This window comes from Phacochoerus africanus, chromosome 1 (assembly GCF_016906955.1).
Source record: "Phacochoerus africanus isolate WHEZ1 chromosome 1, ROS_Pafr_v1, whole genome shotgun sequence".
Taxonomy (NCBI): Eukaryota; Metazoa; Chordata; class Mammalia; order Artiodactyla; family Suidae; genus Phacochoerus; species Phacochoerus africanus.
Window position 1 is genome coordinate 3,019,720 of NC_062544.1, and position 72,089 is coordinate 3,091,808.

A 72,089-nucleotide genomic window follows, 5' to 3' on the forward strand; every position below is an offset into this window, starting at 1 on the left:
AAGGCTACAATTGGTGGGATACATTTCTAAGAGAAAGACATTTGCATGTTCTTAAACTATCTCCTCCAATATATTATTAATTACAGTGGCTTTAACAAATGACACTTCGCCTTCCAGTAGGAAGTTTGACCCTTCTCTTCTTGGGTGCAGGCTGAACTTAGTGACTGGCTTCCATAAGCTAGGGTTATGAACAGGGAAACACAGTGAGTTTTAAGTGGAAAAATCTGGAAGGCCCTAATCTAACCAAGTGATCAAGGTTAGTATTTTGCAAGGAGAAGGGCACATCACCTCTGACGTTCTTCCCCCAAATCGATGTAGCACGTTGATCATGAGACAACCTCTGTGTATTTATTTGCTAGGGTTGCAGTAATAAAGAGCATAGAGTGAAAGACTGTAACCATAGGCATTTATTTTCCCACACTTCTGGAGGCTGGACATCTAAGATCAAAGCGTGTATTGCAGACCTGGTTTCTCCTGAGGCCCCAGCCCTCAGCGTGTGGATTTCACCCCCACCCCTGCTGGTAGTACTAATACATCTCCTAGAAGGAGCAGGACTCTTATTACACCTGCTGCTGCTATAGTACTAGCACTAGGACCACTAAGGTGCTTGCTCATGTGTCAAGTGGATCTGGGCATCCTCGGTGTTCATCCTGTGCAGTCACACAAGGCTCTGCACTCAGAAGGGTCCCACTCTTGATTTAATGTTTTGCTTTTGCCATCTTGAAATTCTTAATTTCTTTAAACACATAATCCCATGTTTTTATTTTGCAAAGGACTCCGACTATTATGCATTTACTCTTGTTGTCAGGGAATGTTCTACACATTTCCTGTTGATTACACTTCTCATCCTCAAAATCCTGTCTTGCCTACACTCGCTATGGCTGACCTCGTTTTACAGGTCAAGACATTAAAGCACAATTTTTAAGCTGCTTGCCTTAAATCACACATCCGGCAGGTGCTATAGCTGGGATGCACACTCAGGCACGCACCAAGTCTCGAGCCCACTCTGTATATGCATATGCATACGTGGTTGCGTTTAAAGAAAGTAATTCATAAAGTGTAGGGGTGGGCAGACAGGAGATGAACCAGATGTGTTTGGTTTGGGAGTGGAAAACCATGGACGAGCCATACTTCAAAGGCATCTCTGTTACCTTGTCCTTGATCCACTGTTGATTCCTTCTTGGAGTTTCTGTCCCTCTTCCTACATTACCCATCTGGTCTTGCATGTTGTATACTTTTTCCGTTAACCTGTCTCCCTAATATGTTGATCATAGTTTTTTAAAATTTCAAAATTTGTGCTTTGTATCTGATTCTGATATGTGCTTTGGCTCTTAAGACTGTTTTGTTTTTCCTTCCTTTTCATATGCTTTGTAAATTTCATTGAAAGTCAGACATGATGAGCCTAGGCAGACGAGTTTTAGTGTGAGGTTTTTTGTTAGTCTGGCCAGGAGCTGGGCTGCATTCAGAGTCCCTCATTTCCAGTGGTGACATTGTTCTGTTTTGTTTTGTTACCCTGCTGTCTTTGGTTTTCCCTAAGAACTTCCTCTTAAATAAAGTCTGTACCTTACAGTCCTTTCAGGTGTAATTCACTCTTATTATGCCAGAATTCTGTTGGCATGATACGGTATAGAGGCCGGAATATGCTTTAGAATCGGATGACTAAATCTACCTTTCAGTGGGCCAACTGTCCTGTGCTGTGGCCTTCTTTAGCCTTTTCCTTTCCCTGGAGGTGACTCTGAAAGGCTCTCAAGGATCGAAGGTGAGCAATTACCTGTTGACTCTATGAGACAAGACTCTGGGAAATTGTTCTGCTGATGAGTGAGCCCTGGTTATGCACAACACTTGGGACATATCTTAAAATTGTTATTTCCTTCTTCTGCCGAAAAAAAAAAAAGTGAGGAATTTTCTCTGCTCTTCACCAGGAGAACCTGTTCACATTCCTGGAGGGAAAACCCACTGTAAAGTGAGGACTGTCCTAAGACTGTGTCCCCAAGAGTTGTTGACTCTCCAGCCTCCAGCCCTTCACCAAGGTGACCCCTGAAGGGTTCCTTCCCACGTATAGCTCCAGGGGCTTCTTCTCTAGCTGAACTGACCTTGGCTGTGATTCTCTCTGATCATCGGCGGTAGCAATGTGCCTGTAGCCACAAATATTTGATTTATCGAAGAAAAGTCATCCATTTTAAGTTCATTTGACCTTTTCTTATAAGGACTAAAGAAATGATTTTCAAGGTCTTTACATGTTGGAGCCAAAATCAAGGTAGGCATGTTTTCAGGTTAATCTATGTGGACCTCGAAAGGCATTGTGGGGTGTCTAGGGGGCATTTGGGAATGCTCGCCTTCACCCAGGAGAGCGTGAGCTGGTTCAGGCGTGTCTGGCTGCTTCGGACAAAGGACTGTCTCCTTGATTATTCCTCTGGGAATGCTGAATCCATGCCCAGGGCTTCATGGATGTGAGGTCCTGAAAACAGGATCCCTATGTTCTCGGGAGAAGGAGGGTCTGTGCTCAGGGATGAGAGGGCTTGGATGTCGACCTAGAAGTCACTACAATCAAGAGAAAGCTTGGGAAGGGAGCATGTAGTCCAGAGGGTCAGGCACTGTGGAAATCGAGTGATTCAGGCTCAGGAAACTATCCTTGGATTTCAACGCACTTTTAAAATCCAAGAAGTGCTTTTATTTTACCAAAAGACCCTACATGATAAATATTTGAGCACCACTTGAGGAATAACAACAAAGCTGCAGGAACGTGATGGTTAAGCCTAATTCAACGTGATCACAACTGTTTTTACAACACAAATCTGGCAAGGCAGTGAATTCCCCTGCGGCGCTGCCCATCGGAGACAGACGGAGATGCCCAGCCTACGGCACTCTCTCAGGGGTGCTTATAAACATGGTGACAGAAAGCACGTGCAGGCGCACAGACAAAGGGACAGGAAGTCCGGGAAGTGGACTGAAATGAAGGTTGCACGGGAATAAGAATGGGGGTCAATATGTCTTCCAAGAAGACACGCAAAGACAAAGCAGCGAAAGAGAATGTAAATGAGGCGTTTTCCTCAAAGTCTCAGTCGCTAAAGATGGACGTCCCCTCTCTGCACGACCGACCGACGGGCTCCAGCTCACAACTGTTCTTGAAGTTTGCATTTTAAGGAAAATAAAGAACCTGCACTTTGAGCCCCTATGAGAGCTCCTTCCTCCCATGAGATCTTCGTGTGTGTGTTAACTAAGAGAGTTCAAGCTATCGTTAAACCAAAGCAACCATAGAAATAAGTTCCCACCCACTGAACAAGAAAGTCATCTGAATGCCTCTAAAAGGCATGAGATGTTGACATGCCCGGCATGAATTCAACATGGATGTAGAAGTCTCTCTGCTTGAAAATACATCTGGTGATAGTTCTACCAATTGCAAAATTATAGAAGTATTGACGAGAACACCTGGCATGCATGTTCAAAAGTACAGACACGTACTAATGTTAATCTTATCCATTTCTTTTTGCATTTTGATAAATCTTTAAACCGATGAACGGAGCTAGAACATTTGCTTAAATCCAGAGAGCCTTGTCAACCACCAGTTTATGACCAAATAATAGTTTATAGTTGTCTACGGTGTTTAAATAATGCCAAGAAGACCTCTTGGTGCTATAGGAGAGATGATGACCAGGCCTGGTCATTTGATGACATCTGTGAGTCCGTGTGAAATGACTTTGTGTTTTCTGCTTACCCCGAAGTCCGAATTCACAGCTTCCATGAGACAGACTAAGCCTTCCTCAGTTTCTGTTACAGAGTTTCAAAAGATGAGCAATGGCAAAATTTTATATCTCCTATTACAACCAATGAGACTGAGATGGCACTAAGAGTTTTACGTTCCTTTCCCCCCCCCCCCAGCTCCAGTCTGCTTGTTGTCACAAGAAACAGTGGCTTGTTCAGAAACGTTTTATTCAAAGGTACTGTTTGTGTGACCTACGGGGCAGAGTTCAGACTTTCGGAAACTATTTGAAGAGACAGCTTCTATATATTCACTCAGCAACTGGGGAGTGTATTTTCCTCTGAGACCTGAACATGAAAAAAGCCTGTAGAGTGCCTTATTCCAAATGGAAAGGAGAGGGCTGGATAATTTAGTTCCAGATAAAATGAAATTTAGACAAATCGTGACAACGATTTGTCTGCCTCTGGTTGTTTATTTTATTATATGTGGGTTTAAAATTCTGTTCTATTTTCTCTTTTCCCGGAGAACAGAAGCTGTCTCGAATCAGGCTCCGCGTAAATTATGTGGTTCCCTCTTCAAGCCACCTGGCGGAAGGATGCTTGCCTGGATCACAGAGGATGACATTGGGGGAGCAAAGTGTTACCTAAGCAACTGGGCTTTACAAGATGGAGGAGCTAGTGCCAAGATAGCTAGCCTGGGGACATGGCGAGGGAGTTATTAAAATCAGCTCAAGGGCAGGCAGGAGGATTCTGAAGAGGGTACATTGTCCACAAGGAGAACTGAAGGCAGGGGGGTTTCTACTGTGCCTGGTGGCGGCAATTACTGAATGGCAGCCTAGAGCGAGCCAGGGGCATCCATCAAAGCCACAGCCACTCACTTCCTGGAACAAGTTGTAATGTCTGTTTATCATAGAGTTTAATTCCCCAATGAAGGGAACAAAGGCGAGTATCAAAATCGAGCAAATTTTTTTGACACTGGGAAGTGAAGCAAGGGACTAACCTCTTCTCAATCCCATCTTTGTTAAAATAAACTCTCGCCTTACAGCTCATTCCGGATGTCAGTCAAGCCCTATGTGTTAGTGCCAAACTGCGTCCGTGACTAAAGCCACAAAAGAACCAGACTAGGTCGTACAGAGAAGTGATTCCAGGTGACTTCCCCATTAGACTAGGAACCACGCTACAGTTTGAGCCACACGCACCAGAGGCGTTTGGGAAAGGAATCAACCCCGGGGCTTGGTGGTGTTTTGTTATGTTTTGTTGGCTGTTTTTTTGTTGTTGTTTGTTTGTTTGTTTTTAATTAGCAGTCACTGTGATAGCCTCATGCGTAAGTGAGTGAATACTGGGGTCTTCTCTAAAAGCCAAGAGCTATTTGAAAAGGTGTGCAGCATATTCTTTTATTTTTCCTAGGTCAAACCACACCCATGCTCTTCCTAGAATCAAGTTTTCCAAACTTGGAAAATTTACAGCGAGCCATTTTCCTTTAAAAGTATCCCAGCTCGGAGTTCCCGTCGTGGCGCAGTGGTTAACGAATCCGACTAGGAACCATGAGGTTGCGGGTTCGGTCCCTGCCCTTGCTCAGTGGGTTAACGATCCGGCGTTGCCGTGAGCTGTGGTGTAGGTTGCAGACGAGGCTCGGATCCCGCGTTGCTGTGGCTCTGGCGTAGGCTGGTGGCTACAGCTCCGATTCGACCCCTAGCCTGGGAACCTCCATATGCCGCGGGAGCGGCCCTAGAAATAGCAACAACAACAACAACAAAAAAGACAAAAGACAAAAATAAATAAATAAATAAAAGTATCCCAGCTGTTCTAACAGGGATTCCTGTGGTGGGGGAGGCGGGGGGAGGCAGCCTCATCACCAGTTCAGTTTGGACACACAGACAAAAGGCATGAGAGGTGCTTCCCCGCTCTCAACATCTCTATTCTGCGTCCAGTGCAACCCCAGCTAAGACCATATATTTATTCACGGAAAGCGCGAGCGGAGCGTGGTGCCGTCACCTAGAGGTAGGACATTTGGAAAGAAAAGGATGATCCTGGAGCCGGGGTGAAGCTGTGCCATTTCAGACCCATCACCCTGAGTTTCCCTTTAACACATCCATCCGCTTGCGGGAAGCCGGCAGGACGGCGCTAGAAGGAAAGCAGCTCCCCGCGTTTGTCATCCTAAGACGAGGCCCGCTCTGCACTTGCTCCAGATGCTACCATCTATGTGGTTCACTTCCCTCCGTGGCCGGGGAATAAAGCCGAATACAGACCCTAACAGAGTCCCCAACACAATAGTGAAAAACTGTGAAAATCCCAGAGGCCCTTTGGTATCTGTGGTCTCAGAAATATCGACACCTCTACAGATACGCCCGGTTCTTGTTACTTTTCCACCAGGAAAGGACGTGCCTTTACAGTAACGCACTCTCTCCCAGAGCTGGCATGTCTCACCTCTTTGGTCCCTCAGCCATCTCCTCGAGCGCCCCTGTCCACCCGCAAAGTGAGCCATGAGCTTGCGTGACCTTGAAGTTGTCGTGCTGGCGTGATTGTTCTGCACGTTCCCCAAGAAGTGGCATTTAACGGCACACACACAGGGTGGGGGTGGCAGAGACCCACAACATGGCAGTAATTCACGACCAGCATTACCCCGAAGGCAACCAAGAGGGCTGGCTGTCTCTAGGCCACGTGTCATCAACCTCTGGGATCCACAAACCACAGCTGGGGGGACCAGCATTTACCACACGGGGACCAGAGATGCCGGGAAGAGCCCAGGACCAGGCCCCTTCCCTAGAAACGCTGTCCTGGGCAGAGAGCTCACCTGCATCACCGGTTAGCCCATTGTCTAAGGCCTTGAATGTTCAAATATCCTAAACCAGGTGTGACTGGTTGTAGCGTTGTGTTTAGCAGATTCTAAGACCCTAGGGCATGAGCAGAACTGTGGTCCACACATGGTTGTAGGTTTTCAGTCTTCATGTTTTTATATGAATTACGTCAACAAACAAAGAGTAAGGTCACAAATACTGAGTGCCATTTTGCCTCTCGTCTCCAACACTTGTGTGGCAGGCGTTTGCAACATAGAGTTGAACATGAACTCCGTCTCTGCGGCTCAGGTCCAGGGGCAGGCCTTTGCTCTGCAGGAAAGGGTGGGCAGAGGGACCCCACATGCATCCCTCTTCCCTCCCAACCTTCCTGGCCCCTGTGTTTTCCCGCCCCTACAAGACATGAGACATGGCCAGAGTCAATTTGGTGAAGAGATAATCCTGCACCCTTGCCGAAGGACAGGGCCTGCTGTGAGCACTGCCACCCCACCACCCTCTCTTCTCTGCGCCGAGGCTGCCTGCAAAGGGTTCTTTCCGTCTGTACAGCTGCTGGCTGGTGGCCACGTCCAGCCAAGACAGAGACCAGAGTCCTGGTGGATGAGTTGCGGCAACTGGCACACAGCCTTTGAATTAGGACAGCATCATCCGCTCGAGCCAGCCCGCCAGCCAGCCCTCCAGACCACGTCAGGATGCGTCCTCTCTCTAAACCTCCCCCGTGACCCCTCTGAATAATGAGGTGACTCTGCGTGTCTATCTTATTTGCCTATTTCCGTCCTCTTTCCACTCGGGTGTTCCAGAAAGTTTAAATACCTTGGAAATAAAATAAATATGCCTGTGAAATGCCAACTGTTGACTAGACAAGTCCTGAGTACTGAGGCACAGGGCGATGCAGGAGGAGCAGCAAGCATTTGGCAGCCCCAGGTCTGTTGTTTGGACAGAAATGGGTGATCACACGCGCCCATCCTTACCGCACTCGGTGCTATCCCCCCGAAGCTCTGAGGCTCTTGAGCCCACGGGAATCCTGAGTCCTGCCCTGGGAATCTATCTCAAGAAGGGATGCACCCAAGTGGAAAGGGTGGCCTCGGAGGGGTGGGGACCGTTATAACAGGGCGGACGATGCTGAGCTCAGAAGAAAGGGAAGTCCAAACAGGAGGTGAGAGAAACGCCACAAACGCGCTAAGTCGCAAACCCAAGAGGGCTCACGACCTGCTGGACCAACGCTCTCTGATCAAGGTGAGTACAAAGGGAGCGAACAGCATCAATTTCCCTCTGAGCCTAACACATTGTTTGAGGCCAAGGGACTAAGATTAATGAGAGACGCGTTGAAAAAGAATGTATATGTATTATATATGTATGCATAACTGAATCACTTTGCTGTGCAGTGAAATTAGCACAACACTGTAAACCAAATATGCTTCCATAAAATTGAAAAAAGCACTCAAGGAGAGATAGGTTAACGAGAGAAAAAGGTTCTGGGTGGCACGAATGGGAACTTTCAGGGTAAATGGGGAAAAGCCAAGTTACATGATTCTGTGGCATTACCTGGGGAAGAGTCGGCAGTGGGCATCCATCCTGACTCAGCAGCCAGGTCCCCTTGGGGAACAGAGGCAGTTCCCAGATGGGGGCACGCCTTATGGGAAACACACAGCCACACAGGTGCACACGTGCACACGTGCACAGCACACACGTGCTCTCGCACCCACCCGACTCCCAGAGGTGCTTCCCGAACTCTGAGCGGCTCACCCAGGCTCCGACCCTGGCATCTGTCGCCGCAACCTCAACAAAGGAGACACACAGCAAGGCCCAGGAACCGGAAGGCACACCCAAGGTCATTTGTCACAGAGACGGCGCGGCCGTGGCGTGAACTCTGGAGCATTATTGGAGGGGACTTCATTCTGGGTACCACAGCCTCAATGTCTCCCAGGACACAGAGGGCTGCATACAGACTCCAGAGCAGCATCCAGCATCTTCCTCATCTCCCGCCTCCTGCGGGACCAGGCTCAGCCTTCAGTGAACACCAGTCAAATTTGAATTGAGTTCAACAACAGGAACCTTTGCAGGGGTTAAAAAGAGATCCCGGTACTGGGGTAATCAGCAGTGTTTTAAGGGTGTTTTTGTCCTCGTTCTCATTTTTTTTCTCTTTTTGTTTGAGAGGAACGTACGGCTCATGCCCTTTGAACAGCCCTGTAGTCATAAATCATCACACTTTCCCAAACTGCCACAGCTTCTCACCTCCCGTTAATTCTAAAACTGCACTTGGGTTTAGTAGGTAGCTTTCAAGCTGTCCAGATATTACCACAACTGAAAGTGAACTCAGTTAAAGGAAAGCAGCCCTGTGTGCCGGTGCCCTGGTTCTGAGCTGTCCCGGGGCTGGGGGAAGAAGAACAGCAGTAAAGCCAGGGCGCCTCTCCTGCTGGATAAACAGGGGGAACCCCAGACAGAACTGCAGTCAGCTGAGGTGCAGTGAGCGTTCTGCTCCAACATCAGACTTTCTGCAGGAGGAGGGCAGGCAGCAAATGGACCATAGGGGTGGCAGCAGATGGCTTTTGTTGTCCCCGGTAGCCCAAGGAGGCAGGACCCTACAGCCTCAGTTCACAAGGAGAAAACTGAGGCGCGAGGGGTGAGAAACGTGCCATCAGTAAGCCACTGGTCCATGACACAGGCCATATAGGAATCCAGAACGGAGGTCACGCACACACCCCCACGTGACCTTTGGGCAATAAATCTCCTGCATCACTTAGAACAATTTGTCCTGGAAACACAGAGTGGTAGAGCAGTAGGGGGCATGAGGCATTGTCTAGTTCAAAGTTCTTTACGTAAATGAGGGGACCCAGCCGGCCACATGCCTTGGGTGGGCAGACTCTGAGTCTGAGGGGCCATATCCATCCCACAGGGCCTGGCCCAGGAGAGAGCCTGACTCCGGGGATTCTTGAAGGAAGATAGATCCACACAAGTGACAACAGCTGGTTTCTCTCTGCCAAGACTAAAGCCCTTCTTATTTCAGGAGCACAGGCTCCCAGACATGCTAGATGCAAGGAGAAGGGTTTTCCTGCCATGTGCAGCCAAGTCAGGTGGGATGGCTCCGCAGCTCTGTACACTGGAGACAGAGGTGTTCTCACCCCAGCTTGACAGCCTGAAAGTCAGCAGGTGGAGTGGATCAAACACCAGTGTTGATGCTTTGCATTAAAATCAGAGATTCTGCAGTAACATACAATTAACCTGAAATAGCTTTCAGCAATATTTTCTCCTCTCCATCAGGTTGCGAGCTGTGCCCACTTTCAGGAAACTGCACGGCAGGCAAACACCTGCGGCTTTATTCATTGATGCTGAGTGTGGTTAAAGAGAAGAATCACCACAGCTTTAAAGGAGAGCGTGTTCTCAGTGAGGGAGGGACTCGGCTGGACCAGAGCATGTCTTGTTTGCTATTTTTATCCTCAAAACAAAGATCTTGAATTCAGATATTCCATGGAGTTTCAGGGTACGTTCCCAGAGTTTTGGAATTCTTGTCAGAATGGAGCGCTGTTCCTTTCTGCGCCTCACTGAATAAAATACCAAACCAACAGCAGCACAGACCCTGGGCTCCTGTTCCCACCAGGAAAAAGCTTATGAGACAAAGACACCGTTTTGTGACTTTGAGGGTGGTTTTTGGGTTTTACACAAACTTTTGCAAATCTTCATTCAGGAAATATAGTTTATTTCATTGAACTTCAAATACATACTTGGTTTCCAAACTCCATTCTAGAAGCTGGAGACACAGAAGCAGGGAACCATGACTTCTGCACTCTGGCCTCAAGGACCAGGCACCTTTATTGTATCCCCAATTGCACCAAACAATGGCTCTCGAATATCAAAGAGCAATTATCAAATATTTGTTCAGGTTGAGGAAAGCTTTTAAGCCATATCAAGATACAAATCTATATTGATTTAAACTTGAAACGTCTAAGCTATCTTCATGAAAAATATATGACCTCTCTATATGCTCATATTGACAGTCTGCCTGACTTCACCCTCGGGTGCAGCATAGAGTTACAGGTTCCCAAATAGATGTCATGCACAAAAGCACGACCATGTTCCAAGCACGGAGGCACAGAGCTGTCATAGCTCTCATGGCACCTTCAGGAAGTGTCTGCAAAGGGGGTACCCCCTGACAGCCCCCAAGTCCTCCTGAGAGATTCAGCACAGGTGTTGGCCCACCCATAAGGGCACAGTGACAGTAAGATGTTTTATTCATATCCCGTTCTGTAAGGCAGGAACGGCGTTTGGGGGTGAAGCCTCTTGCTGAAGGAATGAGCTAAGTAAGGGGTAGGTTGGGGATTTGAGGCCAAGCTTGCTGGACTTTCCTGCCCCAAGACTGACATGTCACATGCAGGTCATGGTATGAATTTGAAAGGACATTTATAACCTGTTATTCTAACTGCCATACAAAGTACACGAGAGACAAGAGGGTAAACCAGCACGGGAGGTCTTCCCCAGGCACCCAGATGAGAAAGAAGACTCCATGTTTTCATTCTTGTAAGTTAATTGTAGAGTGAGTGCCCAAGAGTGGCTTGGCTGGGTCTTTTTTGATCGTGTCCTGGAAAATTCTGGGACCTGTCCTTTGTCCAGGGAAAAATGATCTGATGCAGAGAGAAGGTCTGAGTGTATGACTGCAAAGGAGCTGCTAAGAGGGAATCCAGTAGAAGGAAGGGAGTGAAGTACAGTGAGGAAAACTCAGCCGGGAAGCCCCAGAGGGAAGCAGAGGCCCCTGGTTCAGCTCGGGGGCCAATTTTATGTGTCAACTTGACTGGGCCACAGTACCCAGATATTAGGTTGAATATATAATCCTAGATGTTGCTGTGAAGATGAAGTCAACAGTCTTTGAATAAAACATTTTCTTCCATACTAGGTGGGCCTCATCTAATCAGGTGAAGGCCTTAATGTAAAAAGACTAAGGACCCCCAAGAAAGAAGGGCTTGTGCCTGCAGACTTGAACTGGGGCATTACCTCTGCTCATCTCCAGCCTGCAGGCCCCCTGCAGAGTACGGATTCTTTACAATCCAGTTAGGCTGTTATTCCTTCTTCCTCTAGACAGACAGATAGGCAGATACAGATATACACACATACATGCTGTGGGCAATTTCTCTAGAGAACCTGACTGGCACAGCAGCTGGCAGTGAGCTCACTCACCTGAGTGAATGCCTTGGAGATGCGTGTGCTCAGGGAAGGGATGGGCGGTTCTTGAATCTCATGACCCTCGTCATGTAAAGACGAGTGTGTGTGTGTGTGTGTGTGTGTGTGTGTGTGCATCATGATCACTTGGACGATCGTCCCACAGCACCACCTGTGTGAGCACCCAGGGCTCACTGCTTCCCCAGCCTGCCTGGGGGACCAGGAGTGATTTTACCAACAGCAAGTTTGACAGGAAGATGGTCGCGGGCAGGTGTGGCTTGCTCCCCTCCTCTCCTCTGGGATCAGGACAGAGCACACACTCCCCTCTGCCTTTGGCTGTGGGGGAAACCTGGGGACAGACTCCCAGAGCTTCTACTGCCAGCTTGATATTCTGCCCAACACCAACGCTGTGATTTGATGGCAGTGGGACAGTTCCCGCCACACAGCTGGCTTTACTTCCTACTGTCCCCATCACTTCCGGTCCTGCTCTCCAACCCTTCCATCACTTCCTCCTATTTCCTTTGTCTTTCACAGTGGATCAAACTTGAAAATAATAAAGCATGAATTCAACTGACTTCCTCAAACCAGTCTGGTGCAAGGACCAGGAACACTGAGAAATGGTCAGGGGGTGGAATTTTGAGGGGTAAAAAGGACCTAAGAGTGAATGAGCCCCCCTGGGGGCCCTTGGCCAGGAGGCTGGACACCTGGAGAGGGTCCTGGGGGCTGGGCCCCACAGATGGCGGGTCGTGCATGCAGCAGCCAAGCCGTCTATGTGGGACACAGCACTGCTGGCCACAGACAGACCCCTATGGCAGTGTATTCTTGGCTTAGCTGACAGGTGTGTCTGTGGCCTGCATTGTTAGTCCTTTGGTTTATCAAACGATAGGCTCTGTCCTGGCGAAGTGGCTGGTAAACAGCTCTTATTCCATAGTAGGTGGGCCTCATCTAATCAGGTGAAGTCTTAATGTAAAAAGACTAAGGACCACAGCAGATAGAATCTTTCCTATGGAAGAGCCATCCCTATGCCAGGATGAGCTGCTTTTAAACAAGAAGGAGCTGGAGTAGGAGGCTGGCCATCCAGGAGCCTTGCCCTACTTGAGCACATCTGGCCCAGTACCACATCCGAGGCTGGTGGGAACGTGGACCACTTTAGGTGTGAACAGGCACATCAGCTGCACTTAGCAAAAGGCAGGGATGCAGAGGTACAGGGCAGTGATTGGTATCTAGTTTTAAACTGTTCCGTCACTGAGCTTGGTGTTAGGGACTGAACTGTGTCCCCCAAAATGCATACGTTGAAGCCCTATCCTGCAGTCTGACTGCATTTGGCAATAGGGCCATTACGGAGATAGTTAAGGTTAAATGAGGTCGTACGGGTGGGGCCCCAGATCCAAAAGGCCTGATGGCTTATAAGGGGAGAGAGAGGGAGGCACCAGGAAGGCACATGCAGAGAAAGAAGGCATCTCTGCTCAGTCTGAACCCCACAACTTGCCATTTCAATGGCATCATTACCAACAACAAATATGGCCTGGCTCTCTTGCCTTCAGCTACAAAAATGGAATGCACCTTCTGGCCTCTAGCAATTTTCTCATGTTTCTTTCCAATCATTTCAATCTCCCTTAAGGAGGCTTTTTAGACAATTTCTCTAGTCACCCATCCCATATAATTGAGTAGCACAGATATACTGTGTATTTGTTTGTGAACTGTATCTAGATCTGCATTTCATCCAAAAACAAAGAGTAACTTTTTTTCAACGCGCCCCCCCCACCACCAAATTTATTGTTGTCCCCTTGGGGCGCTGCATTGTCCCTGGCGTAGATGCATCCTCTGCAGCTCTTGGTGGGCAGGAGGGCACTGAGAGAGGTGATCCCACACAGTCACAACTAAGTCTGGGAACATTCACCATTTCTCTCCCTCAGCAAGTCCTATTTCTAACCAGGCAGTCACTTGTCTCTAGTCCAGACTGTGACAAAGGGACTTGAGTTCCCATCCAACTCCACCCACCAACCAGAGCAGGAAAAGTCACCTGCAGGGGAGGCCTTCAAAGTCTGCGTGCTCCCCGGCTTAGCTCCCACCTCTGACTTTCTGCTTCCTTCTCTGAATAAGCGTCACTTGACCCCTTTCCTCTAAAATCAGTCTCTCCAGCAGTGTCTGAATCTCACGTTCTCTCACCACCTCCAAGGTCACATGCCCTCAGTTAATAACTGAATCTTCTGTGTCATCGTCCTTTTTATAAACATTCATTTGAGAAAGGAAGGAAGGAAGGAAGGAAGGAAGAAAGACAGACAGACAGACAGACAGACAAGAGAGAAAAGAAAGAAAGGAAAGAAAGAAAGAAAAGAAAAGAAAGAAGACGAGAAAGGAAAAGAAAAGAAATAAAAGAAAAAAAAAAGAAATCAATATAGTGCAGCATCTTCCTGGATCTCAAGATACTGGATTTTTAAGTAGGAGTTGAAGTCTTGTCTCTTGTCTCCACCATCTCTGAATAAGACATTTTTCACCATTAAAAAAGGGTGTGTTTTTTCAAACGTTGCCTGCCTTCTGTTAGGACAATCAATCTCTGTCAGTTTGGAATGTTCTTGAGACCACTCCCAACCTGGTCAGCTCCTTCTCTCTCTCTTTTTTTTTTTTTTTTTTTTTTGAGACTCATTCTAAGCTTTTAGGAAGTGATTCCTCAGCTTCACTCAGGGATCCCATCTCCTGACCTCCTCCCGGTGTTTCCCCCCCGCCCCGCCCAGCCTTCTAGAGCCCTCGGTATGGAATTCTCCCACCACAACACTTTCTACACCCTTATAAATACAACATCACAGAAGTGTGACTCTGCCACAGACCATGTGCAACTTTGGGACAGGAATTAGGTCATTTTGGCTCTCCAGTCCCAAGGCCCTACACCAGTGCCAAGTGTAATGTTTTCACCCATGTCTATTGAATGATAGAACAAATGATGGATTGATGAAAACACAAATACCTGAATGGAAGAGAAAAGAGAAGCCTTTTCAGAAATAACCTCCTGATGCAAAAGCTTGACGAAATAGCCATGAAATGCTAACCATGCTGAATGAATTCTATACTTTCAAAGATAAGCTAAAAGCTTCCACAGGAAGGCTTCCCGCTTCTGACCCCAGGCCATCTACCCACTTTATGTAAGCAGACAACGACAGCCTCTCCAGGATAGAGAGCGGGACCTGTAAGGATGTTCCCGCAAACTCAGGACTCAACCTTCAGAAGCATTTAAACAAATTCTTTGTGATGTGAAAAGTTTGTCCTCTCAATAAAATGGAAGCAAGCAGCAGTGCCAGGAATTCTAGGGTAGTTCTATTTGGCATCAGTCTTGCTATTGAGTGTATCTGATTTAATAAGGTTAACAGAATTCCTTTTTCCTACTCCTATTTTTTTTTTTTTGGAAGGTAGCACAATGATCCGTATTTTCCCTAATATTGCTACGTGGCCATGGCCTTGTATTAGAAGCCTGTTTTTGACGCATAGAATTAAGAGCCAGAAAAAGTCTTTGAGAGCAACTGGATTTCAAGAGAAAAATATCTACCAAAGGATAACTGGTCTTGGACCAAAATATTCAGCAAACATTTTATGATGATCAAGCAAAACTTCTAAGTTTAAAGATTTATAAATATGGTAGGGTGAGTTTTCTTGGGTATACTTTTTTGTTAAATTGACACAAAAAGTCTTTCCATAAGTTGTATTTTTTTCTTTCTTTCTTTCTTTCTTTTTTTTTTGAATCGTTGGAAAGTGCCCAAGGACCATCATTAAATCCTAAAAGGTGAGAGGAGCCATATGGTCACCTCCGAGGGATTTTGAGATCTTGATGGCATTCCATCTGCATCCGTAATAGTTCAGTCATTATATCAAGGACACAGAGGGACTCAGGAGTGGACTTGAGTGGGAGGAAGCTCCAGTCTCAGATGGCACAGTGCCACGCACACCAGGCTCCGGTCGCCTTCTCTCCTCCACGCGCCTTTGCACCCAGCTAACCTTGTGAGACACATTGTTCCTGCGAGTCAAAAATTCACCCCGGAACGCACATTTATTTTTGAAAAGAGCTTCTCGATTTAGAGTAATGATGTCGCCTGCTTTGCGATACAGACATTAGTAAAGTGCTTGCTCCTTGAACACATGGAACAGCCTATTTAAAAATCACGCAGTGGTTGCAAAACTCTTTCTCTTGAATGATGAGATAGAAAGATGTTCAGAGTTTACCTGGAATTTGTTACTAGTGTAAACTAAATTTCCAAACCACTATTCTCTGAATTCAGGGAATTACACATCAGGAATGGATAAAAGGTTTATGTTCATTTCTTCCTGTTGCCTCTCCCTAACTCCAACTGTGGATCTCATTGAAATGTGCTATTGAGACACCATCAAACTCCTGGACGAGAACACAGGCAAGACATTCTCTGATGTCAACCTTACAAATGTTTTTGCAGGTCAGTCTCCCAGAGCAACAGAAACAAAAGCAAAACTAAACCAATGGCAACTAATCAAACTGACAAGCTTTTGCACAGCAAAGGAAACCAAAAAGAAAGCAAAAAGACAACTGACAGAATGGGAGAATATGGTTTCAAATGACACAACTGACAAGGGCTTAACCTCTAGAATATACAAGCAGCTTATACAACTCAACAGCAAAAAAGTTAACAACCCAATGGAAAAATGGGCAAAAGACCTGAACAGACATTTTTCCCAGGAAGGTGTACAGAGGACCAACAAGCACGTGAAAAAATGCTCAACATCGCTGATTATAAGAGAAATGCAAATCAAAACTACCACGAGCTACCACCTCACACCAGTCAGAATGGCCATCATTAACAAGTTCACAAATAGCAAATGCTGGGAGAAAAGGGAACCCTCCTGCACTGTTGGTGGGAATGTAAGCTGGTACAACCACTTTGGACAACAGTATGGAAGTACCTTAGAAAACTAATTATACATAGAACTACCATATGACCCAGCAATCCCACTCTTGGGCATATATCTGGACAAAACTTGCCTTCAAAAAGACACATGCACCCACATGTTCATTGCATCACTATTCACAACCGCCAAGACATGGAATCAGCCCAAATGTCCATTGACAGATGACTGGATTAGGAAGATATGGTAATATATACACAATGGAATACTATTCAGCTATAAAAAAGAATGAAATAATGTGATTTGCAGCAACATGGATGGAACTAGAGACTCTCATACTGAGTGAAATAAGTCAAAAAGAGAAAGACAAATACCATATGATATCGCTTACATCTGGAATCTAACATAAGGCGCAAATGAACCTTTCCACAGAAAAGAAAATCATGGACTTGGAGAATAGATTTGTGGTTGCCAAGGGGGAGGGGGAGGGAGTGGGATCTTGCAAACTATTGCCTTTGGAATGGATTAGCAATGAGATCTGCTGTGTAGCACTGGGAACTACAGCTAGTCACTTGTGATGGAGCCTGATAATGTGAGAAAATAGAGTGTGTACATGTATGTGTCACCGGGTCACCATGCTGTACAGTAGGAAAAAAAACTGTATTAGGGAAATAACAATTAAAAAAAAAAAGAAATGTGCTATTGAAATGCACCAAAAGTTCAGTTTTTATCAAGTGTGAGTAAATAATAATAACAGCTGCTATTTCGGAACTCCAACTCCATGCTTACCTATTTCCCTTTATCTATATTTCTCTAATTCTGTCTTTCCATTTTACTCCCTAATATGCTGTGAAATAATTCGGTGTTCCTCACTTAGTAAATGAGGTGTCATGGCTCAGAAGAGTATAAAAACTTGTCTAACATCTCACAGCTACTAAGTGATATATCCCAAACCCAAACCCACCTCTCTCTGGCTCCAAGGGTTGAGGTTTTTTTAATTACATAATTGGAGAGGTAATGAAGCCTGAGTAGAAATAATTACAAATTTTCTTATCTATTTAGACTTTCCAAAGTCACAACATTAAGGTAATTAGCATAAGATTTCACAAGTTTCAATACCTTAAAACATTATTTTTGGATTTAACATGCAAAAGTTTAAATTCAATGCACATTTGCCCACAAACATGCATAACAAACTGGTTAAATTCAAAATTAAAAGGGAAAACAAGCAGTCATGACTATCTATCTTAAATAATATAAATTGTCATGTCTTCTAATTATTCTGATCCTTGTGTGTTTTCAATTATAAATACATTTGTGCTTGTAAATGGAATATACTGAAATTCCTCAAAATAGAAAGACATAAATTAAGTAGTAGTTTTGAAAACCATTAGTTTTCAATCATTGATAATTCAATATTGACAATTCATTCATAGTTTAACATTAACCTGGGATCTTCCCACTGTGACTCAGCAGGTTACAAACCCAACCACCGTCCATGAGGAGGTGGGTTTGAGGGCCTCACTCTGTGGTTTAAGGATCCGGTGTTGCCATGAGCTGTGGTGTAGGTCACAGATGCAGCTTTAACCCTTAGCCTGGGAACGTCCATATGCTGCAGGTGCGGCCCTAAAAAAGCAAAATAAATAAATAAAATTAACATTACCTTGAATTTGAAAAGGGCCCCTTGGCTCTCGGATTGTTATGGTGACTTGGAAGTGGAGATGCAAGAAAGTCCCCAGAGAAGTGACTGTCCTTGGAGGTGACTACAGCTCAAAACAGTTGAGTTGGCACAGAATGGACAATTGAGGCCACGTGTCCAGCCTCCTTGCAGGTGCCCTTCTGTGTGCTGTATCTCCTGCCTCCCTGAGATGAAAGCGTTGCCCTCCTTTCACTGTCCGTTGAATGAGGCCTTAGAGCAAACAAGCACTAGGATTCATGACCTCAAAAAATTGCCCTCAGTTTAAAATATTTCCATATATTTAAATAACTTTATTCAAGATTTCAATGTATACATAAATATATCAACATACATTTATCATTAGATACTATTTTATTGTATATAATTATAATGTAATTCTTAAATATGTTATAGTATACAATATTTTTATATTTGATGGATATGATTTTTGCAAATGGGGGCACAGTGTTGGAATACACGGATAAGAATGGCATTCATTTTGCAAATAAAAAAAAGAAAAATGAAAAAGAAAGTGAATGATTCTAAGGAAAACCTAACAGGTTGGGGTGAATTCAAACGGACCTGGAAAGATGCAGCGAAATGCGCATTGCATCTCATTTCTTCCTTACATCTGACAGTGCATTTTTAAAGCCTATGTGGCTAAATAATGTAAATGAGCAAGTCAATCGGGTCGTGTGACCACATTTAGTCAATGGGCTTTTGTTGCCCAGAGCACTGGAGGAAAGGAGAATTAGATTAAAAGGGAAACAAAAAGGAATGCATAAGTAACATTTACACATAATTCAAGTGCATGAAAACATATATCCAGAGTATATTGATAGATTCAAATACTTCTGTTGGGTTGTTTTTGTTTGCTAAAACTAAATTATAATTATAATAAGAGAAGTGAACTGATTGTAACTTAGCAGAGAGCTGATAGTCAATGAATCTGAAGTTTGAAAGCACAGCACCCCACAGAAGCAGGTCAGGGTTATGTGACTGAGCTGCTCTGACTCGTCCCTGGATAAGGTTCCATCCCCAAAGGATGCTTCAGAGCTAGAGGACTGTGTCTAAGCAGGTCCATACTCGCTCTCGAGCCCTACACCAAGAGCTTCTCTTCATTTCACTTCTCGGCCATTCCATCCGTGTTACTTAATTTGTGGGTAACACTTGTCCATAGCACCCCATCACAGGGCTTTTCACTTCCGTAAAGTCAGTAGTGATGTCTTGATGTCTCCTCTTTCAATCTTGATTTTTTTTTTTGTCTTTTTGCCTTTTCTAGGGCCACTTCCCGTGGCATATGGAGGTTCCCAGGCAAGGGGTCTAATTGGAGCTGTAGCCACCGGCCTACACCACAGCCACAGCAATGTGGGATCCGAGCCATATCTGCAATCTACACCACAGCTCAGGGCAATGCCGGATCCTTAACCCACTGAGCACGGCCAGGGATGGAACCCAAAACCTCAGGGTTCCTAGTCAGATTCGTTAACCACTGCGTCATGACGGGAACTCCCAATCTTGATTTCTGTAACTTGAATATTCTCTTGTTTTTTTTTTTCTTGGTCAGTCTAGTTAGTATTTGCTCATTTTCTGGATCTTTGTAAAGAACTAATTTTTGTTTCATTGATTTTTCCATATTGTTTTTTCTTTTTTTATCCTTTATTTCTGCTCTCAGCTTTATCATATCCTTATTTCTGCTTGCTTTGGGGTTAATTTGCTCTTTGTTTAGTTTCTTAAGGTAGAAATTTAAGTTTTTATTTGATGTCTTTCTTTTTCTTAATATTGACACTCAGAGCTATAAATTTGCCTCTATGAACTGGTTTAGATGTATTCCACAAATGTTAGTGTGTTGCGCCTTTGCTTTCATTCTTCTCAAAGGGTTTCTAATATGGATTTTGTCTTTTCATACATATCTTAAGAAATGCTTGTTTAGATTTTACTAAGGAACAAATACATTGGTCATTTAATGTCGTGAGCAATCCCACCCATCTACAATTTTGACGTAAGCTCCAGCTTTAAGAAATGATGATCAAGATGGTCGCATTAGACATTTGCCTTCCCAGTTTCTTGAGAGGTCCTTGGTCTCACGGTACATGTTTATTACGCTTATACTGCAGGTGGGCTCTGAACTGGAGTCTGGCACTTGCCATCAGCCTCAACCTGGAGGGACACGTGATCACTGCAGCTGCTGATCCTCAGCACCACGAGTGGAGCTCAGGGTGGAGCCCAGGAGTGAGGCGCTCTGTGCTCTGAGAAAGCTGGAAGAACAGGGCTTCAGGCAGTTAGATGTGTTTAGGAGACTTTATGAGCGCAATTTTTGCATCCCCTCCTATCTAGAAAAACCCTGAAATCCGTCCATGATGACCGATGCCTGGGACTGGTAGTCACCTGCCCAAGACCAGCAGCGACCTTCTGCGAAATGTGTGCCTGGCTGCAGGCACCTCCCCCTTCACCCCCACACCTTTTATCTTGATATTTTTCCTTTCCTCCTGGGCTGTGGCTAAGTGGACAAAACAAAAGGTGTCAGGTCACCCGTGAGAACAGCCACTCCCAAGGGTGGGTCAGGGAGCCCCGAGGGAACTCAGAGAAGAACCAAACAGGCCTGGCCCACAGCTGAGATGCATGTCCAAGGAGCGATGCCAGATGCCCAGACCTTCCCGTCTTCTCATAGAAACTGTTTTCTGTAAACCCGTTTCTGTAAACCTGGTTATCTGTACTCCTTTTGTCCCTACTACCTTCCCTTTGTTGCAAAAACTCTTACATCCTAGCAGCACCCCCTTCACCTCCTCAGAGCAGGGGCTACCTGAGATGCTGTCTCCTAGGCTTACCTCCTAATTTTCACCCCAAATAGAACTTAACTCTCAACTTTCAGGTTGTGTTTTTTTAGTCAGCAGGGTGTAGTTACATATTTGTATTATCATTAAAAAGACTCTTACATTCAGACAACTTCTGGAAGATCCAATGGAATGTTGGGGGCTAGGATTAGAGAGTGAGCTTTATTACATTACAAACTAATCTGTACATCTTATGTTTGTTCTGATGGAGGAGCAGCTACACTCCTTTGTCTCTGATTAAAATAGCTTTAAAAATAGGACGGAGAGTCCTATCGCACATCCATCTTTAAAACACACTAATTGCCTTCCTGCAGTACATGGTGTTGTCTTTGTTGTTCTGAAAACGCGATAAGGAAAAACACAAATTCACCCCCAGGAAGGCCACACCAGCCCTGTGACAAAGAAGTCTGCGCAATGAAAAAGTCAGAGGAGACTCTGTGCGCCCTGCACTGAGGCTCTCCAACAAGGTCGCAGTTGTGAATGCATTAGTGAGGGATAAGGGCAATTTATAGCACAAAATGCAGACATTAGAAAAGAGGAAATGTCTCAAATTAATAACCTACATTTCCACCTTAAAAAATGGAAAAAGGAAGAGCAAACTAAACTCAAAGAAGCAGAAGGAAGGGGATTATAAATGTGACAGTAGAAATTTATGAAAGAGATGAGAAAAGCAGTAGAGAAAAATTAATGAAACTTGAACTTGGTTTTTCAAAAGAAATAAACTTGTATCATGGAGCTATCAGATCAGCCTTTTCATAGTCACTTTCCTCCAGGATAGATCATCATTTTCCAACCCACCCTGAGGCCTGGAGTTCACCCTGTTCCTTTTATTTATTTATTTTTATTTATTTATTTATTTATTTATTTATTTATTTATTTGCCTTTTCTAGGGCCTCTCCCAAGGCATACGGAGGTTCCCAGGCTAGGGGTCTAATCAGAGCTGTAGCTACCAGCCTACGCCTCAGCCACAACCATGCAGGATCCAAGCTGCATCTGCAATCTACACCGCAGCTCACAGCAATGCTGGATCCTTAACCCACTGAGCAAGGCCAGGGATCGAACCCTCAACCGCAACCTCATGGCTCCTAGTCGGATTCGTTAACTGCTGAACCACCTATTCCTTTGAATATGAGTCAGTCCCTTCAAGCAAAACTGTGAAGCTTGTGCTCTGCATGGCCTGCCTTTCCCACCAGCAGGATGTTGGCCCCAGGGCACCACCTGGGGCCAGGTTCACTTTTCCTAGAATGTCACCCTGCTCTCTGAGGATGGTCCTGGGCAGGGATGGAAGCCACCGATGGTTTCCATTATTTCTCCTGACGCGGAACTTCTCTACGCGCAAGCGTGCTGCGGGCCGATTGGAGCCCAGTTGCCAACCCACCACTCGGGAAGCAGACCTCCCGCCCTGGGAATGCCAGTTCGTTGGAGCAGCCCCAGCAGCCTCAGCCGTGCTTGTCTGGAACAAAGCCTCTGCAACATTAATCTAGGAGGGGTGAGAGATGAGAATGGCCTGGACTTCTGGGGTGCAACTGCAGCCCTGGACCTGCGTTTGGGGGGGACTGGAAGCCCCTCCTTCTTGAACACACTCTTGTAAGGAAGGGCTTCCACGGCACTTTCCTGAAATAGAGCAAAAGGGGCAGGGAAGTGGGGTCAGGGAGGAGCTGGCGCTCTGCTGTCACGGATTCTGGCCGTTCTCGCTGAGGTTGAGTAGATTTCCTTGAATGGATGGTTTCCATTTGCTCTATGCACTTAGGGACTTTCCTGAAGACTTTAAATGATTTATTTTTATAATTTCCTCTGAATGAATGATTGTTTGTTGCAGAAAAAAATCCACTGGGGTCCTCCCTCCACAGTTCAGGGAGTCCATCTCACCGTTTGTTTTTAAAGCATCCCTTTGAGTGGGAATGCTTAAAGTCATGGATACTAGTCTCCCGACGTCGGCTAAAAATCTTGACTGGTGCCCTTTAGGAGTAGGGTGAATCAAAAGATCTGCTTAAGATCAGTTTGCCTCCCTGAGATCTTATGAGTCCCAAAGTAGGACTGAAGTGCTTGGCAAAATTAAGTTTATGACATCACCTGAGTATGTCTGACTCTAATCCCTTTCCCTTTTCTCAGTTTGATAGTCAATGAAAAATCAACACTCCCCTTTCCTGACACACTCTGAAAAGTAGGCGCTCCTGCTGGGGAGCTCTCCAGTTTGCAGAAGAAATCTAGGCACCAACACTTGTTACCGAAGATTTTTATTCACAGAGTTTTGTGTGATGAATCAGGAAAGCTCTGTGGGAGAACAAGGGCAAGAGGAGATGAAGTCTCTGAAATAAACACATCTTGTGTGAGAAAAATGTGAGAAAAAGAATGTGTGTGTGGGAAAGAGAGAGAGAGACTGGGTCACTGCTGCACGGTACGAAATGGACAGAACACTATAAGTTAACTAGAATGGAAACAACAGAAATCATTATGCGTATAAAAGAAAATCTTGTGATCACAGGATGTCAAGACCTGCTCTTCCAAGATCACCCATGGCTGGGGCGGAAATGTGACAAAGGTGATTCGAGACCCCGCCCTCCCTTTAACACGAAGACCCCGCCCTCTAACGCAGCCGAATTTCAGAGGCGGTCCCTGCAGGGTCACATGACCCTACAGCGCTGCATCCATTGGCCCTGCAGGACCAGCTTTTGCAGCGTGGAAGTGGTGGTGGACGGGGCGAAACAGTGGCTAGTCGCGCGGCCTGTGCAGGAAACTTCCTCCCCCCACCCCCCCACTTCGAGTGGATGAGCTTCGTTCGTGATTCTTGGACAATTCCGATTTGAAGGGCAGGTTTAGGTCATTCACCGGTGAATGCAAAGGGGAACTGACCAGCTGAAATACAGCCCTAAGCAAATAAGTGGCCATCCAGATGAACCTGGTGTATGCTAAAATCTGCGCGGGTTACCCAAGCAAGGATATTAAACGCCCATTCACTTAATCCGCCTAGACATGTGCCCAAATACTAACTGTAAAATATATAATTATTTCCTGCTGATTATGGATGATTGCCTGGGGTTTTTTTCAGCACATAATAGCCAACGACGGAAAATTGCCAGAGTTGGACATATTCTGGTAGTTTTATGAAGTTAATTTTGCCAAGAACACAAGTCCTAATAAGGGACTTATAAAATCTCAGGGAGGTAAATGGAATTTTAAAATATTCCCTGATTATTGAAAGCAATTCCGTGAAAAATTAACAGGCAGTGCCTACTAGCTGTTGACCTCCAAGGAGAAAAATTAGCCGTCACTTTTAAAACTCATTTTATCTTGTGATCTTTGTAGACCTGCCTGCGGCTGTAAGGAGGTGCAGAGACAGCTCCTGTGCTTTTACTCAGGTACCCAAAGGCAGCATCTGGCAAAACTGCAGCACAATCTCACAAGCAGGATATGGACTCTGATGCAATCAAGACACAGCCAGTCTCCATCAGCCCTAGGACCCCTCATCCTTCGGAGTGTACCCTCATCAATCTCCTCCTTGACCCCGAGCAAGTACCAACCTGGTCTCCGTATCTATCATTCCATCCGTTCAAGAATGTTATACAAATGGAGTCTTGTCGTATATAAACTTTGGGACTTGGCTTTTTTTTTTCCCCCCCACTGAACAATCCAGGGATTTATACACATGAGTTACTGGAAGTATCGATAGTTCTTTTTTTTTTTTTCCACTGCATTGTGTTCCATGGTCGGATGTATCATGACTTTTGCTTAACCATCCATCCGGTGAAGGATCTCTGTGTAGGTTCCAGTTTGGGAAATATTACCACTAAATCTGCCATTGAATTGTGTGTAGAGTTTTTTTGTGTGACCATATGTGTTTGTTTACCTGGGATGAATGCCCAAAAGTGCAATCGCTGGGTCAAATGGTAAATTTACAAGTAGCTTTTTTTTTTTAATAAATTGCCTGTTTCCCAAAATGTCTGTGTCATTTTGCATTCCCACTAGCAATGCATGTGTGATTAAATTTCTCCTTATACTCTTCTGTATGTTGTGCTACCGCTGTTTTGTGTTTTTTCTATAATTTTATTTATTCTGAACGTTATACAATGATGTGTTATTGGTTTGGATTTGCACTTCCGTAATGGCTAATGATGTTGAGCATCTTTTCGTGTGATATTCTCTTCTGTGAAGTGTCTTTTTATTTTCCCCTACTTTTCAAAGCCCTCTTATGTTTTATACACACACACACACACACACATATATGTAATATTCAGGGGTTTTAATTGAACGTTGGGGAAGGAATGGAGACTATTAGTTCTACGCCATCTTCCCAGGAATGTAGCCATCACATTTTTTTAACACAATTAAACTCCACCTTTATTAAGCAACAGCTACATGCTAGCATAATGGAAAAGTACAATAATGAGAAGAATTTATTGATTCAGAAAATATTTATTGGAAGCCTGCTTCATGCGTGGCATTGCCCTCCTGCTGAGGGCACAGCATTGAAAAGAACAGGTGCCATGGCTCCCTTAGCAGCACTTCCAGGCTGGTGGAAGACAGGGCAGCGAGCAGGAAGGTCCATTACCAGGCCGGGTTAGGATAACACTTGAGTGATTTGAAGAAGCACTTGGTTTCAAAGGATACTTTTTCATGCAATTGAAGGAAAGCTTCTTGGAGGAAATATCTTCTAAACTGAGACCCAAAGGCTGAGTCGTGGTCACTGAAGAAGACTGAATGTTGAGAGAGAGGAAAGACCGGTCCGTGCTTGGAGAAGAGAAGGAGATAACTACTAATGTTCAACCTGCTTACTTCTGTAATCTTTTTTTTTTTTTTTTTTTAATTTTATGGCAACACTCACACATATGGAAGTCCCTGGGCCAGGAATGAATCCAAGCCACAGCTGCAACCTAGCCTACAGCTGTGGCTATACCTTTCTGCACCAGGATTTTCTCATGCCCGTCTTCCAACCATTGTTAGAAATTGTACACCTTCTAAGAGAAACTATCATGAGAAAAAAAGCCAAGAGTTCTGGAAATTTTTCTAGAAATGCCAAGGTTTTAAGTCCCTTTGGATTAAATGCATGGGTAGAACTTTATGTGATTTTTTTTTTCAGACTTGCTTTGTGTTATTATGTTAGGCATGAAAACATATTTGATGATGTTATAGCACACAACACTATTTTCAGCTGTAGTCGATTTTCAATTCATCTTAAAAATGTTTCCTGTGTTCTACGGTCAGTTAACCAAAAATAAAATACTATGCAAACTGCGATACTGATTAGCTATGGCAATATATTCCTACCTCTCTTCATTGAATGTATACAAAAAAAATCAATCAACTATACTCCAATAAAATTAAAATTTTAAAAATTGTTTTATCTCATTAAGAGCTGCATTTCTAATAGAACTTTACATTTTCATTCTTAAAATTCATAGAATATTAAACATACATTGTTTTAAATGATTCGGTACTAGTATTATTTGTAATATTTCAATTCTTAGAGCTTTAACCACAGAGAATGTAAAAATATAATTAATTTACATACATTATTTTTTTTTTTTTGGCTTTTATCTTTTTAGAACCATACCTGGGGCGTATGGCGGTTCCCAGGCTAGGGGTCTAATCGGAGCTGTAGCTGCCGGCCCACATCACAGCCACAGCAACACATGATCTGAGCTGTGTCTGCAACCTACACCACAGCTCACGGCTGTGATTCTCGCTGGATTCTTAACCCACTGAGCGAGGCCAGGGATCGAACCTGCAACCTCATGGTTCTTGCTGCTCCACGATGGGAACTCCTACACACCTTCTTTCGCTTCAAACAAGTTTGAGAGGGTGATCTGTAAGAGTTTCACTTATACAATATACTTTAATTTCATAAAAACTTGTGGAAAAAGTCTCATTTGACCAAGGAGGAAAACCGAAGCTGTGAATTATTGGCATGTTAAAGAACATTTACATGCATATTTTTTAATTATCAGATCAATGTGGTCTTTGCATTCTATTGGCTACATTTAAATGTGGTCTGTCATTTTATTTTAAAACAGCTCTTTAAATATCACTATTTATGGGGTTGGTGATGTGTCTGAGGTGCTGGCATGCGAGTTCAATCCCTGGCTTGGCACCCTGAGTTAGGGATCCAGCCTACGCCTCAACTGCAGCTTTGATCTGATCGCCAGAAACTCCATATGCTACAGGGCAGCCAAAAAAACATTTTAAGTAAACAACAACAACAACAAAAGTTGTACAGGAATTATTAGTTTTAAAAATAAATAAATGTCACTGTTTACAATAGGTCAGAACCATTGAAATGTCTAAAACATTAGAAATGTCTATTTGAAGTGCAGTAAGCAGATTTCAAATTTCTTTGAGGAGTATTTGTGTGAAACCACTGAAGGTCAAAGCCATGTGTGTTAATTCACATGCTCTCTTCTCTCCTCCTTTGTACACTCCCTGGAGTCATAGCCTCTTTGGTCCTTGACTAACTTGGCGATGAAGCCATGGAGGACAGCTGCCTGCCACTGGCCCAGCACAGTCCTGGGACTAGGAAGGTGTGCCATGCCCTTTCTCAATGTTTCATGTCTCCCCATGGCCTATCCCCAGGACAGCAAATGCAGGCGATGCTTAGTTACCAGGTTCTTTGTACACACAGCCAGCATCTCGTAATACTAGCCAATCAAAGAGGTGTGCATAGCCTGCAAGGTTTGCCCATAAAAATAAAGCACGAATTAAAGATGCCCTAGAAATCCTCTCATGCAAACTGGCTATCTCATTCTTCCCCCAACGCCCTCTTTTCTCTTCTCTTTAACAGCGACGTCATCATCTTTTACCCAGTCTTTGCTTTAGATATGTCATTATCTCAGTGAGCCTCTATTATCTGTTATTCACCTTGTGAAGCCATAAATGAATGCTCCACCTTGTATATAACTGTCAGAGGCCACCCACTATGGGAAGAAGAAACATGTATTATTATTATTACAGCAAAATTTGCCTAGAAGCCATGCTTACTTGTCCCAGGAAATGAGGGGGGATTTTTTTTTTTTTTAATCCCATGTGACTGGAAAACAGGATGCTTTGCAGGCAGATGCTGTTTTGATGGAAACAGCAGAAACCAACTCTGATCCGTTTGAGAAAAAAAAAGGGCATTCCATTATATGACGTATTCTAGAATCCAAGGAAGGTTGAACCACCAGGATAAGGGACAGATGATGATAAACAGGAACTTAGAAGGCTTCCAGGACACTTCTTGGTAGACCACGGCCTTTAATATAATTTGCTTCCAATGGCTCTCAGTCTCTGTTCTCAGTTCAAAATGAAAAATTCCTAGAGAGAGACTCTGAGTGGCCTGGGAGAGACTGCCGGCCCTCAATGAGCTAGGAAGGCACCACGGGGCTGTTCAGGGACCCGATACTGCGATAAATTATCCTGTCTGGCGAGCATTCGGGAACAGAGGTGCTGCTGCGAGAACATCCACCAGACAGAGCCCACGCCCTCTTCCGACCACAGAGGTGGCTGAGGGTGTGAAACCATTGCTGGGCTTTGTACAGAGAGTCATGCCCACCTACCCTTGGAAAAGGGAGGGTTATTCTTACTGAGCGGACACTGGTGGAGGTTGAATTGTGTCTCCCCCAAACGCACATGTTGCCGTCTTAACCCCCAGTACCTACGACTATGACCAGACTTAGAGAAAGGATCTTTCCCAGGATGATAAAGTTAGGATGAGGCCGTGAGGGCGGCCGTAATCTACTCTGATTAATGTCCATATGGAAAGGGGAAATCTGGACAGAGACACAGACACGCACAGGGGGACGTTGGTAATAAGACACGGAGAGGGCGTTCCCGCTGTGGCTCAGCAGGTCACAAACCCGACTAGCACCCATGAGGATGCCGGTTCAATCCCTGGCCTCGCTCCGTGGGTTAACGAGCTGTTGTTTCTGTGAAGGGGTGTCTCGGAGCTGGCAAGGGGCAAAAGCCACGGAGAGAAGATGGCCATTCTGAGCCAAGGAGAAGACCCATCTTGACGACACCTTGACCTCAGACGTTTGGTCCCCAGAACTGGGAGAGGACGCATTTCTGTGGTTTAAGTCACCCACCTTGTGGCACTTTGTTCTGGCAGTGCTAGAAAACTACTACAGACGCCTGCGGGCGACAAGGAGCTCTCGTTCAGGACAAAGGGCTGCTGCCCCCACTTGAGCCCGTTTTGCTCCGGGATGGAGAGACTCTTCCCGAGATCACATCAAGGATGCAAACGAATAGCTTCCCCTGAATCTTCTTCAGCTGAAGCATTTGGCCCAATTCAAGGTCATGGTTGTTAGTTAAACATTTATAGGACTATCACATTTTTCGAGTGTCCTATTTATGTCATATTAGAGCACAGTTAATAGGTTTGTAAATATTAAAACTTAACATCTGGGACAAATAAGTCTGATCTCCACAATGGCACTTCTGATTTAATGGCAGAGAGTGGCCATTACTCTTCAGGCAGACCTAGTGGTCATTTCGTATTTGCCTCCTTGAATGCGCCACATATTTCATGATGTCTTGCGCGGGGTTTGCCTTCCTTCCTCTGTAATGAAGTACGCTGGCTGGATTTCGAGCAATCTCTTTAAGTAGGTCATTAGGAAAACCATTCAGAGGAAGCAGAGGTCAGATCCAGGCCTTACCCCTTCCAGTTAAATTAGAAAGAGAAACAGTTTTGGAATTGATCTACAGGGCTGTTGCTGTGACATTTTCTTTTTAGATATTCGGCACAATTTTCAAAATTAGAGTTAGCCACACAAACATAATATATTATGTTCAGAGTCTACTTGACATTTGAGAAGTCCACGTTGTTGACTGAATATCCTTATTTTATGTTTTGAAGTGAAGCAATACATTAAAAATAAAATTTAAGCTTTTTTTTTTTGCATCATAACCAGAGTGTTAGGGTAAAATTTCTAGGACCTGAATGTGCTTTGCTCATCTGGGAAGGCTTTAAAATTTTATGCAAGTTTGGATTTTATGATCTGAGGTATTCTTCCACCATGAATGTATTCTTGAATTATTATGAACATTTTCTTCTTCTGAGCACCTTATTATAAACATTTTTCTTAGAATTTTCCTTGTTTTTTTTTTTTTTCTTAATGACTAAGCACACAATTATCTAATGAATGTCTGTGTCTGAGCATCCAGATTGACAAGCAGGAAGCCATTATCCCCACTGATGAATCTTTCAGACGGTGTCAGGCTCACACTTCTCCATCCAGCTTCGGCTTCTTTGAAGAGGAATGTGATAGAGGGGGTTTGGAAATGACGCAATATTCATTCATTCACCTGTTTCTTTAGCAAACTTAGATTCAGTTACTAAAGACCAACTATTAACAGCTACAAAAGGAATTGGCTTTGGCTAGGGTGTGGAAAAGCAGAGTGGAGGCAAGTTTGCAGGTGAACCTAAAACTGGTATTTCTAGCCCTTGGAGCTTGCCTCTCTTCCTCAGAAGCTGAACGCATGTGATAGTAAATGGTGCCTGGTGTTGTCTATAGGGTCACTTTTTAAGAGGTCGACACCAAAGAGCAGGGACTCCATAGGTTATGCCGTCTGCCTGTGTTGAAGAGCAGGAAGCAGGAAGGCGAAGGGAGGTGCAGTCGGTACAGAGATTATGACAGGAGGAACGGCAGAGCCGTCGGAGACGGACGTGATGCCAGTTGTGCTGGTGCCGCTTAGTAGAAGAATCATCAACTATAGGGAGCACCACGTTCAGAAAAAGGAAGCTAGTCTGGGGTGGACGGAAAAGTGGATCACTCAATAACGGGGTAACTTCATTAACAGCAAGATGACAAGAAGGCATCATTTAGAAGAGTCATTTGAAAGTTTACATGGTAATTTATATGCTTTTGTGATATCGTTGATATTCCCATGAGAATATGAGTCTAGATCGCTGTCTATTTATCTACGTTGTAGTCACTTCAAAAAGTCTAGATAAATGCCCTTCAAACAGTGTGGGATTCGAATGGCTAGACGGACGAGTCCATACATGCAGAGAGGGTACAGTTTCATCACTCACATAATAAGGCTTTCTGGGGGAGACGGGGTGGGCAAGCTCCCCAGCTTGTCCAAAAATACCTTATGAGAGTGAGTTGGGGGAACAGGTGTGGCTTTACTTGCCGTTAGGCAGAGGAGCAAGGTTGAGGGTTCCTGCTTATGGGTCTGGATTGCTGGTATGGTTTGAATTTCCCATTCGTACAAAAGGAAGGAGCATCTGAGCTGATGTATTGACGTGGCCAGAAGTGAGGTGGAGGGAAAGAGAGAGGGCGGAAGTGCAAAGTCATCAGCATCAAGCAAGCAAAGTGGCCTCAGACTCCTGGGTATCACCTGTTCATGAAGTTCAAGTGAGTAGTAATTGACTTTCCACAAGGTTTTGAGAGCCTTGTCATATTTCTTGAGATAACTAATGATGTCTCACAGTTATCAAACCCTAAGTCCTTGCTCCTGAAAACCTCTACAATTTTGACTAGATGTTTCCAATAGCAACAAAGACTTGAAAGTTAATCTGAGCCATGTCAGAAAAAGTACCTGGCAAGATCATTGGGACGCCACAGTGAAGGAGGGCTATGTCTGTGTTCTTAGAAAAAATTGGAGACTGAGAAAGAGACCGGAATAAATAAAATTTAGTTGAAATAGATAAACTTTAAATACTTGGCCTTTGTTGTGTCAAAATAGTTGCTATTAAATGAACTGGAGAAAGAAAATGATAATATTCTAAATTGAGATAACATTGTATTTTATTTCAACACAAAGAATATTCTCACCTTCCCAAAAATATGTTAAGGAATGTTCCCTCTATACCCACTTTGGTAAGAGTTTTGATCATGAAGGGATGTTGGACTTTGTCAAATGCTTTTTCTGCATCTACTGAGATGATCATCTGGTTTTGGACTTTTCTTTTGTTCATGTGGTGGATGACGTTGATTGATTTGCATATGTTGAATCTTCCTTGTGAACCTGGGATGAATCCCACCTGGTCGTGGTGTACAATCTTTTTGATATGTTGTTGGATTCGGTTGGCTAAAATTTTGTTGAGAATTTTTGCTTCTAAATTCATCAAAGATGACAAACCCACAGCAAATACAATACTCAATGGAGAAAAGCTGAAAGCCTTCCCACTAAATTCTGGAACAAGACAAGGATGCCCACTCTCACCACTGTTATTCAACATTGTACTGGAAGTCCTAGCCACATCAATCAGAAAAACGAAAGAAATAAAAGGCATCCAAATAGGAAGACAAGAGATAAAACTGTCACTGCATGAAGATGACATGATACTATACATAGAAAACCCTAAGGACTCAACCCAAAAACTACTTGAACTGATTAATAAATTCAGCAAAGGAGCAGGATATAAGATTAACATTCAGAAATCAGTCCCATTCCTGTATACTAACAATGAAATATTAGAAAAGGAATACTAAAATACAATACCTTTTAAAATTGCACCCCCAAAAAATCAAATACCTGGGAATACACCTGACCAAGGAGGTAAAGGACTTATATGCCAAGAACTATAAAACATTAATCAAGGAAATTAAAGAAAATGTAAAGAAATGGAAGGATATTCCATGCTCCTGGGTTGGAAAAATCAATATTGTAAAAATGGCCATGCTACCCAAAGCAACCTACAGATTCAATGCAATCCCTATCAAATTACCCATGACATTTTTCACAGAGCTAGAACAAACAATCCAAAAATTTATATGGAACCACAACAGACCCAGAATTGCCAAAGCAATTCTGAAGAACAAAAACCAAGCAGGAGGCATAACTCCCAGACTTCAGGCAATGCTATACAAAGCCACAGTCATCAAGACAGTGTGGTACTGGTACCAAAACAGACAGACAGACCAATGGAGCCGCACAGAGAACCCAGAAATAAACCCAGACACCTTGGTCAATTAATCTTTGACAATGAGGCAAGAATATCAAATGGGAAAAAAAGACGGTCTTTTCAGCAAGTATTGCTGGGAAACCTGGACAGCTGCATGCACATCAATGAAGCTAGAACACACCCTCACACCATGCACCAAAATAAACTCAGAATGGCTGAAAGACTGAAATATACGACAGGACACCCTCCAACTCCTGGAAGAGAACACAGGCAAAACATTCTCTGATGTCAACCTTACAAATATTTTCTCAGGGCAGTCTCCCAAATCATCAGAAACAAAAGCAAAACTAAACCAATGGGACCTAATCAAACTGACCAGCTTTTGCACAGAGAAGGAAACAAAAAAGAAAACAAAAAAGACAACGTACAGAACGGGAGAAAATAGTTTCAAATGACACAACTGACAAGGGCTTAATCTCTAGAATATACAAGCAACTTACACAACTCAACAGCAAAAAGCCAACAACCCAATTAAAAAACGGGCAAAGGACCTGAAGAGACATTTCTCCAAGGAAAATGTACAGATGGCCAACAAGCACTTGAAACAATCTCAACATCCCTGATTATTAGAGAAATGCAAATCAAAACCACCATGAGATACCACCTCACACCAGCCAGAAGGGCCTTCATGAATAAGCCCACAAATAACGAATGCTGGAGGGGATGTGGAGAAAAGGGAACCTCCTGCACTGTTGGTGGGAATGTAAGCTGGTACAGCCACTATGGAGAACAGTATGGAGGTACTTTAGAAAACTAACTATACATAGAACTACCGCAGCAATCCCACTCTTGGGCATATATCCGGACAAGGCTCTACTTAAAAAAGACACATGCAGGAGTTCCTGTCGTGGCGCAGTGGTTAACGAATCCGACTAGGAACCATGAGGTTGTGGGTTCGATCCCTGGCCTTGCTCAGTGGGTTAAGGATCTGGCGTTGCCCTGAGCTGGGGTGTAGGTTGCAGGCGCAGCTCAGATCCCGCATTGCTGTGGCTCTGGCATAGGCAGTGGCTATAGCTCCGATTCGACCCCTAGCCTGGGAACCTACACATGCATATGCCGTGGGAGCGGCCCAAGAAATAGCAAAAAGACAAAAAAAAAAAAAAAAAGACACATGCACCCGCATTTCATTGCAGCTCTATTCACAACAGCCAAGACATGGAATTAACCCAAATGTCCACTGATAGATGATTGGATTAGGAAGATGTGGTATACATACACAATGGAATACTACTCGGCCATAAAAAAAGAATGAAATAATGCCATTTGCAGCAACATGGATGGAACTAGAGACTCTCATACTGAGTGAAATAAGTCAAAAAGAGAAAGACAAATACCACATGATATCACTTATATCTGGAATCTAATATATGGTACAAAGAAACCCTTCCAAAGAAAAGAAAATCATGGACTAGGAGAATAGACTTGTGGTTGCCAAGGGGGAAGGGGAAGGAGTGGGAGGGACTGGGAGCTTGGGGTAAACAGATGCAGAATGTAGCCTTTGGGGTGGATTAGCAATGGGATCCTGCTGTGTAGCACTGGGGACTCTGTCTAGTCACTTATGATGGAACACTTAATGTGAGAAAAAAGAATGTATACAGGTATGTATAACTGGGTCACCTTGCTGTACAGTAGAAAAACTATATATACAAACAAATGATAAAATAAAATAAATTAAAAAATTAACAAAATAAAAAAATCCCACTAGAAAAAAAAATAATGCCATGAGAGAAGATGAATAAAAACGTAAGAAAGTAAAAATACATAGCTATAAAAATACATCACGGCGGACTCAGATTGTAAAAGCAACACCAACCCAGCTCAACAGCTACCTGAACTTCCAAAATCACAATAATATTTCTTCATAATAAAGCTGTCAATGGAAGGTAGAGGAATCTTTATGGAAATTAACAGAACCCTGAACTTTTCCTAAAGAGCTGTATCATTTATGGTAATATTGTAGTAATGTATAAAGCAGCAATGCATTCATTTAAAAGTGTAATACATAAATGGTAGAAGAGATAGGTTGGAAAGAAATAATATTCTAAATCAGATATGGTTCACTTTTTTAATAAAGCAAATTATTTAATGAGAAGTCTAAAACAAAAAGTATATTGTGTATTCAAATGTATAAGCTAGAGCCACCAAAATATCCTTGTGACCATTCTTGAAAGATGTCATAAAAAAAACTTCAGAGTTCCCTCTGTGGCTCAGCGGTTAACGAACCCAACTAGTATCCATAAACATGTGGGTTTGATCCCTGGTTCTGCTCAGTAGGTTAAGGATCTGGCGTTGACGTGAGCTGTGGGGTAGGTCGCAGACACAGCTCGGATCCTGTGTGGATGTGGCTGCCGCGTAGGCCGGCAACTGTAGCTCTGATTGGATACTTAGTCTGGGAACTTCCATATGCCACTAGAGCGGCCCTTAAAAAAAAAAAAATTGAAGAACTATAATTAAGACAGACAGTAATCGGATTTTAAATTCAGTTTCCCTCTTGCCAACTAAGTGAAAATAATCAGGTTAAACCTTAAAGTATTTTTTTATTTAATTATTTAGCCACAAATGGCTTTCAATGAAGTTTCACCGAAGTAAAGCAGTTGTGTGATTTCCAAACACAGAAACTCCTTACTCCACCTACTGCTGGTTCTGTGACCATTGAGATACAATTTCTTTTCAGCTCCTGGACATAAAGCTCTACTTCCAGGTATGCTGACCTGATTGGACCACGTTTCAGGGGCTGAGCTTACTGCGAAGTCATGATGCATATCCAAAAAATGCCTAAGTGGAGAAGAAACTGCCGTTGAATTTTTTTTTAGCTAGGACTTTCAAATGTGGTTTCCCCAGATACATTCTTTGTGAACCCAAACTAATTTGAGTAGGGTTATTCCTGAATAAATGCAAATATATTCTATGGAAGCATTCTCTGCTGCCCTTTTACTTCTCATTTTCAATGATGTGGATTTATTTTACATGCTGATTGATTTATTAGGTCTTTGTGCAAGATACAGAAAATCGATACGAGAAGAATGAATGCAAAGTCGAAGTGCCCACAAAAGATCTAGTGTGTCTGCAGAAGGAGGTTTTGATATAAATTTAACTCAACGGCCCAATTCTCTTTTATTTCAAGCTTCAATCATCTTTGTTCTTAACACACTCTTTAATGAAAGAGAAGAAAGTAAAACAGCAAAATTGATTTTAACAAAGAAAACTATTTACAGAGTAAAATCCATTTAATTGAGTCCATTTGAAAAACGTCGAACAGGAGTTCCCATGGTGGCTCAGTGGGTTAAAAACCCAACATAGTGCCAGAGAGGATGCAGGTCCCATCAGTGGGTGAAGGACCTGAAGTTGCTGCAGAGCTGCGGCAAAGGTCACGGAAGTGGCCTGGACTTGGTGTCGCTGTGGCTGTGCAGTAGGCCTGCAGCTGCAGCTCCGATGCACACCCTAGCCTGGGAACGTCCATATGGCTCAGATGTGGCCCTAAAAAAAGAAAGAAAGAAAGAGAGAAAGAGAGAAAGAGAGAAAGAGAGAAAGAGAGAAAGAGAGAAAGAAAGAAAGAAAGAAAGAAAGAAAGAAAGAAAGAAAGAAAGAAAGAAAGAAAGAAAGAAAGAAAGAAAATATCAGACTTTTTAAAAATAACAATTTTATTCTGAGATACATGTGTATTCACTTGCAGCTGTAAAAAGTAACAGAGAAATACTCTGTATTCCTTGCCAGTTTCCCCCAGTGGTAGTATCTTCTAAACCTGTACTAAATATCGCAGCCAGCACATGACACTGCCAGTTAAACAGAATGTTCCACTCACCGCAGTGATCCCTCACAACCACGACACCTCCTCTTGACCATTAGCAACAACTAATTTTTTTCTCCTTAATACATTCACCTCAGTTCAAGAATGTGATAACCAGGGAATCATACCCAAAACAACCTGTTGGGATTTCTTCCTTTTGTCCTCAGCGCTCGTCTCCAGAGACCCAGCCAGACTGCTGTGGGTGCCCTGGAGGGAAGGTCCATATCGTTCCTTCTGTTTTCAAGATATTTTCTTTGTCTTTTGCTTTCTAGGGTTTAATTGCGATGTGTCCAGGTGTGAATTCATTTTGCTTTTTTAGGTTTATCCTGTTTGCACTTCATTTAGCTTCTCGTAGCCGCAGGTTTGTGCTTCTTCAAGGGTGGCAGGTAGGTTTCTGCCGTTACCTCTTTCTGAGTTTGTCAGGCTCTTCTCGCATAGTTCGTTCCGGGACACCCCCAATGAATCAAATGCCATGTTCTTTGTTATGGTCAAACCGCTCCCTGAGGCACTTTTTTTTTTTTCAGTCTTTTTTCTCTCTGTGTTTCAGATTGGGCATGAAAGATCAGAAGTGTAATTAATGTGGAGAGATTTTCCTCTGGTGTAGGGATCTTGAATCTGACCTTTGGGGAGAACAGGATTTTTTTTTTCAATTATTTTTATTTTTTCCATTATAGCTGGTTTACAGTGTTCTGTCAATTTTCTGCTGTACAGCAAAGTGACCCAGTCACACAGACATCTACCCATTCCTTGTGTCACTTTAGCCTCCATCAGGCTCCATCATGAGTGACTAGACATAGTTTCCAGGGCTGTACAGCAGGGTCTCATTGCTTATCCAGTCCAAAGGCAATAGTTAGCATCTATGACGACATGGCTCTTGAATTTGGCTCTTGAGAATAAGCACTGTCTAAATGTCAAGGTAGATTGTGTGTGTGTGTGTGTGTGTGTGTGTGTGTGTGTGTGTGTTCGTGTGCACACATGCGCACGAGTGCACTCTGCATTTTATTTTTTCTGGGGAAACGTCCACCCAGCCCATCTCCTTCTCAGAAAGATCCCCACTGCCCTTAGCCCCGCCTACCGACCCCCTCTTTTCGGAACTGAGGATGCCGGCCCATTTCAATTCCTCCCTCGCAGTCCCATCGCCCCCTTCGGTGGGCCCGTCACGCCTGCCATGGCGATAATTGTTGAAAAGGCACCAGACGTTTAAGGAAGGAGGAGGTGCCGCCCCGTCAAGACATGACTGGAGTGAGGGTTGTAATTATGGGCAGATCCACAGCTAGAAACAAATAACCCCCGAGCTGGGCAGATGACACCCTGGGACCGTCGAGGGCAGGGTGGAAGCGTTGAATGGACAGCAAACACCAAATGTAAACCCCCCTCAAATGGCACCAGGCTCACGTCGTCTGGTCCCCCCTGCCCGGGTGGTTCCATCCTTGATAAACGCCATGCAGGCTCCTGTAGACGCCACACACGCGTCTCAGCCTCTGCACGGGTGACTCCACCGTCTTCAACTCCTGCTTCATCGTTTCAGTGTATTGGAAAGTAAGAACGTCTAGTCCTGGGAGAAGTCTGCTCTCCCGCTGTAAAGGGAAAGTGACTTTTGTAAGCATATTACCGTCTAACTTTTACTCAAAGAGATGAACTATAAGCAATTTAGGACTTTATCTTGGTTCATCATAAAAAATATTTCGTCTTCCATAGAATGCTTCTGATAATCACAGGGCAAGCCCCTGAGACTCTATCTGGAACATTATAAGCAACGTGATAAACTTGCTGTGTGTAGTTACGTCATGATGGATTTCAGTGTGCAACACTTACCCAACCTAATGGAATGAATGACTCATTCACTTAAAAGCCTGTGTTACTGTTTAGAAGACATTGGCGAATTTAGAATTTGCTGATGATTAAAAATGCACCAGAATAGTTTTTTTTCTTTACCTCCGTGGACATCTAGATTATTTTGAAGTCTGAATATAGGATGGATAATGAGGTTTTAAAATAAAAGGGATAATTGATAAGGAACAGAAAATATTTAAGGATAGCAGAATAAAAATATCTGTTCTGAGTGATTGATTGATTGATTGAGTTTTGCTTTTTAGGGCTGCACCTGTGGCATATGAAGGTTCCCAGGCTAGGGGTCCAGTCGGAGCTACAGCTGCCAGTCTATACCACAGCCACAGCAACACCAGATCCTTAACCCACTGAGCGAGGCTGGGATCAAACCCGATACCTCATGGTTCCTAGTCGGATTCGTTTCCACTGTGCCACAACGGGCACTCCCTGAGTGAATTATTTTAAATGTGTAATTGCAATGAAATAATTCAGGAGTAGTTGAGTGAATTCCTAAACAAAACTCTTTTTCAGATGGGTATTTTTCAAATTATTATATAGAAGTAGCCTGAATGTATGCAATACGTCAATAGATTTAAATATACATTTAATTCTTATCTTTCTCTGTATCTTTATAGATCTCATTATATAATGAGAAAGAAACAAAGTATATGAAATGTGAGCTGATAAATTGATGGGTTGAAAGATCATAGGCATAGATGCCACCTCATTGGTTCTTGATATTTTTCTGTGATTTCCCTGTTCTTTATTTTTATAATTTTTAAGTATCACATGCTATTTTTATATTAAGAAGTGGCCATTTAAAAGTTTTTTTTTTTCATTTTAACGACTGTGTGCTGCCAAAGTGCTGCCAGTTGCAGAGCTGCAGAGGTGGGTGATTAATATATGAAAGTATTTATGGAGCGTGGAGTAAAGAAAAGTGGAAAAGGAACTGGCCATTGGCCTTCATGGAGCTGTAATGAATTAAATACATCATACACAATATTAGATGTATTGATTATTTATTTACTGGTAGCCCTGCACTGCTGTTTAGAAGATGTTGAATAATTTAGAATTGGGGGGTGAAAAATACACAAGAATCAACTTTTTCTTGTCTGCACAATTGTCTTAAAACAGTTTATTCAGAAATTTTAAAATGAGCTGAAAAGTTGAGCATTGAGATCAAAGCTATGGTATCGTCAGTTTATAAGGTGGAGCCTGTGAGAAGCTGGTCGGGGCAGGGTGTTTGGGTTCCAAGGTAGCAGCGAAGCTAAAATTCAGAGAAATTTTATGTGAAACTCTGACGTTGAAATGAACGTTGCAGAAGCACATTGAAAAGAATACCTCAGGTTTGGCATGGTATTCATTTTATTTTTGATGTTGAAAAGATACAAGACCAAGTAAATGTTCCAGAATTAAACAAAACCGAAAGCAGGTTCTCCATGTAAGAAGCATAGTGAATCGGACAGTGTGTGTGCAAATGTTTTCCATACTGCAGTATTCTAGAATATGACATTATAATTGCATAATATAATCATTTATGACCTTAGATTATAGCAGCGCATGATGTTATAAATATAACCCCAGAGGCTGGTATAATTGTCTTAATTCTAGAACACGATTCAAAAGAACAAAATAATGTGAGTGTCAGGGGCGAAGTAGCATCCAGTGAAAGGGAAGGCGCTCTGCTGGGAGCAGGCGGTTGGGTCTCTGCTCCCCTGCTTCCCCTGCTCTTTAATGAACAGCCCAGCCGAGTCCCTCCTCCCTTCCGAGACGATTGCCTGGGCCGAGGACTATTGGACTGGAGAGTGGCTGAAGCAGTGAAATATATGGCAGAGTATAAGAACAGGCGTTGTATTTTCTCCATTTTATAAAAGTAGACCATTGTATAATACCAGCGTCCATAAGGAAATAAAAGGGCTTAGGTGCCCTTAAAAGTTGATGGGCAGGGCGGTAGGCGGATGTGGCAGATGAAGGCAAAAATGGAGGGGTCCCTGGGAATTCAGACTGCTGGTCAAAACAGATACAAATGAATACTTACTTTCATAAACGTCATTGAATGCGCAAATGGATGCTCTGATACGCATCAGTGCATGAGCTTTTACTGAGCCCCCCAAGCTGAGCCCTCCCAGGGCTTAAAAGCAGGGATGTAAGCAGGGGTAAGGGTGGTATGAGTAGCTTGAGGATTCTGGTGACTTGTGTGTGTGTGTGTGTGTGTGTGTGTGTGTGTGTGTGTTTAGGGCAGCACCCACGGCACATGGAAGTTCCCAGGCTAGGAGCGGAATCCAAGCTGCAGCTGCTGGCCTACGCAACGCCGGATCCTTAACCCACTAGGCGGGGCCAGGGATCGAACCCGTGTCGTCATGGATACTGGTCAGCTCTGTTACCACGGAGTCACAATGGGAACTCTGGGTTTGATGATTTCGATGCACAGTAGGACAATGAGGACAGTTTGGTCAGAAAGAACAGTGCGACTACCAGGGAAACAGCACGGTGACGTACCCATCTTCAGAATCTGACTCACCACTTGTTGGTGAGCACATTATACACAGGAAACCCGGATTTAAAAAAATGACCCAGGGACTATTGTATCTGTTTCTATTTCCATTGAACAAATCAATACCAAGGTGACGCCTTAACACAACACAATTGGAATCTCTTGCATTTCTAGAGACCGGAAGTCTGCCCTCAGTCTCACTGGGCTACAGGCAAGGTGTCTGCCCGATGGGTTCCTTCTGGAGGCCCCAGAGGGTTATTTCCTTGCCTTTTCTAGCTTCTGGGGCTGCCCGCCTTCCAGGTTTACAACCATCCCCTGCCTCACCTCAACTTCTTGCTTCCATCATCCCATCACCTCTTCTGCAGCCAAACCTCCTCCTTATAAGGACACTTGTGCTTACATCTAGAGCACCCCTTCCCATCACCAGATTCTTGACTACAGCACAACTGCAAAGGCCCCTTTGTCATGGAAGATAACGGCCACAGATTTTGGGGACCACGATGTGGACCTCTTGGGGGGCTATTATTCACTCCGCCACACCCATTAAAGAAATTGAATCAATATTTAAAAAATCTCCACGTCCTCTCACCCCACTAAATACTGCAACAGAAAATTATCAAGCCCAGATGATTTTACAGTCAAAAATATTTAAGTTGGAGTTCCCATCATGGCGCAGTGGTTAACAAATACGACTAGGAACCATGAGGATGCGGGTGCGATCCCTGGCTTTGCTCAGTGGGTTAAGGATCTGGCGTTGCCTTGAGCTGCGGTGTAAGTTGCAGAGATGGCTCAGATCTCAAGTTGCTGTGGCTGTGGTATAGGCCGGTGGCTACAGCTCCAATTAGATCCTTAGCCTGGGGACCTCCATATGCCACGAGAGCAGCCCAAGAAATGGCAAAAAGACAAAAAAAAAAGTTTAAATTCATCCAAGGAAACCAATAATCCTTATTTTATTTTATTTTCCAAATATTCACAAGTCTAGGGAAAAAAATGAGAACTACCCAACTCAAATTTTAAGGCTATTATAACTTGATCTAAAATGTTATGTAACAATACACAATTCTCCAAAAACTAATCTTGCTTGTGAAGATAGATGCAAAAAATAATTAAATGCAGGCAGAGTTTTAAGTCTAAGAAATGCAGACACAGTTAAGCATCTGTCTATTCATGTAATATACTAAATTAGCAAATTAAAGAAAAATTATTTTTGAGCATCTTTTAAAGATGCATAAAACATTTGATAAAATGCATTGCCCATTTCTGATGCAAATGAGAAGTAAAATACAGCTTCATAATGTGATATGTATCTCATCATCTTAAAGAAAAAAAAGCACATAAATAAGAAATTCAGAAACAATAAACACAAATAACCAAAAGATAAGAGAAAGAAGCCCAAAGTAGTAACCAAAGAATTGCAAATAAAAACCGCAGTAAGATACGGGCACAAACTTTGGATTAGTAAAAAATTATAAACCCCTAAGAATTACAAACATTACCATAGGGCTCACCCTGAACCCGATGCACCATTAGTATCTCCAACATCCTGAGCTGCATGAGCGTGTGCTACCACATACTGAAATACACGGTTCCTCCTTCAAGCACTGGGGATTCACACACTGAATTCCTTACTCTGGGTTGTAATATGCTTCTTTATTCCTTGGGGTGCGATCTAAAGATTTTAAGATGCCAAACTGAACACATAGATACAATATAGTGCCGTGAATGTTTTGAAAGTTGGATCCATAATTTGGGATAATCTTTATGCATTTCATGAATGCCTATTTTATTAACATTTTGTTTAGTATCTATGCCACTTTCCGCAAATGATATCAAAGCACCCTTTGGGATTTGAAATGAAATATAGGTCTCTTTAAAAAAATTACTAAAAATATAAGCAATAAAATGAGAAAAAAAGAGCATGAGGTAGAATATATAGAAAATTACTTCATAATAAACAGAAAGAAGAACAGATACTTTTGTAATCTACAATTCCGTAATCAATAGCTGACATTATGTAAGATCATGGATAATACAAGTGAAATGAGTGAATTAAACACTAAAAAAATTGCAAACATTAGCAAGAATGATGAAGAAATGGGGAGCGGCATGCATGTCAGGGGATCGGCATTAAGGTAAGAGGTTGGGAGCAAAGTAGTGGTTCCCCAGCGTTTGCCTTTAAGGACCCTCGCTCTGGTTTGAGTTGGGCCCATCGTCACCTGGATGGGTCTCCTTTACCCCCTGAACACCTGCTTGCATCTCCGACCCCATGCTCCTAGGACGGTGAGGGTTGTCTCAGCTGTGACATCCTCAGGCGATGTCTCAGCTGTGTCCATTCTTTTCTCATCACCCCCTTCCCTGCACAAGGCCACCCTCTTCTTGGCTCCCCAATAGGACAGCTCATCTCAGGCCACTTATCTTCTCCACCGATGTCCCCTCTAAGCCTCCCTTCCCTCTTCCCTCAGGAAGGGAAAACAGGCTTGCTGGCTGCACACGTCAGTCTGCACATTTCCGGCTTTGTTTCTCTCGGTGGCCAGTACCTCCTTGGAATGTCCATGTGGTGAAATTGGAGCAATAAAGGGTCTGGCATCACAGGGACAAGCATAGGGGATGGAAACAGGCAGAGAAGGAGCTCTGTGTCCTGGTCTGTTCAGACTATAACAAAGTGCCATGGATACAGTGGCTTATAAACACCAGAAATGTCTATCTCATCGTTTTCGAGGCTGGGGCATCCAGGATCAAGGCTCCAGAGTAGGTGTCTGGGGAGGGCCTCCTGGCTCCTAGATAGACGTCGTCTTGCTGTGTCCTCACCTGGCAGGAGCAAAGGACCACTCTGGGAGCTCCTTTATAGGGGCACGGATCCCACTCCTGGGGGCTCCGTGTTTATGACCCAATCACGACACAAAGGTTCCCATGTCTTGATTCCATCACTTTAGGGGCTAGGTTTCAACACAAACATTTTGGAGGGACACAAACACGGTCTTCCAGCTTCCCAGCATAGCCCTGCCACCTGACTAGCCAAGCTGGAGATGAGCATCGTTTAAAGGGACACCTGCGTAGTGGAGACGGAAGACCATGTCCATTGTAGCCCTTGTGTTATATCACATTAGTAAAAGAAAAATATGGAAACAATGTATATCTCCTAATATGAGAATGAATAGATACATGGTGGCACATCCTTACGGAAGAAGAGTACGTAGTACCGGCCCACAAGGTATCACCAGGTGAGTTCACACGGATACAAGGTGAAAAAAAAAAAAAAAAAAAAAAGGCAAAGGCAACTTGATGTTGGACAAAATACAGAAGTTGGAGAAATATACGTATCTGATATAATGCCATTCATACCATTTCCAAGTCATAAATAATAATTTATTAATATGAAAGAAGGTATGGGCACAGTAAACATACAAATAAGGAGAGCAGTGCTATCTGGGAGGGAAAAAAATAACAGCACTGGGAGTGAGAAGAGGGCACCCAGGGCCTTCAATTCTAATTGGGTGGAGTTTCTTTTTCTTGAGAAAATACCTGGAGCAATATGTGAAAATGTGAGGTTTTGTGAAGGCTGGGTGAACAGCACGTGGCTGTTCACGACTGTACTCTCTGTGCTTCCCAGCATCTTAGAAACACTTCACAGCAAAGCCACGATGGTAACAGCAGTCCTGACAAACACACACAGGGACAGTGGCAGGTAGGGTGTGAGTTCCAGGGAGCTTTCTTTCCCTTTTTTGCCTTCTCTTCTGCCTGCCTTCTGCTCTTTGTCTTTTTTCCTTCCTTCCTTCCTTCCTTCCTTCCTTCCTTCCTTCCTTCCTTCCTTCCTTCCTTTCTTTCTTTCACAGCTAAGACGCATATATATGAAATCATGACAGTGGAAAGATTCAAAGGAAAGAAAGAGGGAAAATCAAGAGGCCAGAGCGAGAGAAGTCACCCCAGGGGCTTCGCCCAGAGAGGCTGAGCTGGAAGGTTGAGACAGAAGGACAATTTCCTTTCCAGCTTTAGATTCTTATTTTAGAATAAAAAGGACAGTTTCTCCTCCTTTTCTGGGAAAACACCCAAGAGCAACAGGATCCCAGGAAGCACATTTGCAAACTCCATGTTTGATGGACTTAGGAGACACCTGCAAGCCTGAACCACAGAGTGGGTTGGGATGCCAGGGAGGGCACAGGCAGAGGATGCAGAAGATGATGTGGGTGGAACAGGAGGCAGAAATCCTCAGGCTTCTGGCACACCACGGCTCTAAGGAAGCGGTTGCTCTTTGGGGAAAATCCACAATGCCTTTTGTTTCAATGGATGAGTGCACACAGGTGGCACAGGCAGAATCGGAGGATGCAGCCAGGTGTGGATTCAGAGCGGGGAGGATGGAAAAGAACCTTGATCGTCCCTGCAGGTAGGGGTCTGCCATGCATGAGAGAATGAACTGGGCATCCGCACGGTGACGGAAAGCTGCCAAGCTGTGCGGGATCCAAGGAGGGAAAGGCTGACAGAACTCACTCCCACACATGCCCCTGCCCTGTTTGGGGAGAATGGCTCAAGGCCACGGTCCTGACCTCGCCAGAGATGGTTCTCCAGCACATCGTGGTGCAGGAAAGCCAGCCCAAAGCAAAGATGAGCCGCACTCAAGAGGAGCAAGCATCACAGGGGACACTTTACAGATATCGTAAGAGAAGAGGAGGAGTGAGGCGGGAAACGCCCCCCCCCCCCCCCCCCCGCAGGATGCTGCCGCGGGACAGAGGCCGTTGGACCCAAGATGCTGAGAGCTCACACACAAGCAGCTCTTAACCAGCAGTGCCGGACCTGGCTTTGAGAGGTGGACTAGGTGCACATTCTCTTCCTAACGTAAGGTGTAGTGACGTTGTAGTGATGCCTTGAACTTGGTCCTGGCGAGGGCTCACAGAATGGAACCTGGCACGGGTGGCAAATCAAGATATTTTGTTCGCTTGTTGCTTTTGCTTTTCCTTTGGAAAAAGCCCGTCTTAGCCATTCGCCAGCACCTCCCTAGTGGGCGTATCCTACGCCCAATATTGATTTGGGCATAAGCTTTCTCCCCTCTTTCTAACGGAAGACCTAACTAACCAACTTACTCAAGGTGACACGACTTTGTAAGGGCCAAAGCCAGAATTTAACCACAGGCAGGGTTCTCCACACTCTGTAATCTTAATCACTGTGCAATATGTTGGCCAAAAGCCATGACTTTAACAACAACAAAACCAATGGCATTATGAAACAGTGGCCTTCACAAGAACGAGCACAATCCCCAGACACCTGACATGGAAAGACAGGGCATGAAAAGGAAGTAAAACAAAACAAAAGCCAGAACCACACAGGAAAGAAATGATAGTCGAGCAACAGACGAACACGCAAAAATAAATCTCTCAAAGAATTGAAAATCAAATGGAAAATATCTTACAGGAGAAGAAAAGCATCAGCGTTGAAAATAAAGGAAGGGGCACTGAGAACAGAAAAAAACAAGCAAAATTTTAGAAATTTTGAACACATATTTTCACAAGATTAGAGAACATTTAATAAGGTAGAAAAAGAAGAGCTAATTATGATATTGGGTTTCCTTTCCCAGAAAAAGAAAGAAATAGCAAACAATAACAATCAAATGAAATAAAGGTATCATTCTTGAGAAGTTGCCAGAGATTTAGTAGGACTTCAGCCTGCATCTTGGAAAGACATACCAGACTCCATAACACAGGTAACATTTATGCTCTTATAGCACCTTTTTTAACTTCAAGTAAAGGGTCCGTCTGGTATTTATGCTAAAAGATCAAGTCATCATTCCAGTGGAAAAGCCACCTTGGCCTCATTCTCCTCTGCAGTCGCGTTGGGTGGGAAGAAAGAGGGGAGCAAATTTATAGGATTGAAACTCAAGACGCTAGAGTTCCTCGGCCAGCCAGAAAGGCTATGGAAACCATTCTTCAGGCCAAAGAAAAGCCCTTCGACCGAAACAAAGACACCACTGATGTCTGGTGGCAAAGCCTGGGGCTGTCGCAGCGCGAGTATCTTTCTTGCAGCACTGTATTAGGACCAGGGTCCCGGATCCCAGCTGGGTCCACTCCTGGAAGGAACACTCCAATTCCCTAGCCAGGTCTGCAAGAGAAGACAGACCGAACTCTGGGTCCCTGCGCCCAGGGTTCATCATCCGGTCTCCAGAAAGGCTATCAATTTCCTTTACACTCGAAAGATACAGCTTATCGTTTTTTCCACGGCTCTTGGATATTCCCTCACCTGCACACAAATCAAATCCTATTGTTAAATGGACAGGGAAAAGCATACCCTCTAGAAAAAATAAAACAAAAAATCTTAAGAAAAATGAGCTATGAATATTCAGCTGCATATTCTAAGTACTCTAAAAGAAATATTAGCTTAGAGGAAAATCACCTTATAATATGAACCATGAACCAGTGAGGTTTCAGTAAAAGCCAAGAGGATTTTACATCTTAGGGAATGATTTTAACATTTCCACGGTATTAATAGTTTCGAAGATAAATTTAAAAATGATTCACGGCTGGTGAAAAAAAGACATTTTCTTTCTTTCTTTCCCTTTCTTTCCCTTTCTCTCTCCCTTTCTTTCTTTTCTTTCTTTCTTTCGTTCATGACCAAGGACCAAGCCTGCAGCCTGTGCAAGTTTCAGGGCCAGAAATCAAACCGAGAGACAATGCTAGATCCTTTAAACTGTTGTACAACCAAGGAACTCAAAAAAAAAAAAAAAATTCTTTGCTTTATTCATTTTTTCTTCAAAAAATTCTTAATGAAATGAGAATATATGATATTTAATCTGATAAAAACTGCCTTGTTCAATTTAGATCATCATTCCCCTTTACCTTTTTAATTTTTAAATTTTTTTTTTTTTTTTTTTTAAGGGCTGCATTTGGAGCATATGGAAGTCCCCAGGCTAGGGGTCAGATTGGAACTACAGCTGTTGGCCCACACCACAGCCACAGCAACACAGGATTCAAGCTGAGTCTGGGACCTACACCACAGCTCATGGCAACGCTGGATTGCCTACCCACCAAGCGAGGCCAGGGATTGAACCCGCATCCTCATGGATACTGGTTGGACTCGTTTCCATTGCGCCCCCACAGGAACTCCAAGATAGACTTAATTTTAGAGCATTAAAGTATTAGCTTTAAAGTAAGTAATGAGTCAGTAACTAAATTCAACATTACACATGTTCCATGTCCTTGAGGCAAGACGAGAAACAAATAATAAAAGCATGTAGATGGGAAAATAAAACAAAAATTTCTGATAGAGACAATATTCTATCTACATGGAAAACCTATAGCCAATTTATTATAGCTAATAAGAGATTTAAGTCAAACTGATGATTATCAGATAAATATACGTAACTGAAGAACACTTTAATTAATCACCTTCCCACAGTTAGAAAGTCTAATTATAAGCAAGCTTTATAATAACAACAAGCTATCTAAAAATAAATCTAGCAAAACATCCTACAAGAATTTAAGGAAGAAAGTGGTGATGCTTGCTGAAAGGTATTGGTGGAGACCAAAATTAATGGATAGAAAAATGCAATTTATAAATGTCAATTACTACTGAATTATATATTCCTCATAATTCCAACTGAAATGCCAAAACATTTCACCATTAAAGTTGACATCTGAGTTCCCGTCGTGGCGCAGCGGAAACGAATCTGACCAAGGATCTGGCGTTGCCGCGAGCTATGGTGTAGGTCTCAGACATGGCTTGGATCTGGCGTTGCCGCGGGCTGTGGTGTGGGCCGGCAGCTGTAGCTCCAATTAGACCCCTAGCCTGAGAACTTCCATATGCCACAGGTGCGGCCCTAAAAAGACAAAAGACAAAATAAAAATAAAGTTGATTGTCTGATTTGTAAATAATAAAGCACAGCAAATAGCCAAGATATTTTAAAAAACAATATAAGGGGATTTGCTTTACGTGCTGTCAAGATTTTTTTCACACAGTGAAGGAAACCATCAACAAAACAAAGAGACAAAGTACCGAATGGGAGGAGATACTTGCAAATGTTATGACCAATAAGGGGTTAATATGCAAAATATACAAATAACTCATATGACCCAATAGCAAGAAAAACCCCCAAACAATTCCATCCAAAAAAAAAAAAATGGACAGAGGACCTGAATAGATATTCCCAAAGACATGCAGATGGCCAACAGGCACGTGATAGATACTCCTTCCCTAATTATCAGGGAAATGCAAATCAGAACCACAATTAAACTGCAATAGAAAACGCAAAGATTACGATTGACTACCTAGATGCGAAAAGCAAATTTTTTTTTTTTTTTTTTTGTCATTTAGAAGTTCCCTGGCCGGGCATCAAAACCACACCACAACAGTGACCCAAGCCACTGCAGTGACCAAGCTGGATCCTTAACCAGCAGCACCCCCTGCATCACATAGCACCTTCAGGTTGTTTTAGAATTATCAAGGTATCAACTCATCTCAGCCACAGGACAGCTACTGGAGTCCATATTAAAAATAATATTCATATTTTTGGTAACATATATGCCAGTCCCTGTCTAAACCGTCTCTCTATATATCCCTCTTCAGATTAAAGAGTTGGTCAAAATCACATAGACGCCTTTCAAAAATAGTTTCTATTAATTTGATGTAACAAATAGTTAGCACGTCTTATGTGGCAGCCATTATTAGATGCTGTCAGGATTAGTTGCCTAGATCTGCCATTTAAGAGCATCCCATGCTGGTTGGCATAACACGACAGAACCTTATGTTCTAAGGGTCCAAGAGGCCAGAAATCCAAAACGAAGGTGTGGTCAGGGCTGGTTTCTTCGGAGGGAGGGGCAGCTTCTGATGGATCCCCCAGAGAGCAGAGTTCCTTGTCGCTGCTGCTCACCAGCCTCTGCCATCATCTTCGTGCATCAAAAAAGGACGCGGCTCAGTGGGTGTGGGGCCACCCCAAAGCCAAACTACTTCCATCTTGATTTCCTTCACTAAGTCCATCTACAGAGACTCTGCTTGCAAATGAGGTCCCATTCTGAGGTTTTCAGCGGACACACATTTTGGGGGAAGCTATTTATCTCACCACACTTTCCAAATATTTACTCACCTGATTCTCACAGGAAGCTCATGAGGACAATACCTATTATCATTCCCTTTTTATAGATGAAGACACCAAATTACAGAGGGTTTAAGTACTTGGTTAAAGTCACACAACTGGAAGGACCTGGGGTTTGAACAGGGTCTGTCCAGCACCATCTTCAGGGCTCTGTCCACTTTTCCAGGCTCACCAGATGGGCGTCTGCCCTCAGCTCTTCCCCGAGGAGGGCACTCCTATGCTGACTTTGATACAGGCCAGCAGAGGTACCACTTCCCCCATCCGCTCCAGGAGCCCAAGCACATCCCAGAAACATGTGAACACTGACAGGGCTTTTAAGTGATGAGTGCAGTTACACGTGAGTACCAGGAGAGGCGCTGCAGTGCAATCAGTGGTCCTGGAAACCAGGGGGCCCGTGACAGGCACCTGACCTTGACTTGTCTTTGGAATCACATGCTGCATGGAAACCAACAAGCAGAAATATCCACCTGGTTTTGGGGGGGAAGGAGGCACAACAGATTGGCCATCCTCTCTTTGGAGACGGTGTGTTTGTAGCTTTGGTTTGAACTTGACCCACCACCTCCCTGCTGAGCATCCCCAAGCCTGAGAAGACAGGCCCTGCAGAAGATGGGGTAGGCTGAAACCAGGGCAAGGAGTAGCCCCGGCTGACAGCACGTGGAGTGTCACCCCCAGTTCTACCTTGCCTTGATTCTGAGCATCTAGGAGGGGACATGGTGTCTGGGTGTTCTACCTCTGTCTCCAGGTCTAGTCACATCCCCTCCAGGCAGCCCATGGCCCTGCCAGCCATGACACCCTGCTTCAAGCCCTGGGGCCCCCAGTAAGGCGACCCCAGGGGATGTGGTGATCACAGGGTAATCACCCCCCTGGGTGCTGGGTTCACAGCTGAAGCTCGAATCTTCTAACACCCGGGAGGCACAATTATCTGCCATCATGCTTTAATTCTTAATGAAAATGAGACCCAGCACTGAAAGGGGATGGGGTGGCCGATTATGTTCCTCTCTGGTGAGACGAGAGGTGAGTGGGGTCCCTGAGAGCTCGAGTCAGGCCCCAGGCCCCTCCTGGGGAAGGGGAGGCCCCCCTGGGAAATCTCATTGCTGCATCAATTGCCAGGGATCCCCCCCCACCAAAAAAAAAGCCCGGTCCTGGGACTTTCCAATGCCAACAGTACTGGAGGGCCTTCCCAAGTTCACCCACTTTTAACCTTTTAAGGGAGATTGTGAGCTGTGTTCTCATTAGCAGGTTTCTGTGGAAGCAACAGGGAGGGGCTGGGACTCCCTGTCCTTATTACAAAAAATTAGAATGACTGGGTGTTATGGTTAATACAGGCTGGCCAAACCTGCAATTAAAGAAAGTAATTTTAAGCCGTGGTGAAATATTAATATTAAAAGTGTTTCAGGGACAGGAATCTAATTAACACAAGTTAAAGAAAAGCCTTAAAGATTCTAATTTTATGATCTTCTTAAATAAAAATTAACCTGATTAGAGCCCTCTCTTAAAGGTTACATTTATTAAAAAGTTCCAAGCAATTTAACCACAATGGGTTTCGACAAGACAGCTTCCTGTCGACGCAGCCTCCCTATTTTTAAATTTTATGAGGTTCTTCTGGCAGAGTTTTGTAGCAGTTGAGATGAAAATCCGGATGCAGAGCACCCTTTAAAAGGAGGAGGGTGAGAGGAGGAGGAGGAAGAGGAAGAAGAAAGAAATATAATCAATTTGGAATCAAATTTATTCCAAGGCAGAGAAGTGCATATATACATATACATACATACATATATATATATATATATTTTTTTTTCTGATGGTGGAAAAAAGACATGCAGGGAGGTCAAAGGTCACGCAGAGAGGAGACAGTATTGTGTAGAAACTGTCACGCATCACCACCTATTTTGACATGCACGGGGCCGTTTGTTGTCTGTCGAACATGCAAATTAAGTGCCTGCTGTCATAGCCAGCCGATATCTGAGAGTGGAAAATGAGGCCACCTGTAACCAGTGAATGGGTGATGGACAAGCATTCAGTGCTGGGCATCTCGGAGGCCATTCACACCACCTTCGAATTGCATATGACATGTAAAAATCTTTTCTTAATATTCACAACCGGGAAGTTTGGGGAATTATGGAGGCTTCAACTGCTGCATCTAATGGGTTCTCCAAGCAGACAGCTGTGACTGGGAGCAGGCTTGATAATTAGGTGTCCAGGAAGATTTTATGCTACGAATCAGTTAAAAGGGAGAAAAGAAAAAGAAAATAATGGCAAGCAAAACTCGCTGGGATGGAAATTGCATTAACCCTTGGGTGTCCCCTTCTGTGGCTGAGCTTTCTAGGAACCAGAATTAATTTTCTAGATCTGGGGTAGTCACACCTCTCCGTGCTCGGCTTTCATTCGTAATCAGAGCCCCACGCACCGAATGCAAAGGCCAGCGCATCCGGGCTGACGTTCTAGCGAAGGGCGATTTCCCCTTTCCCCAGTTTCACGATGCCTCCGCACAAGCATGCAGATTTTGCTGTCAAAATAAAAACATGTGAGCGGTGTCTTCTATCCAAATAATGGACAAGAACGGGGAAGGGGAGCAGCTTCACGCAAATCAAAGAGCTGAGTACACAGCTCCGTTCTGTGCGGCGTTTCTTCACGGAATGTTCAGACTTGTTTCTGTGAAAGGGCACCCAGCACAGCGTCTATGCAGAAAGAACCAGGGAATAAAGTCTGCTTGAGGACTCCGTCCTGTGTGCGGTGGGGTTGGAACTGAAAAGTACGAAGACCGGGCTCCCTTCAAATGAGACCTGCTAATTTCAGGTGGAAGAATGCCGTTTATCAGCACTCACCCTCATTTTCCTCCTCCGACGCCAACTCCCTAATTCTAGCTGAGCTTAATTGGTGGAATCCAGACGGCCTCTCCCAGATAATGGGCTTCTCCCTCCTCCGCGGTGCCCTGGGTGAGCAGAGATGCTGCCAAGTTGCACACGCTTGGGCTAGCGGGGTGGGGTAGCGGAGGCTGCGCGGGGGAGCACCCTACGATGCCCGGGGCGCCGAGCTCCTGGCCCCTCTCTGGGAAGGCCAAGGGCAGAGGTTTGCTCCAATGGTGAGCACAGGCGACAAGGAAGTTAGACTTTGAAGGAAACCTGGGGAGCCACGGCTACTTCCTCCAGGGCATAGATGGATGTCAGGCCTGGGATGAGACGACCAATTCTTTCTTCCATCTGAACATCACAAGGATTGAATTAGACGTTCTGAACGAACAAGGCCACATCCTCTCCCGCTGAGTCCATAAATCCACCTCTGCTTTGACCTCCGTTTGGGCCTTCGCTGTTACCTGCATTCCTCCCAGCCTTCGTGTTGATCGTGTGGAAACTGCCGAGAGGGGGTCAGACTCCCTTTGGCCCAGCAAGGATTTACTGAGGAGCCGCTGCGGGCCAGGTTCGAGGCACCAGTGATGCTTCAATGCACAACAGTGACACCCTCTGACCTGTTGGCACTTAAGAGTCTAGCGAAGGGAAACCCTAAATGGCAAAAATATTAAGTGACCAACCCTCCAGAACGTTCCAAGGCAATGGAAAAATAAGTGGGGACGGGTTATAGGAAGCGCCGCTTGTTAGAGGAGAGCACGGAGCAACGACTTCAGGCTCCAAGCTCATGGTTGTACCGGTTATTTGCCAAAACGGGGAGTATCTTTTCTTAAAAACTTACGGAGGACGCGACACGCCAGAGGAGCCCCTGCTTCCCGGGGCTGTTTCTCGCAGCCAACCTGAGGGTTGTCCAGCACAGCCATCTTTTAAAGACTCAGTTACATAGATTACAATGAAATAAATTCTATCAGCAGATGCTCACTAGGACATGTCGAATGGATACGCAATGAGGTCCTGCTGTACAGCCCGGGGAACTCTATCCGGTCTCTTGGGAGAGACCAGGATGGAAGGGAATATAAAAAGCGGGGGTAATGTATATATACATATATACGCACACAACCGGGTCACTTTGCCGTACAGTAGAAATTGGCACAGCAGTATAGATCAACTCTAATCAAAAATAAATTAGAAATCCTGCCACAGACAGAAGCAATCAACACTGCACATCAAGAGCAAGTGATGTTGGCACACGGGAAAACCGCACTTGGGCCTGAGGTCACGTGGCAGGATTGCATCCGAAGGAGGGAGACGCTGCTCAGCAGTGGCTGCTGGACATCCTTCCCCCGCGCTCTGCTCAGTGACGTCACCCTGGTAGCCTGAGACTGGCCATGGTGGGAGTATTCACGCCATGGAATTGGCAGCGGCCCCCTATCAAGGCTTCCCGCCCACCCCCTGAGAGCTGGCTGGTGAACACCGATCGCCATGCCCTTGCTTAGCATGCACCGCCCTCTCGACACACGCAGGTGGCCAGAAGGCCTGGGTCAGGTTCCCCTCAACCATCAAAAGAGGTTCGGCTCCAAAATGAGGGCACAGGTTCCAGAGCACATTTGCACAGACGATTTTGACTTGAAATGACTTCTAGCTCTCATTTCAGAGTCTGGGAATTTGGTTCTGAGAGCAACTTAATTCTGTGTCCTGCAGAGAGTCACAGGCCAAATGACCCTGGAATGGCCCATGGGAAATGAGCTCCTTCACGGGGCTCCTGCATCCCCTGATCTCGGGGCCCTCAGTGCCTGAGATCAGGTGAGCCAAGGGCTTCCTGGGCCGTTTCTGGCAACGCCAGACACTACAGAAACACCCCGGGTCCCCTGAGGTCACATCTCCATGTTGGACGGACACCTGTGGGCCATGGGGGGGACAGCCCAGGGGGCCGGCTGAGCACTGGAGCCCGGAAACGAGCTAGAGAGGGGGTCATTGATGAAAACCTGCAGCATCTGTTTATTTCCCTCCCAGACAATATTCCTGTGACATTTCTACTTTAGGCTGCACCCTCGAGGTGACATCCCTCCAAGTTTATTTCACAGGAATATCGTCTGGGAGGGAAATAAACAGCGACTTGTGTTTCGTGGAGGGGGGGGGATAGTGACTATTTTCTGGAAGCAGAGATGCTTTTGCAAATAAAGATACAGCATTGATTGACCCATTCAATCATTCTCCACACGGTCACTGAGAAGAAAGATGCAGAGCGTCAAAAGCTAAAACGCCCAGTTATTCCGCCCAGGGCTGTTTGGTTTATGATCTGGTTTCTCATCATTTTCAATGGTAGGGAACAATTAAACTGTGTTTGCCAGGAAATTCACAAGAAGACCTCTTTAACTGTCCCATTTCCGACAGCCTGTCCCCACGTTAACCCAAACACAGCTGGGCAGAGGAGAGGCGACTTGGACCTGCCGCGGTTTAAGGGATGCGAGCAGCAGGGCCCTGGGCAAGGTGCTGGAGCAGAAAGACAGCCCGCTTTTCCTGGGGGATCAGGACACATGTCCTCTGGAGGCAGCAAGGTGTCTGTCTGTGCCTTAAGTGATGGGCAGCGTTTGCATGACACCTATTTTTCTGGCTTAAGGGCAATTTTTGTTCTCAAGTAATGGAGCCAGGCAGCGGGGCTGGAATTTGGGGAGTGGGTGCAGGAGTGGGAGCCGGGAGCCTTTGGCGAGGGGAGTTCTGTTGGGACCAGTCTTGGCCACAGGGTCAGCGTGCCAGAGCATCCAGCTTTGAAACCCTCTGAGGTGAGCTTCAGAGGCCTGGGGGCAAGGACAGCCGTGGGGACAGTTCCTCCACGCCTCGGCCTCCAGACCCACAAAGGCGCCGAGGGGAAGATTGATTCTTGAACAATTTGGAGGTTTTATATTTTTTCTCCCTTTTTTTTTTTAACCACTTCCCTTGCCCCATGTATTATACTTAGCAGTTATCGAACATTTAATATTCAAAACGATCCCAGGAGGAAGTCGCTACCGTTTCTGTTTTACAGAGGAAGGCGGCACCACGCACGCTTTGCTGTTGCTTACAGCTTATTTGATCTTCGGTTTCTCAGGCACAAGTTCGGAAAACCGGATGAGGGTCCTGATAGTGGCTGCATTGTTTTTTCTATGAAGAACGTGTCAAGAATTGACCTCCAGAACTTCAAATGTACTTGCCTTATAAAACCAACATTTGTTACCAAGCCAAACGGACTCTTTCTTGCTTCTGAGGTTGATTTGCTGGTGTGCCCTTCGCACAGGGACCTATTTAGGAATATTTTTGATGACTAACCTTGCTGTATTGTAATAAGTAAGCAGGGGTTTTGCACTTACATAGAAATACAAGCAACCCCCTCCAGGTTCCGTCTATCCTTTTCCCGGACGTTTATTTGCTGAGCACCTACGGGCACCTGTGCGTAGTGCTGGTGTGGCACTGAATACTGTGCCACCGTCTAGAGAAAGACAGACGTGACCTTCGTTAAAGGATCGGAGACGCGTGGAACAGACGGGGAGAGAGAGCCACGACGGGGTTTAGGTGTGTGTGAAGGATGAAGGAAATCCCTGAGGCGGGTTGGCGGGACACCGGGTGGAGAGACGTCGGCTCCAGCTGAAGCCCGAGGCCGGCTCCGAGCCCCACGCGCGGCGGCCGCACTCCCCGCCCTGTGGCGGGACGGTCCCTTCTCCTTCGGACCCTCTGTGGGCTCAGCAGACGGGCGTCCGCCCTCCCCGCCAGCTGCTGCGCCGCTCCGTAAACCGCTGGCAATCGGATGTGGTGCTCCAACCGAGACATAGCTCCAAGAGGACCATCTTTAAGTCTGAGAAAGTTCTCGATTTTTAGAACGAATGCTCGCGACATCCTGCATCTGAACAAGTCTGCAATGTCTTTTCTTGCCCTGGAACTGGACCTGGACTTAACAGTCCATTATGTTTGTTATATGATAGAATAATCTTTTAAAAAATTTTTGTTTTTTAAATTTCAAAAATGACTCTTTTTTTTGGCTGAGCCTTCTACATGTGGAAGTTCACGGGCTACAGATCAAACCCATGCCTCTTCAGTGACCCAAGCCACAGAAGTGACAACATGGGATCCTTCATCCCCTAGGCCACCAGGGAACTCTTTTTTTTTTTTTTTTTTTTAATTTTACTGGAGTGTAGCTGACTTACAATGCTGTGTTAGCTTCAGGTGTACAGCCAAGGGAATCAGGTATATGCATTCACACAGCCGTTCTTGTCCAGATTCTTTTCCCACACAGGCCACCGCAGAGTATGGAGTCGATTCCCCTGTGCTAAGCAGTAGGTCCTTGTTACTTTTTAAATTCTCTAAAAGATCCTCACCAACCTCGCCGATTAGTCTGTCCATGCTGGGGGCACCCTCCCAGCACCACCACCCCACCGGCTGTAATTTCTATTTCTGGATTCTTTTCCATTTTGTTCTTGGAAAATGCCAAGTGATGTACCCATCGTGTGTAAAACACATCACACGTGAAGTTGTTCTATGAGCTTGGGGTGCAGCGTTTTGGATTATACCGTCTTGGAAATGTCAGCTCATTTCAAAGGGGCAACTGGACATGGTTTGTATGTCGAGTTCTACAAAGGCTTCAAGTTGCGGACAAAGATCAAAAATGGAGTTTTGACACACACGTCAGGCGTTTCTCTATTTTCCCCCTTCCTGTTGTTTTAGGTTATTTGCAGGAAAAGAGCTGAGTCAGCTGAAAACCCTGCAGATGTTTAATTAGAGTTTCACACGGCCCTGGGAGAGGCGCGTCATTGCCTTTGTTGCATGCACTTGAAATGGGGCTTCAGTACATGACACTAAAACAAGTCACGCCAAATTATGATTTTAAAAATAAATACTGAATATTTAAAAGCACCGCTACTTTTTTCCTACTTACCCGATAGTGAAATCGAGTAATCTTAAAGCAATCCTTCGCCAAGGAGGCTCTCTTTCTTTCTTTCCTGGGGTTGTGTTGATGTGAGCATGTGCTGCTGTGACCAGCGCTCAGGAGGGTCTTTAACGCCTTTCACTTTAGGAGAAGGCATTTATAGGGCCGTTCTCCTAAGACGTGGTGCGGCCGTGGCAGAGGTTTGCACACTGAATGGTCCCCTTCCAACGGCAACGGAGAAGCAGTGGACATGCACACAGCTAAGTGGAGACTTCCTTCCGTCATGCCTTTTCTTTGATGGCATCAGGGCAGGCGTGATTTTTAATCAAACATCATTCCAAGGAGGGAGAGCGCCAGGGGACTCTTTCGGCAGGAACCCTGGCAGGCGTAAACCCAGCACCCACAACGCTTCCATAATGTGATGGGCTCAATAGTCAACACAAGTAAACAAAGTCTCTCCAAAAGATGTGGAAAAGCCAGGGGATTAGGGCACCGATTTAATATGAAATGGAGCGTTTCGATTCTCAATCGCAAAACGAAAAATGCTTTCCTTGTTTTAAAAATCCAAACAAAACATCAGAGCCTAAGCGAAAGCTTCAAACTGGCCAAGCATTCAGAATGGCACACAGGCTCATCAGTGAGGGGGAAAGGCCTTGTGCAAACTGGTGGAGGAATGCAGTTTAATATTTCTGCGAATATCCTACGTTTTAAAGGTTTTTAGTACATGTAAATTGCAAGTATTATTCAAAGTTTGTGTGACTTGGTGATCAAAGTCTCAAAAATATTTCACTCTTTTAAACAAGTTGGGTGGTTTTCGCCCCAGACCTGCTTCTTACGCTCTGGCAGGGGCGATGCTCTTCTCCTTGGTGTCGTGCACAGCACACCATGAAGGAGCTGCGTCCGCTGCAGGGGCTCTGTGGGTTAGGAGCCCGATTATCCTCCGTAACATATAAACGTGTAAGAAATGCAAAAGCTGCTTCCCAGTTTCTCCCGGAATTCTGAGCTGCTTCTTGGGCTTGTCTCATTTGAAATGGAGGATGAGATTCCTGCGCAAATCTTTCCACTTAAAAATTTTCTTCAGTTTTTAAATGGCATGGTTCTTTTCCGAAGAAATTCTTCCCTTCTCTGTTCCTCCAGGGAAAAGTAGAAGGATTAAAATTGCTTCCACCCCGTGTCTGCCGGGCAAGTTCACTTCTGGCGTAAGTGCCACCCAGGGCTGCAGGGAATGTATATTTCTATCACAAATACCTACAGCTCCATCTGCATCTATAAATATGCAAATACAAGCAGAGCCATATGTGCTTTCCACAGAGGCACAAGTTAGACCTTCAAAACAGAAAGGGGTCTGGAAACGGTGTCTAGTTTAGGATCACGATTTAGGATCCTGCTCAGCCCTAGAAGAGATTGTAACTCAGTCAGCTTACAACCTGTGGTTTTATTGTATAATATGCTGTGCCATGAAGGTTAAAATATTAGGCTAGACCGTTGAATATTTTTATAGACTGGATGTTCTGATGTTGCAGTTTTTAATTGTCTCATAGGTTTTAGAAGCTAACGTTCCCCATTTTCTCTTTTCTTTTAGCAAGAAACAATTTAAAGCTTCTTTTACGTCTAAAAGTGTCTTCTATCAAAACTGACTGCTATAACATGCTTAACATAGAGAAAAACTCAGAAGATGGCAAAATGTAAGAGAAAACATAGGGCCTAATAAAATAAATCCCCTCCACATAAACTTTTGGTTAGATATACAGTTTCAGAATTAAAGGATTTATTCTATTTTAACTTCCAAAAAAAACCTATTTTGCATTCACTTTCAGGTAGTGAAATAAATAAGCAAATGGCATCTTTATTCTGTTTCTGCAAAGTCCATCAGTGAGATTAATTACAATGGCTATCCATGTTTGCGATCCTATTTAAAAGTCATCCGTGCAGCTCTCTGCAGTGAGCCAAAACATGTGAGCCAGAAAAACAAACACTCATCCTGCTGAGTGTGTTTTGTGTATTTCCTCTATCCATATTTTGTTCTTTCACGTTTTAGTAGGCCACTTTGATGGCTTGCTTTCAGGAAAGCTCTTTTAACCTGTTTTGAAAGCGTCGGTTAAAAAATGTGGGGACAAAGCACGGTATGAATATAAATTATCTGTCACCATATGGTGACAGAGGGCGTGGCCGACCTGCGCCCACGTCCACACAAAGAGCAGGCATTGTGCACCGTGATGAAGTTCTCAAATCGAAGTTCCGCGGTGGCGCAGAGGAGTCCCTCGCACGTTCTGGGGTTACAGAACTTGGTAAAGCCAGGGACAGCTGCACCAATTGTACATAATTAGTCAAGGTCAGACTCTGCAAATGGAGGACATTCGCCATGTGTCAGGCGAACAATGGCCAGGACCTGAGCGTCCTCCGCTGGGAAGGGCAGAGGCAGGGGCTCATTGAATCTGGGGGGGACGCAGGCCTGCCCTTTTTTGTGCTGGCTGGAAGGGGGCAGCCGCTCGGGAGGATTCAGATGCCAGCCCTGGCCAGGCCAACCCTTGTCACAAAACGCAGCCTTGTTTTAACTGCCAGAAGCATATGTTCATTGACAGTGCGACTGACGGTGGTGACACTTGGAGGAAACTGTAAAGGAAGAAACAGGAGAACACGTGTATTTTCTCCACGGGCTTCTGGGGTTTCACGTTTCCTTCCTCCAATGGCATCAGCTTTTAAGTTGCAATTGATGCCGTGTAATCCTTTAAATAAAGGGATGATTGCTTTCCAGGGAATCGTGGGGCTTGGGCTGAAGACAAGTACGTCGTCGTGGAAGGGAATGCTCTCGTCCTAATGGCTGCTTCGGAAAGTGCTGTGTTTTCAGCAGGAGAAATGAAACATGGATTTCAAGGCTCTGCTAAAATAAATTAAAGGAACATATTCAGGGCCGATAGATATTTTGAACCCACTAAAGACCTCGAACCTACCCCCAAGGCAAGTATGTGGTATGATTTTGAAAGCTACCCAGTCTGCACTGGTTGTAAGGAAGAGAGAAGAAGGACCTTGGCGTTTCAGCTGAGATCCACTGGCGGCTGAGAGGCTAATTTGTAAAAGGGCTGAGCCGCCTCTTTCCAGGGCAGGTGATCTCTTTGAGCCCAGGGAGGGCTTGCGCCTGCCTGGGGTGGACTCGCCCCAAAGCACACGGCAGGTCCCTGGGACACCTCCTTCCTTCCGTCCCCAGGGCAGCCCCGTGGGAATGAGTGTGTCGGGGCGGGCGGTGGGGGGGGGGGGGCAGGGGATGGGCTGGCGCAGAGGGGACCTGGGCTGTGTCCTGCCCTGGTTCCTCATTAGCTCGCTGCCCTGATCGCCACTTCCAGGTGACATTCCTTCTTTGGACTCTGGGCCCTCATTAGTGTCTCATTATAATGTCTTCCCACATATCAGATTTATTTCTGTCCCTGCACTTCGCAACACAGTTTCCACCTGCCCCGGGAGGCAAAAAAAAAAAAAAAAAAAAGGCAAAGAATTACTTCAAAATTAAGAAAAATTTAGTCGATGGCGCTCTCTCTATCTCGCACACTCACACATACACACAAAACACATGCACACAGAAGTCCGATAGAAATTTCCAAGGGTCTTGCACTCCTGGAAGGTGCCGGAGGAGCAAGGTCGTCGACCGCCTTTCAATTGTACAGCCTTAACTTAGGAATTGACGATCCCATTGTGTACAAGGCCATACATCTCTGATGGGCCTTTTATCACACGTTCATTTTCAAATGAATAGATCAGAATAAGAGGAAAATGCCGTATATAACCGCCCCCCCACTACTGCTAGTAAGGCCACTGATTACACATCACACATAAATTCCCAAGTTTTCCTATGAGGAAACAGTACACGTATCCATTTCTCCATTCAATGTACACATACACACAGACACACAGTGCATGTCCCTCATTCCAGCTGAAAGAACAATGTCCAGCTCTTTCTCTCACAAATCCTTCACCGCTACCCAAAAAGAAAACGAGGCGGAAAACGTGTTATCTCTTGATATTAGAGCCATTTTTCCCGTATTCTTCACAAAATCTTCAAGATTCTCTCCTGTGTCTTCTTGAGGAAATGGCAAAATCTGCCACGTAACTTAAGCAATCCCCAAACACAATCTCCCAAACTTCACTCTCTGAAAACTTAATAACGATAATGACCTATTCACTTCTTTATTTCTCTGTGGGCACAATTTATCCTTGGGCATAAGGAGCTGCCGATTTTATGGGCAAATGATGTTCTTTGCCTTCTCACTGGAAAATATATTCAGCAATTAAAAATGAAATATGCGATTAAAGCAATAGTGTCTTCACCAGTATTTTATGCAGGCATTCTCTAAATTGAGAGGAAGAAATACCGCTGTTTGTACCCAGCAGAACTGCATTTGTTGCAGTTCCTTTAAGACGGTTTTTAAGAAAAATCCTCGCCAAGAAAGTCGGCTGTGCAGCCGCACCATCACCATCCCCGCATCCAGGCGCTGCAGGCTGAGGATGCTCCAGGTAGTTCATCATGTCGGGGGATGGTACCCAAAGCACACCGGGCGATCTATTGTCTCAATTTCTTCTGCAGGTGGAATAATAACTGCTCGTGTCAGAATGTGACTCCGCAGGTTTATTACAATGTCATTCTGTCTGATTGTTTTTATTTCCGTCACTAACGCCTTCAATGAACCCAGTCCCCAAAGACGGCAAAGCAGCCCTATATTTATTTCTGATCTTAAATGTGACAAAAATTGACTAAATACAGTGAGATAATATTTGCCATTAAGCATTCAGTGTTTAAGACTCAGTCTTTGATAAATGGAGGATGGATTCAATGCCCGAAACACATTCAGAAGAACCTAATTTAACCCTAAAGAGGCAGTGGTCTGCCCTGACAATGTCCTGCTTTTCAAGAGATGAGAGGTTGTCTTTGCAGGTGAGTTTCCTTTGAACGGAGGGCAGAACAAGTACATTTCTATTGAAAACTAAAATAACTTTAGCATGGCCAGTCTACTCTTTGCCTTTCACTTTCTCAAGTTTTTGTTGTTTTTTTTTTTTAAAAAGCACCTAATATATTGCTTATAATCTCATATTCATCGTCCTTTCACATAGGTAACTTTCAACATGACTATAACATATCATAAAATAATACAGAAGTGCATCAACTAAACGATTCTGGACCAGGGACATTCTGTGCCTTTCTCTTGCTTCAAAATTCAAAAGTAGCTTGGAATCCAGTCCCCCTTCCTTTAGGTAAATAATGTTTTGCATATTAACTGCAGAAGAAAAGGGAACTCAGAGGAGAATTGGTTTTTTTTCCTGGGTCAGAGCTCATTTTAATGTTTTGGACTAATTTATCTAATTTTCAAACATTGGTTGAAAAACTTTGAAAGTCCAGGAATCGGTAAATTAGCTGGTGGTTTTTGAATTTCCCCTGTGTCTCCTAAATTGTTTTCTGCTTTCGAGTATCTCAAAGTTGGAATTATTATCATCCATTCTTTTTTCTGAAAGACCAGGTTTAACTCACTCTCTGGTAGTGAATTTTAATAACTCCCCCCGTGTACCCAGTGGAATCCTAGTGACCTAAAATAATCAATGCATCTCAGAAAAGGCCAAAGTTGCTCATCGGAAGCATGCAAAGGAAACTGAACAGACGTAGCCCCGCTCCGTAAGAGATTCCGTGCCAGCAAGAGACCAGCTGAGGGTTTTCCACCCTTGGGTGGGAACTCAGCCTCCAATGTCTCCGTTTTTGGGCGTGTGATGATCACACACCACAGTCCACGGGTGGAGGAGAACTGACCACGGCTGCTCTGGTTGCGATTACACTTAATTTTCTTTAGAGAAATCACTGACACAATCTTCAGGTTGACAGACGTTCTTTGGGTTCAAGCACCGCAAGTTGATGATGCTGCACCGAGGAGGCTGTCAAGTCTGCTTGGACCATCACGTGCCTCCTAAAAGCTGCTGCCTGAGACCATCACAGATGCACAGATTGTCCCCTGCAGCTGAGAGGTCTGCGTTCTCCTCTGAAGGCTAATGGGGGAAGCCCCTTCTCTGTTTCATTAAATGTTAATAAAGAAAAAGGTTAATCATCAGCATGAATATCAACGGGAATTAGATCAGCAAAGAGTTTATTGTCTCCGGGAATCTGAGAACAAAAGAGAGAAAGCCTCACTTGCACAGTTTTTCATGCAATACTGATTCCGAAGGAAGATTGGCTTTTTGACAGGAGGCAGCTCCTCAACTTTCATTTGAATTATCTCGGCATCCGGCGTTACTGAATTCCGTTTGGAAATTCAGGCATTCACACATCTAAACAACGGCATTAGTAGCGACTTGACCAGATTGTGTCTCCTCAGTCGATGCTGCTTAGGTTCCCGCTTTTAATTCTGGGAAGACAGTCCCTGGGTGTCTTTGCTCCACCCTGAACTATTAGCCGGAGCATTGCTTGTGTATACGCGTGCCACACTTCCAACTGAAAGGTGTGAAAGATGCCCAAGACCGTAGGAAGAGAAAAGAGGGGGGAAAAGGACCTTTTAGCAGACAGGGTCATTTGGAGCCCTGAGCCCAGGTACACAGCGTAGAAAAGGCCTTTTCCTGAAGCCGCCTGTGCCGTGGTCCAAGAGCTCCCTCTGCCCCCGCCGAGGGGGAAGTGTCCGTCCCGGAGCTCTGTCTGCAGATGCCCGCGGGAGCCCGGCTCTGAAGGACACTGGCCTGCTTCCTGGTTCTAAAGCAGCCCGCTCAGCTCAGACCCAGACGGGGCAGAAACCAGCGGGAACCTCCCATAAAGGCCGCCCGAGTGGAGCCTGTCGTGAGTTTCTCTTCATAAGCCAACTTGATGACTGGCCGGAGGTAACAATTAAAGGGGTTATTTAACGGAGTTGTTGGTGCAAGGAGTAGTAAAGGGACTCCATTTGTCATGCCTTATTGGCAAAAGCATGGGAAAATATGAAAATTGCCATTAGCTCAACCCCCCCCCCCCGCCCCAGTTCTGCCACATGGACTTGCCTTTCCCACGTTCCTTCCACCCCAGAGCCTTCCAGATGGACAAAGGCCGGGCCAGCCCAGGCCAGGAAGCAGCAGGCTTATGTTATGGCAGTGTTGTTGTGTGTCTCGGTCTTCTGGATGGCTTCTTGAATTCCCAATATTTCCTCCTAAGGATAAACGCCTGCGCTCACGGGATCAGCGTGTCTTTCAATTCTAGGTCCAGCCTGAGGTTCTGGATGGCACCCCGAGGACGTGCACTGAGACGCATATCCTTTTGCGATGAAAGCACAAGGGGCTTTATCTGCGGGTAGAAGCCTGCTCGTGTTCACAAGGGAGTCTGCATTGGGCTTGTTAAAAAACAGAATAGACACACACATATCTTAGTGAACTTATTTCATTATCCTGTTCATAATTTCCTATGTCATGTTTAGCCACAGTAAAAAGAAAGTTTATGCTACTTCATTACACATGACCTAATTTAAATATCTGTACCAAGTCTCCCCAGGAAAAACGACTAAATGTGATTATTGCTAGTTAAAAACCCTGCCCAACATTTGAAATCCTTTGCCTCTGATACCCTGTGTGCTATGACTCCACCTTCATGCGGCCACTTTTTTTTTTTTTGGTCTTTTTAGGGCCGCATCTAAAAAGGTGGAGGTTACCAGGCTAGGGGTCAAATCAGAGCTACAGGTGCCAGCCTACACCACAGCCACAGCAACACAGGATCCGAGCTGTGTCTGCACCCTACACCACAGCTCACAGCAATGCTGGATCCTTAACCCACTGAGCAAGGCCAGGGATCGAACCTGCATCCTCACGGATGCTAGTCAGATTCGTTTCCCCTGAGCCACAGTGGGAACTCCCCTTGAGTCATTTTTCCTGAGATATTCATTCATTCACCCATAATTTAGTTAACATTGCTGAAGCCTTCCTGTTGTCTCCCTGGTCCTGGGCCACAGGCCTGGGAGCAAAGGGCCTGAGACATGATCATTTGTCCAGGGCTTTACCCTGGGGAGGAGACGGCTGGCCAGAGTTAGCACGGCAGGTGAGAGGAGAGGAGATAAAATATATATTATGTAGCATATTAGTGCATTAATATTATATATTCTAATAGAGGCACAATCCCATAGCGGTCACTTCATTCCCCTGCACAAGTCAGCCAAGGCCTTGAATAAAAGCGCACATATTTAATAGCCTCATGTCTTCAGCGGTGTTTAAGGAGTATTAGCTTTAGCACACGAGACCCAAAAGTATTATTCTAAGTTAAAACATTCTCTCTCTAATAATGTATTTCTCATTTCCTCTTCACTATACACGTGCACCCGTGTACACACAATGCAGTGCAATCTTTTATCAAATTAAAACCTAAACAAACTATTTAGGATCCATGAGGTACTAACAAAGAAACGGCTTTGTGAAAAAATAGGAATTTGTTAGCCCCCCATCTTCTGCACGTACATTGACAGAAAATATAATTAACTCAGCATTTTTTTTACTATTCCCTCAGCATAAATTGTCGCTGGCTCTGCAAGACCGATGGGGTGCATTGTTTGTGCTCGTGAAGTCAATATCGTCTTCCAGGCTGAAACATTTTCTTTCTTTTTTCTTCTTCTTTTTTTTTTTAATCTACAAGGGGTCTTCAGGCCCAAATCCTGGCAAATGGAGGCAGAAAATTGGTACCTTCATTTGCATCAGGGCACCCAGAAATTCTCATCACGCCCGCGGTGGGCCGGTGCACCCTGCCTGGAAAAACATGCGTGAGCCCAGGGCTGACTGTGGATGGTTCTCCCAAGCTCCCAGCTTTTGGGGCTCTAGCATTTCACACCAGACACATCCTATTGACTAAGAGGCAGGAGGCACAGACTTCTTCTGCCCAGCCCCTGAGGCTTCCAGGCTCTGAGCACACACAGTCGGTCAACGTTGCTGCAGTAGCAAAACAGCCGAGACGGGTGGTTTCCACAGCAGTCGTGCACGTCTCAGACTGGAGGCCGGGAAGGCCAAGATCAGGGCACCAGCAGATTTGGCGCTAAGTGAGGCCCACGTCCTGGTGTTCAGACTGGCTTATAGGCTTGTAGACTGCCCCGCGTAGGCGTGTAGACTGCCCTTGTCCTGTGTAGACTGCCTTTGCCCTGTGTAGACATGGAGACTGCCCTTGCTCTGGGCCCTCATGTGGCCTTTCCTTGCTGAGTCCAAGGGCACTCATCCATCCGGGGACCCCAACCTCATGACTTCATGGAAACCTCATCACCTCCCACAGGCCCCACCTCCAAATGCCATTACAGTGGGGGCTGGAGCCTCAGTATATGAATTTTGGGAGAGCACAAATATTCAGTCCATAATACTGTAGTACTTTTTTTTTCTTTTAGGGCTGGACCTGCGGCATAGGGAGATGCCCAGGCTCGGGGTCAAATCAGAGCTACAGCCGCAGGCTTACACCACAGCCACAGCAACACAGGATGCAAGCTGTGTCTGCGAGCTACCCCACAGCTCACGGCAACACCAGGTCCTTAACCCACCGAGCTGGGGCCACGGATCGAAGCTGCAACCCCATGGTTACTGGTAGAGTTTGTTACTGCTGAGCCACAGGGGGAACTCGGGACGGTAATGATTGCATTAGATGACTACTCCTAAAGTTCATCTTTTCCAGAATCATAGGCTATATCAAAGGGTGCAGCTTGGTCTGGAAAGACTCTCAATAAAGGGAAATACAATACAATAAACGGAACTACCCTTAACCAAACCAAACCAGACCAAGCCTAAAAGGCCCCACGACACCCTCCAGTTCTGAACACATCATAGAGGCAGGGGGTGCCTAGCACTCCCCCCTGTAACGCTGGCTGTCACCTCATGCCTTCCTCATCCCAAGGCTCTACGACGTCCGGGAGGAACCGAGGCATCACCTGCCCGGAGCTTGCCTCCTGGACCCGGCAGGGACCTTGTCCAGGCTCTCTCCTAAATTCCCCTGCACAACTCCAGTGCCGCTGTCCTGCATCATTTTCCTAGAACCTCACGGCTACAATCTGGAAGCTTGACTTCAAATCCTAATTTCTCAACAGATTTGAAGAAATGCCCTCACTCTTCTCTGATTCCACACCCGTTTACGCCCATGAGCTGACCTGATGGTTCTGGGACCCGTGACAGAAGCTCCCTGCAAACAGGGCTGGGCTGGTGTGGTCAGACCCCCCACCCCCACCCCCACCAGTGCCCTGGGATGGACAAGCAGTGAAGGGGGGTTCCTGGACCTGAGCGGCACCCCCACCCTTCCCGCTGAGCCTCTGACCACACAGGGCTCTGGAGCAGAAAGTGGGCAGCCCGAGGTCAATCCAGAGGCTGCTCTGTGCCCATCAGAAGGTTAAGGGAGTAAAGCAACGGGGGAGGCTGGGCCTCAGGTGTCCCCAGAGATGGAAAACAATAAGGATGTGTCACCCTCCAGTTCGGTGGAGAGGAAGTGTCCCCATCACCCCATGATCACATTCAAATGCCTCAAAACTGAGGACACTGGAAGATACAGTCGGGAGGGTAGGACTTTGCACAGGAAGGGCCCTGATGCTGGCCTGAGTAGCAACTATGGCCCCAGAGCCTCTATCCCCGGGGTCTCTCTGTGTGGCTGGCGGGGCTGCGATGCCCACTGTGATCCCTGAGGGAGGCACGTGACCTGGACCGCGCAGCTCCATCCCCGGTGAGCTGCTACTGCGGGACAGTTCCTTCAATGAGCATTGATTCGGAAACCAAAGCCCTCGGCGGGCGCAGTGCTAATTTCATCAGTTAATTAGCATGAAAGTAAAAGGGCGCCACGAACTAGAGCTGGAAAGTACTTGTTGTGAAAACCTTACTTCTCACAATTTCAATGTTCTTGCCCAAACTCCGCCCTGATCTCCACGGAGACCAGGAGCAGCGGGGTCAGGCTGTGACACCCCGAGGAGGTTGTCACCTCTTCTGGCCGCCTGACTGGTGGCAGCTGGCAATGGCGCCGGGGCAGCCAGCGCGACCAGGGCCGTGGTGGAAGTGCCCTAATGAGCAAGGCCCATGGGGACATTATTTGGGATCGGCCGCTGGCTTTGCTGTTCTTTCAGCCTCTATCGGTCTGATGGCCAAACTCTCACACACCACCAAAGGACTCATGCCAAACACGTGAATGACCCAAATCTGCTCGTCGGAGACTAGAGGTGGGTACTCGGTGAACACATGAATAATTCTGTCACTGCGCAGGCGGAGAAGATGGAGCGGACCTGGGGGACGAGGCTGGGGGAGGGGCAGCCAAATGAGACATGACACGGGGGCAGGGGGGTGCGTCCTGTCCGCTGCTAAACCCAGTGCAGGCCGTACCCTCAGCCGGGCCGGTGACAGAACCTACATGGCAGTTCCCGAAGGTCAGCAATTCTCAGCACCTCGAGGAGTAGGAGCAGAGCGCTGGAGAGAGTGAGAGAACCCAGGACCTGATCCCAGGCTGCACTCGCTCCCCAGGAAAAAAAGAAGAGGAAGGGGAGGAGAAGAGACACTAGAAATGAACATCTGTGGAGCCTCCCTAGGGACAAGCTTGTGCACAGTGACAAAGACGCCACTGTATGATTAAACCTCATCTTCTATCCCAACATGGACCAAGCGAGTCTATGCTGGCAAAACTCCCAACGGTGAGCCCTGAGGAGGACTGCCTGGGAGAGGCACCGGAGAAATTTCTAGAGGATGAAACTGTCCTAGGTCTTCTTTTGGTGGCGATTATTGGGTCAAAATTCATTGACCTTGACCCCGAGATCTGCGCCTTTTCCTGCACGTGAATTATGCCTGGATGACAACAGTGGTGATGATGAAACAATGCTTTCTTTGGCTACTGGAGCCCTAGACTCATCCTTGGCCATGCGAGGATTTTTACACAAAACAGCCCAAGTCCTTCTGAAACTGGACCCCAGCAGCGGCGGCGGCGGCTTTCATCTTCGGGTCCCTGGAGTGTCCGCTTGTGCCTGTGGCACAGCGGCATTCTGTGTAAATAAATAATGGTGGGAGCAGCGCGTTGGAACACTCACTTAACCTGCGAAGCGCAAGGTTATTTTTGTAGCCGTGTCCTGTCCTGCGGTGTGGCGGGTGATTTATGGTTTTCAGCCAGGCGTCCCCATCATTGTCCTCACCTTTGTTTCCATCACAGTTAATTAAAGGGAAGGTCATTGTCACCTTATGTTTTAAACCTTCTTAACATAATATATCACCCTGGGTACACTTTAATAAGGGGATTTGTGAAGCCATGGTGTAATAGGAAAAAAGTTTACGGCATAATCCATCCTGTTCACAATTACACTTTAGCTATTGCACATAATGAAAGTTAATAAGTAGACAAAATGAAGGGTCTATCTCGGGATTCATTCAAGTGGTGATTAATTGGCCGGGTGATGCAATGGAACAAGGAGATACCTAGCTTTTCTGAACTGCAGGCACATGTGGCCAAAACAAACTCTATTTAAAGGACAATCTCTCCTTCCTTTTTCTCCCCTTGCAGACTGTCACCCCCAAACAATATGAAATTAATGAAACAACTGTTTACTGAATACCTTCCACGTGTGGGGCACGATATGAAACCCGGGACACAAAGGGTGAGGTGAGAGACCGTCCCTTTCCTGGGGGGGAACGTGGACCAGGCCTGGTGGAGATACAAAGGAAGGACAAATTATTTATTCTACGTGGTTACTCCTGGGGATACCAGAATTCGTTAAGATTCATAAGAATGTCTGAAATAATATTAAACATGCCAAGCACATCCGCCAAGAAAACGTTAAATCCTTTCTCCAAAGTCATTTATTTTAGTTAACAAACACTTATAAAGCACTTGCTGAAAGACAGGCATTGTTCTAAGTGTTCTCCAAATATGAAGTCATTTAATACCTGCAACGTCCCTAAATGAGGACAGTGCCATTGTCATTCCCACTTATGAACGTGCAAACTGAGGCCCAGCGCAGCCCAGTGACTGACCTGGGGCTGTACAGAGCTCCAGAAGGGAGCCCCTATCCACTAGGCCATGCTGCTTTCAAACAAAAGCCTCCGAAGAGTTTCAGAAAATTATGACTTTGGCCAAAATTTTCAGTTGAAAGGGACAGGTCTGCCTCAAGGTCTTAGAGAATCCTGTATTTCTAGCAGTAGTTCACGGTCCTGTTAAATAACACAACTCACCTACACTAAAGAACCTACTGACCCAGGAGAAGGAAGGTGCTGACTCAGTTAAGATTTAGGAGACTATGCAACAAGATGGGACAATGTGTTTCAAAGCGTAACCTCCTGTGTACTTGTGAACAGAAAGGGGGACGATCAAATCTAGGACGAGGAATATCGGAACTGAGCTTCACACATCAAGAGAAATGCCATGGTGACTAAGGCAGAAGGGGCTCACCGATCACGGGCCTCACAGCTCGAGCTATGGGAGGCCCGTCTTCGACCTGCGTTCCCGGAGGACACAGATGGACGCAAGTTTACCTGACGCGAAAGCGGAAAAGAAATCATGAATGGCCAATCGAGAATTGGGCAAGAACAGTGTGGTGGGCAGCGTCAAAGACGAGCTGCAAGGATCTCTCCTCCCGGGGTGACCCCTGCCCCTGTGTGTGGTCTGGACCCAGGGCCTCACTTCCAGCTGCCAGAAGGTCGCAGAGGTGCGGGCCGTGAATCCTGCGCTGGGTCTTGTCTTTCTCACTTGTTCACTCGGGTGACGCCAGTGGCGGTGTCCTGACCTTTTCTAGAATGGTTCCTGAGGTGAGGACCTGAGGGTGGCCTCTGGCCAAAAGCCAGCAAGGAGCTGAAGCCTCAGTCCAACAGTCGCAGAGGCACTCTGCCCACAAACAGGGATGAGAGGAAGGCCGACCCTCCCCGGCTGAGATTCCAGATGAGACCACAGCCCTGCTGAAAAACTTTACAGCAAGTTCACGAGAGACCCTGAGCCCTCAGAGAAACTGGGAGAACCCAGAGAGTTGCACACACAGTCCTCGCCTCCAGACTCATAGGTGGTTTTAAACCACCAACTTTCACATGTAATTTGTTATGGGGCAATGGGGAAGAGAGGACATACTGGTTTTCCAAGAAATTTCAAGAAAAGCGGGAAGATATTGAGGAAGAAGAGGGAGGGGACAGCCTCTGCCTTCGGGGGGTTTGCAAGTCCGGTGGGGGAAGGTGAGGCCACGGCCTGATTGTTTCCTGATAGCAGTCTATGTCTTGACACCTGCCAGCGTGGGAGACGGGCCTCTGTGAACTTGTGTGGAAAAGAATGGACACAAGAAGTGCTAAGTGATGAGATGCGGGTCGCCGATGTTCAT